This window comes from Excalfactoria chinensis, chromosome 5, assembly GCF_039878825.1.
Source record: "Excalfactoria chinensis isolate bCotChi1 chromosome 5, bCotChi1.hap2, whole genome shotgun sequence".
Lineage (NCBI taxonomy): Eukaryota > Metazoa > Chordata > Aves > Galliformes > Phasianidae > Excalfactoria > Excalfactoria chinensis.
Window position 1 is genome coordinate 54,689,533 of NC_092829.1, and position 71,438 is coordinate 54,760,970.

The 71,438-nt window shown below is 49.0% G+C and overlaps 1 protein-coding gene across 3 annotated transcripts; it reads right to left on the bottom strand.

Annotated features, from left to right (window-relative positions):
- Positions 1 to 1,233: 1,233 nt before the first annotated feature.
- Positions 1,234 to 60,715, bottom strand: DAGLA (diacylglycerol lipase alpha). 3 transcript variants are annotated; one of them, XM_072338001.1, is made up of 21 exons: positions 60,584 to 60,715; positions 60,031 to 60,121; positions 37,339 to 37,477; positions 36,687 to 36,898; positions 34,395 to 34,496; positions 33,669 to 33,807; positions 30,566 to 30,653; positions 25,838 to 25,972; positions 25,346 to 25,423; positions 24,000 to 24,124; positions 22,700 to 22,856; positions 22,339 to 22,422; positions 22,141 to 22,218; positions 18,219 to 18,299; positions 16,045 to 16,187; positions 14,640 to 14,708; positions 13,344 to 13,416; positions 12,628 to 12,824; positions 12,203 to 12,332; positions 11,467 to 11,648; positions 1,234 to 9,872 (listed from the first exon to the last, which is right to left on the bottom strand). In XM_072338001.1, exons 3-21 carry the CDS (start codon positions 37,431 to 37,433, stop codon positions 8,945 to 8,947), a joined length of 3,096 nt encoding a protein of 1,031 aa, XP_072194102.1. In that variant the 5' UTR covers positions 37,434 to 37,477; positions 60,031 to 60,121; positions 60,584 to 60,715; the 3' UTR covers positions 1,234 to 8,944. The 3 variants fall into 3 exon arrangements, with proteins under 3 accessions (XP_072194102.1, XP_072194103.1, XP_072194104.1); XM_072338002.1 differs by having other exon boundaries at positions 60,031 to 60,141; positions 60,584 to 60,709; XM_072338003.1 differs by lacking the exons at positions 60,031 to 60,121; positions 60,584 to 60,715 and adding an exon at positions 40,186 to 40,452.
- Positions 60,716 to 71,438: the final 10,723 nt, after the last annotated feature.

Sequence of the window (71,438 nt, forward strand, 5' to 3'; positions counted from 1 at the left end):
AGCGGGGCTCCCAGGAGCTTGAAGGATGCAAGAAAAGGTTGGTGAAGAGCCTCCATTCCCAGGAGCGCCACAAAACCAACGTGGAAAGACAAGCACAGTAGCAGCGCTTTGGGGGCAAGATGTCCCACGTTAACATGCAGCTGCAGGAGAGCGATTTGGCTTATCTTCAGCAACAACACTTGCATGGGAATGCATCCCACGGGCACCTCGCTCTTCCAGGTGTGCGACCAGCAGCAGACCACAGAGGCAGTGCAGGTGGATCAGGCAAGGTCCTCATGGAGCCTCACCACTCTGAGAGCCCCGTGCTGAGGCTGTGTGCCTTCTCCACTATCAGCCAGCAGACAGGGAGGCAGTGGAGGATGCGGGCTAACCCTTCTTGGATGCCCCATCCACACCCAAGGCAGCTGCTGCAGGCGGAAGCAGACCACTGCAGGCCTGCTGGGTTATCTCCTCTTGGCAAGAGAATGGCGCTGATAAATCTCTCCCTGGTTATGCATTAACTACAAGAGGTTTGTTCCCAAGATGGAGAGAACACCACCATTGATTAAAAGGATAAAGGAAGGTCGCTAGCGAGGGACACGCGTTCTGGGGGAGCTTTCATGGCTGCAGCACAGGGAACCAGCAGCGCTGGGCTTCAAAACGGCCACGAGCAGAAGCACAAGAAGCCTCTTGGGCAGGCTGGAAAGGAGGCCCTGCTGCACTCCCATCCCAAGCTGCACCCAACAGAGCTCGAGGTCTTCCAGCAGCGTGTGGCCAGCTGTGCAGCGAACCCTAGGAGCAGGCAGGCAGCACTGCTCCAGCCCGGAGGGTGCCTCAGCACTGCCAGCACGAGCACAGCACCCTCTGCTGTGGCACTTTATGGCCAACGAGCTGAAACACTTTTCCTTGCTACATCTCCCTACAGCCACCATTGAACCAAACAGCCAGAGAGTCGCCTTGGGAATAGCAGCTCCATCCCTGCTAGGGTTATCTAACAGTGAAACAGGTCTCAAAGCAACACCCACGGTGCCTGCTGTGACCACATTTGTGAGCTTCCTCCTTAGGAACTGTATTAGAACAGTCTCTCCACAGTGTGGATTATTCTGCGTTTACACAAGGGTAGGATCCAGAGTTTAATGGTTTTCTCTCTCTGAGAGAGGAAGTGTTTATAGAAGTAATATCTTTTTATGAGCCTACCTGATAGCCACGGATAGGAAAACAAAACGAAGCCAAACCAAAGCGTCAGGCGGCCACTTCAACATACCAGCACTTTTTATGGGCATTTTTATAGGAACTCGGTAGTTCAGCCACCTCTGAGCTCTTAATTCCCTGATAGCACCCAGCCTCTTCAGGAACAGCCCCCAAATCTGCTCCATGCAGCCCCTGATGGCATTAGTATCCAGGTGTTCCTTTTGCAGCCTGCATTCCCGATGGCTGCTCAGAAAGCTCCTGCTCCTCTCCTGACCCTTCACAGCTGTCACTCCTCAGGTCAGGCTTGGGAACAGTCACATACACCAGTCATGCTTCGACATTCATTTTATACAGTGCCATACAATATAGGGGGGGGGGGGGGGGGCAAAAAATTATATACATATATCTTTATATAATATGCTATATTAATCTGTATCTTTCTTTACAGCGATATGAGTTTAGAACTTTCATACATACGTACAAAAAGTCAAGTGAGAATGGCACGTGAAGAGTGCTTTTAGTTTCCTCGTAGTCTTCATGCTGGGGCAGCTCGGAGCAGGGATCCGGAGGGCAGCATGGCTGGGACAGGCAGTGACCTCTCAGCAGAGCATGGGAACACAGGACCCTGTGCTGTTTTCACCCCTGACTGCATACAGTAGCCAGTGCAGCACAACAGCACGGCGACGACGGAGCTAACGGATGGGGGTTTAAGGGCAGAGAGCTCCTCTCGTGCTGTCCCATGAGTGCAGGCACAACCCCTGTGCTGACATGAGTGATAAAGCTGATCACCGAGACAGGCATGAGCTTGAGACCCTTACCTGAACATCACCCCTGCCATCAGCTGAAGTGTTTGTGGAGGAAAAGCTTGGAAGCTGCAGGTTCAGCAGCTGCTGGGCCAGTGAGCACTGTATGGGGTGCTGATAAAGGGGAGAAGACCCTAAAAACGTGTGGCTGTAACCTAGCAAATATACCTCGCCTTGGTACTGCCACGTGCACCAGGTGTCTCCAACTCTGAGCCATCAGAACTGCACTAAGGGCTGCAAAGCAAGGCAGAAGGATCCCCATTTCAAAACAAGAAAGATGCTCGTGTTTAATGGAATAAGGAGCCAGTTAAAGGTCCCTCCATTGTATGGATGTGCCGGGCAGGTGGGGAGCTTCAATGGATGAAAAACAAAGCACAGAATGAGGCGATAAGGTCAGGACTCACACAGAGCAATGAGAGCTGCAGAAATGACCAACTCTCCAAAGAGAGAACACTTACCTTTGGGAAACGGCTGTTCCAGAACCAGCCTGGAATGTCAGTGAAATCAGAACTGCAGAGGGCAGTTCAGAATGCGTTATGGCCCTGTCAGCATCGGTCCTTGCAAAGACAGAGTCAGACCTTGAGCGGAGGAGATTTACCCATGAATAGAGTTAAGAGGAACTTCCAAACACACCTGAGGTCACATACACCAAGGGGAAGAAATGCTGAGAAACCTTGCCCTCCTAGAGCACAGAAAACACTTGTTTTGCCCAAGAGAAGGATGCAGAGCTGAGGGACCACAGATTAAGGGCAGCACGTGGAAAAGAAAACACTGCACAAGGCCAGGCTTTGCTGTTGGCACTTGGAGATGATGTGAGGGAGCAGGGGACCACTACACCCACTGGGAAGGGTGACAAGTCCTGGCAGAAACAGAGAGAAGGGTACCTGTAGCACAGTCCCTGGCCATCCCACATCTCCATTCATACAGCCAGAGAAGAAACCATGCAGAGCACGAGAGGAAGCCAGCAGATGCCCAATCCCAAGCAGGACCTCAAGCCAATGGAAAACAGAAGGCACAAAAGGCACGGACTCAAGAAAACAAGTAAAATCAACAATGAAGATAGCTTAGTGCTTGCAGACAGAAGCACATTACCCGGTGCTTTTCAGGAGTGCAAAGTGCTACGAATTGCAAGGAAGTGTTCCTGACTGTTTCGCATATCCAGTGTGCAATGCCTGCAGCAGGCAAAGCTGAGGCTGGCAGCATCCTCCTGTGCTATGTGAAGAGTGCAACAGCTCTCTGTATCTGCTAGGCAGAGATACAGTCAGGAGATGGTGAAGAGAAGTTTGGCACCACACAAGCAAGTCAGCAGCACTGCTGCTCTGCAGAACAGACTGCGGGCTATTGATCTGCTTTGTAGAACAGCTCTTCATTCTACCAACATCTTACAAGTTAAAGGAGTTTTTGGTTCTGTGCTCCGCCCCCCTCCCAGGTGTAAAACTCACATACCTGGGCAGCAAAGGCTCTACTCTGAGATGGAACTACAGCCTCCCAGGGGCACTGACTCCCCCTGGGAGGAAACACTGCTCACTCATGAGCCAGCAAGGGGCCAAGGCATCACTTGAGCACTGGCACAACCTGATTCACGCACCTCTCACACGGAGCACTGCCTCCACCACGCAGCAAGACCATGAGGGGGAGCTTTGGCACAAGAGATGCCCTTCTTGCCTAAATCCAGCCCTGAAACTGACATCTCTCACCTGACAAGAAGCAAATCTCTCCTCTGAACCTGAGCTCTTAGGTTCCAAGTGTCAGCTATTCGACACATTTTCCTTCCATCTCTTTGTACTGCTTTAACGTATTACTTCTCCAGAACTACCAAGGAAGCATTCAGCCAACAAGAATTTTCCTACCCTCAGCTTTTCCGACTAGAAAGAGGATCACACTGTTCATCTGTGGGCTTCCTAAAGCGCAGAGGAGTTCTGTGATAGTCTGTTGGTAGCAGAATAATTGAGAAACAGCTCAGCAAAAATTCCATATTTGGTGGGATAAACTGAAAGAGAAGAAGGGATCAGAAGCAAGAGATAGCATGGAGGGGATCTCAGACTTTGTCTGAGCAGAAAGAAGCGTAATGCTGCAGAAGGGAGGAAAGCTGAAAGAGCTTTTAAGCCCCCTCACCAGCAGGGTTGGAACTAGATGATCTTCAAGATCCCATTCAACCCAATTATATCATTCTATAATTAAGCAAAAGGCAAAGCTGATGGGTTTTGTTGGGGTTAGAGGTGATCTTAAATCTCCTTGGGAGATTCTGATATGGCCGGCACTGGTGATTGTACGCAGCACTTGCGTGTGCACATGATGTCCAGCAGAAGCAAGCAGGAGCTTGTAGCTCACTGGATAAGCTCAGTAGATAAAGACACCCCTGACAAGTTTCTCTATACCCAGACACCCATTTATTCGGTTGTCAAATGCACAGAGGAGTCCAGGCACTGTTTGCATGGACAGGGTAATGTGCATCCTCTTTGGATACCAGTGGAAAGCATCAGAGTGTCAATACAATGACAAAAACCATGGATTTAGGGCTGGGTAAGCCTTCTCCCAGTCCTCCCCATGGGGAAACAGCTGTGAAAGGAAAGCTCTGAACACACTGACATGCACGATTTGGCAGCAATTAATAGCAGGTAAGTGCATGAAGAGTATACAAAGAGGGGTATGTCACAAATCAACTGCACAGATCGCATCAGCCAGCCTGAAAGCAGGCTGCAGCAAGGATTCAAAGAGGGAAGCAGTATTAAGAACACACACCCTCAGTGCTCTTCCCCTCCAGGTGCCCTTGTCCACTGACAGCGGTACCTCAGCCCTGCTCCTGCTTGGCATCTTCAGCTAACAACATCCTAAAAGCACATAAACAGGGATCATTGGGATCATACATCCATGCTCACATCCAGCTTTGCCACCTTAGTCCTCTATAGCAAGCAAACACCTCAGAGAACTCCTGTGTGGTTTGAACGGTTCTTAAGATTGCAGAAATCATGAATGAACGCTGGAAATATTGATCAAAAACAGGGTAAGCAAAAAGCCACAGATGCCTCATTGCATCTGCTGAGCCTTTTGGTGTCAAAAGTGCTTTGACCTTTCTCGATAGCTTTATTTGCCACAGAAATGCAGCAAGACAAGAATCCAGGGACGATGCACAGCATCAGGAATCCCATTCACCTGTGGTTTGGGTCATGGCATGATCTGCAGGGATGGCTTTTTAGGCAGTGCTGCCACGGATGTGCTCTAAGGGACCCCATCGTGCTGAGATGGGGTTACCAAGAAGCGAGGTAGCTCCTGGCAACAGGAATAGGGAGCACAGAGATGAGGGAACATCAGCTCGAAGGGAAATTGCACGTGAAGCTCTGTGGGGGAGAGGGGATGAGGCGAGGCTCTGGGGAAGAGCTGCCTTTCTGTTTAGTACTTCTGCATACTCACACAGCAGGATCCTGCACTGTTGGTACTGTTGTGATTAAAACAATAAGAGCAATTGCTATTCACGCAGAAGAGCCTCCAAAATTCAGCCAGCCAGCATTACATGCAAAGGGCTTGATTATCAAAACTCATATTATCAAAGGGGCTTTCTTCAACCCACATCTATGGGCTGGAGGGCAGGCTGCGGCTGTAAAAACAGATGGCAAACACCTTGCATCCTGCAAGCACCTTCAGGGCAGGGGCAGGAGATGTTCCAATGCTGGATATTGGTGGTCTCAGCTTCACACCTCTACCAGCAGATCTCACAGAAGATTTAAGGACGTGCTGTTGCACTATGAACTGTTCTTCCAGCGCTGCCTCCACACGCGGTGGGACATGCCGCTGAAATATCAAGGGAACTCACAAACTCCAAAAGGCACGAAGCTGAAGGGCAGGAACCAGAAGCTGAGAGATTAAGAAACCAGAAGCAGCTTTAGGTTTCCACGGCTATGTGTCAGAGCAGAGCAAGGGTAGGGAAAGCAAGCAAGAGTATGCAGTATGAATGAGGGACGTAGCTAGAGTTAGGATGTGCCTGTAACTCTGCCAGGACAGAACAGGAGAGCAGCCTGTCCAGAGGCTCCTGCAGCACAGCAGTGATAAGAATGAAGACACTCAGACATTGAAAGCTGGAATAATGCAAACAATGTGGATTTACTCAGTGAGGACTTTTTGTGAGGACTGGGAACCGACCTGTTTGTCAACCGAGCAATGGAAAAAACAGGAATCGCCCATAATGCCATACAGTCAGAATGTTAACCAGAAGGGCTCTTTTGCACCTTGACGTGGCCTCTGGCAAGGCCAGGTCACAAACATGAGGCATTTCCAGGCTTTTCAGAGAAGCCTGATAATCACAGAGCAAAAAAAAAGAAAAAGAAAAATGCAGCATGCCAGGCTGTTTCCTGCTACAGCTGGTCAGGGCAAGGTCAGCCCATTCCCTAAGGACGCAGTTCCAATGGCACAGAGAAGGAAACAGTCACACCATGATTGTTTTCCAGGACATATGGGAGGTATCCAGGTCAGAAGTGACTTTCTAGTGCAATCCTATGAGCCATTCAACGTCAGGTCACCAGTGAAACAACTTGTTCTTAAGAGGGAGGTTATCCACCTTTCTCAGCACGCATCATCTCCTCTCAATCCCTCAGGCAGGGCACCAGTAGTTCCACCAAGTCTCAGAGAGACGTCTCCTAACAGCCCACTGCCAGGGACAGGGGTGATTCTTTCCTTCATGTTTGTAAAGTGCTTTGCAGATATAAAGCTCTGCCGAAGTGCTAAGTGTTTTCACTACCCACTTTCTGCCAACAAATAGAGGCAGAAGCAAAGTCCTTTTCCCCACTGTATGTGCATGGCAGCAGTCAGCATCAGGAGGTGAGCCAGCCTGCTAGCCTCATGCTCCCTATGCTTCAGCTCCCTTTTCTCTCACAACTACCCACGTGCCTATTTCTGGACATCACCCTTGTAGTGCTTCTTGACTACCTGCAGCAAGTCAGCTTTCCCCTGTGGTTTGCAGCTTCCCTCCAAATCAAGATCATATAGAAAAGGTCCCCTCTGGGACAAAGATTTACTGCCTGTTTGAACAAAAGCCCTGCGTTTCTAAGGGCCTTGTAACTTTTAAACAGCAGGGAGATAGAGTATCCTACACAAAACCGTGCAGGAGGATCAGCACTTGGACAAAGTCCAGTTCATCTTTGTGCACCTGAAGTCACTTACATCAACACACAGCAGCTATAAAGTGCTCCTGCTCTAAAGTGATGGTATTTGATACTGCTGTGCTCTCTGTGCTGCATCCAGGGCAGCACAGCCCTGAGCCATGACCAGGGCTGCCGGTGAGCATAGCCAGAGCCTAAGGGAACATGGGAGCCCAGGAGCTGTTGCAAACCAAGCTCCTGGGGAGCACAGCATCTTCCCACATCAGCAATACCACAGCTAAGAAGGGGGAAGTCACATCCCTAGTGTTAGAAGGAAGTTAAAAGAGGAATTTCTTTTCCAGTGAGGGAGGACAGAGCCCCAATGAGACTGCATTGGTAACTCCACTGAAGATGTTCTGCCAGTTAAAGGACTGCACGAGGTCACAGTATGTTTAACTTTCTAGATTGCTAATTTCTTTCCAGCTTCAAACCATGGAGATAGCCTTCTTGGATAGCTCCAGCAGGCTCCTCTGGGCACGGAGGCTCTGCACAGCAGCGCTTAGGTAGTATCACTAATGACTTGGTTGAGCTTTGTAATACATTGTGCATCAGGGAGAATGGGTGAGGGACACAGCTCCCCCCAGACTCAGAGCCAAATGATCTCCCATCACCTCACCCTGCTTCTAAAGCGGAGGACTTGTGAGCACACCTGCTTACCCTCTCCCCCCTCAGCCTCCAGAGGGAACGGTGCAGAGAGGAGAGAACGAATATACTTTTTGCCTAAAGAGAGCCCCCCTGTTCACCTAATAAATACCTTCCAAAAGCTTAGCAGCTTTGTAAACATACAAAAGATTTCAATACTTAGTAAAAGTAATCTTTTCCCTGAACTCCCAATGACAGTGGCTGGCACTAATCTGTGATGACTGCATATGGGTAGCATGAGAACCCGGCAGGGTCCGGGAGGGGATCCCAGGGTGCCTAGGAAGCAACGCTGGGTAAGGACGAGCCATTTCAATCTTTAAGTAGATCCATCCATGCAGCTCAGAGATGAGAATGCTGTCAGTCCTGCAGGAGCATCGCCAGCTCAGAGCAGTCTGGGGCACCGAGTGATGATGGTGATGTCCAGGATAACTTTTTCTGGTGAAGGAGGGACATGGCAGAGGGCTTCAGGCTCTTCAGAGTAGTTTCCATTCCTCTCAGGAGCAGCCTGGCGGTCACTGAACACAGAAGCACTCAGGGGAGAGAAAACACAGTGCCAGCCCAATTCTTGCTGCACCTGGCCAGGGGAGGGGAGACTGCATATGGGGAGAATACAGCCCCAATGGCTTTAAAAGAGGAGAGTGTCCCAGGAAGGCAATCCCCATGGAAGTGTGACAAATTGGATCTTGGGCCAGATCTGACATGGTAGTGCAACAGGGCCCGAAGTCTCAATACGTTCATTTCCAAAACCACTGAAATGGTACCAAGGGAGGGGGGGGATCTGGCCTGCCCCCCTCGCTTCTGTCTATCCAACTCTCAAACCTCTACCCCCTTTGCCCTTGAGAATTCCTCGGAGCAAGGTATCTCACTTCCAAACTCAGCAGGTGCCCTGGGGCAACGAATCTGCCTCTTACATGGAATGAGACAGGCTGAGGTAGGGAACTTGCATCTACCTTTAGTAACTCAGACCCTCGTAGTGTAGCAGGCCTTGTGAGGCAATGCTTCTTCTCCCAGAAGCAAGCATGGTACTTAAGCACAATCCATCCTCCAGACGGCGTGCCACCACCGTGTCACCCCAGAAGGAATGTTTCCAGCTGTCTCCACCAATTCCAACTGCCTGACGACCACCTCCTCTGCGAGTATTATCCCAGCACTCAGCCTATGGGATCAGCTCTCAGAGCCGCACCCCTTTACCCTGCACTAGAGGGCTGAAATCATGAGGTCCTCCTGCTTGGCAGGGCTGGTTACGTGCCCAGTGGGGGTGGAAGTCCGGATTTTGTCAGTGGCCAGGCACTCCTGGCTGCTCACACCTGTGGGAGTGATGTCCATGAGCTCTCCGGATGAACTAAGGGGGAAGGAAGGTGAGACAGAGATGCCCGACGATGGATCTGTTGAACCTGCAAACAACCTCGGGGGCTTTGGGACTAAGTTGGGTTCATACTGTGCCCTCAACAGGATCTCTTGATCGCTAACAGATTTGGGCATCTCTGCAAAGTCACTGGAGCTATCTGATACCATCATGCAGTAGATGTCCTGGAAAGAGCTGCTTTTGCTATCCAAATTAAAGAGGCTGTCTATGAACTCGGCAAATTCCAGCACCTGCGGACTGGGAACATCGGTGAGCCGTCCGTTCTGGAGGGCCAGCTCCTCACGGGGGGCTAAAGAAACATGGTCCCCCTCGCTGCTGGCCCCCTCCTCGCTGCAGCGCCTCTGAGGGGTGGTGCCACCGCTGTTGAGCGCGTTGTCAGGAGCCTGAGTCTCCTGGGAGTGCTTGGAGAGGCTATCAGCAGCCAGCAGCTCTGTCCGAGAGCTGAGGGAGGGGTTCTCCTCAGGGATAGCGGGGTCTATATAAAAGCAGTGCGTCTCATCCTTCTCCATGACAGCGTGGAGGCTGGGGGAGCCTCGGATGCTCCGGAAACCAGAGGAGCGCCTCGAATCGAAGCTGTAGATGGATTCGTTGTCAGAGAGGCTCTCCATGGTCGCGAGAGGGGCACGGCGGTCCTGCAGCTCCACAGACAGACGTTCCTTTGTGTCCAGGAGAAGCAGCTCCACGGGGTCCTTCTGCACGGGAGAAAGTGGCTTTGTCTCATAAAACCCCTCCAAGCTGATTTCAGAATGGGACTTGCTCCTGAAATGACAAACAGAGACAACATGAAGCTGCTTCACCCCTGAGAACCACAAGCTGCCAGAACAGCCGCAGAGACTAAACCTGGGTCACAGACTCCCCTGTGCACACTGAGGCCACATGTTGCTGATCTCACCAGAGCAATGCACGATTGCAGGCAATGAGATTTGGTTTTACCTTCAGGAGCAGTGATGTTCTGAGAAGAGGTTTCAAGAACCCCAAGAGAGAGAGCCTGAGGCAGTAAACTAGCTCTGGCTTTGAGTTAACCTGGCTAGAACTCTACCTCCCCTAACACCTGCCACAAATACTTCCTGTTGGGTCTCTACTTGAGATCTCCGTTCTACAAGTCCCCCCCTTCCACAGAGAATCTTCTTATCTCAAGCTTATCCTGCACCTCCACCTATTTGTGGAGGCAGGCGGGAAACAAGAATGTTTACAGGAATCAATTACAAGGATACACGCTGAACAGTTTTCACTTAATGAAATCATCAGTGGTACAGCAACAGCTTGGGTATATTGCAAGAGAATACAAAAGAAAAGCTTTCATGCATTACAGAAGTGGCAGGAATGCCTCTTACAATGGTTTTCTGCTTACGTCTTGCCTCCTGTCTTCAAGTACAAACTACCTTCCCTCTCGCCTTCTCCCTTCCCTACTTGGCCTGAAGGTTTGCCTTCTGTAGTGCAATGCTGTGCTGGAAGCCACACGTCCAATTTTGAACTAATTCTCAAACACAAAAAACGTGGGCAGAAAAAATCCAAAAAGAAATCTTTGCTCTTGTGCAAAACCTCAATCGTTACCTGAAAACCAGCAGGGAGTCTCCCTGTCATTTCTTCTCAGACAGAAAGCAGTCTATGTACTCTTTGAGACGGAAGTTTTCCCCAGACCAACTCTCTGTATACCTCCCAGATGAACCCCCGCCCTTTGGCCCTTGACAGACTAGCAGTGTCAGTATCCAATGGGCAGGGATGACCAGAAAAATACTCTCTGCAGGAACACTTTCAGCACTTAGGGCATGACTTTTCCCTTTGCCTGCTTTCCACTAGAGTGAGCTTCCTAAGTGCCAAACAGGACACCAGCTGCTCAACACCACATTGCTTTCATACTTGCTCCGCACCCCGTCCAACACTTATATCCATATTCCCAGATTCTCCAGTTTATAGAAGTCGCTTTACATAAAGTAACTTCACATGCCTATCTATGTGCTGTAAGCTCATGGCTGTCATTGCTTCTCAGCTTTTAAGAATCAGTGCCATGGGCTATCTTTGGCCACATAATTCACACAGAGATTTGGCTGCAAGACTGCCAGCTTTGCTTTTCTGTTTCCAGGGAAAAGCCTACTTGTCTGGATAAGAAAAGAAACTTCCCATATTTTCAGCTCCTCGGTTCTCCTGACCCTGATGCACTCACAGATTCTCAAGCAACACAGAGGATCATTTGTTTTTTTTTTTTCTCCTGGATTCATTATGTCTTGCATCACAATAATTCAAAGTCCCATACAGGCAGTCCTTCGTTCTACACTTCTGACCACAGCACCCCAAGAGAGGATCCGCACCCAGTGCCAGTGGTCCTCCAGAGAAATCCAAGATGTATTCTTACTTTGTACTGCTGTTCCTTCTGTCCACTGTTAGGGCTCCAGTTCCAATCTGCACACAGGGTCCACTAGGCAAGGGCTGACTCTGGAAGATCAACTCTGGAGTGAGATCCACTTCTGTAGGGCTCACCATCACTTTGGCTGCAGAAAGTAAGGCTGTTTTCCCCTTGTTGTAATTCTCTAAGACCTATACAAAGCAAGCAGAGGCACAGCAGTGCTTCAGTGGAGACAGCAGCTTCACTCTTCTCAGATCAGAACACGCAAACTGATGAATTTGCCGCTGTTTCTTACTGATGCTTTCCACAAGCACATGGCAAGATCTTGACATAAAGGATTAAATGAATGCATTTGGACAGTCTGCCCTGTCAGGATGTCCCACTGGGAACCCAGGAGTGGATGGATTACCAAAGGTACTGTCAGGAACAGCTTTCAGACCAGAACAGCACAGCAGACTTGGCTAAAACTCATGGCAGAGCTTCATGGCTACAGATCATCGTTGAGAGGCAGGGACCCATTACACAATCACTACACAAACTCAGACACTCCACAGACTAACCCAGAGGATCCCCGGCTCTCCAATACACACACAGAGTTTTGGCTTTGTAGATATTGTGCCTGCAGCTCACCTCACCAGAATCACCACGCCACGCATTTCCTGCCCAAACCCAGGCCTCCCTTGCATTCAAGCTCAGCCCATTGCATCACACTTCCCCACTCTCAGATCCCAATTCTCAGCATTACCTTGTTGAGCCCTTCCATGACCACGTATGGGAGGTGTTCGTGCAACATAGCCGGTGAGATGATCACTTCATTAAATGCCTTGTTGTCACCCCAGATAGCAAAGTAAGTGGGATCCTCTTGCTCACAGCAACTAGAAAAAGGAGTTGGGATCCAGAGGAGAAAACAAGGAACAGGGGAAAGAGCAAGCCCGTGTTTTGGCATGCAAAACAGCAGGTTACAGAGACAGGAAAAAAACAACAGGAGGAAAAACAGAAGGAGGAGATATTAGATCTTCTAAAGCACTGCACAGTGACATGAGTAGTTTTCTGTCCTCACAGTGCAATCACTGCCACCATAAGACAGTGAAAAAAAGCCACTTCTTTCATAGATGGCTTGCTCTCCTGGGTATTTATTTTCTGTTGGAAAAGGGCACTGTGCCCACTCACCAGCACTGCTCTGCAGGATGATTGTGCACCACGTGGATGATGCGGCCAGGTGGGTAGAGCGGCGTGCTGGCAGACAGGGCAATGGTTAGATCACTGGGGTGGGTCCAGAGGCGGTTACTAGTTACCGAGTTCTCTTCAGTCTCTTCAGGAAGCTCTGACTTGGGTATGCACTTGGTAGCACCCACAATGATCCGCCACTGTCCAACACCAAGGAAAGGTGGGGGAATATGAAGAAGAGAATAAGATTAGGAAAGGAGAGCCATCTTACAACGTACTGTCCACAGGTTTACTTGAACTGAATACTTAACACTGGAAAAGAGAAAAAAAACACAGAGTTTGTGCCCCTGCTGTTTGAATAGCAGACCTTGGGAGAGAGAACCCTGCTCTGTCTTCCTTCCTTTCCTTATTTTAACCTTAAAGGTGGCAAAATCTTCTTGTGGATGTTCTTGCAGAGTTAGGGATCTAGAGCAAGCACATCTTTGTCCACCAATGGGACATCTTCCCAGGACAAACAAGGTACGGAGTATCTGAATCTCAGCCCTGTTCTCTCCAGCTGCTTCCATCATCCCTCTGGTTACCTAAACAACAGAGATGGTGGACCAGAGGAGATCTGGGAGTCGGGAGAAGCCTGCACAATTGTTGTGTGACACTGAGACTTTATCATCACTGCTCAGACACTTCAGTGCCTTCAGGAGTCCGCTCATCCTCATTCTTACCTTTGGTTTGTTACTTCTCTGAAGAACATCCAGAAGCTGCCGGCGAAATCCCTCCAGCTGAGAGAGACCAATTCTGGGAAGAGAAGAGATGTGCTTACAACAGCTGTGCGGGGAACAGAAGACAGGGAACGGGACAGGAGAAACACATAGAGCAGAAAAAAAAGGAAACTATGCTGCAGAAGAAAAACGAATGCAACAAAAACGCAGGTCACTTAAGAGGTGGGTTGTGCCATCACCTGGGACCAGTAACCAGGGTAAAAGGCTACAAGAAGCCACTGTAACAACAAACGAGTATGAAAAGCTGTAACAGGATCAGAACAGTGAACAGAGACAGGAGAAGTCAATGAACAGATGAGGGTGATGGGGCAGTCAGAGAAAATGAGTAGGCAGGAAACAATTCAAGTACAGGATGCCGCACAACAGATAAATCAAGGAAGAAATCACAGAGCTATATGACAATATTAAACATTATAGAATACACAAGATTCTGTTTTACAGGTTAACAAAAGGCACTGGAACAGGTTGCCCAAGGAGGCTGTGGATGCCCCATCCCTGCAGGCATTCAAGGCCAGGCTGGATGTGGCTCTGGGCAGCCTGGGCTGCTGGTTGGCGACCCTGCACATAGCAGGGTGTTGGAGCTGGATGAGCACTGTGGGCCTTTGCAACCCAGGCCATTCTAGGATTCTATGATATAGAGAACATCATAGTACTCTTCCTCCACAAACTCTATGTGTCTAATATACAGATAAAAACTGTCTAAGGTCACACAACAGGGCAGAAGTTAAAATAAAACCCAGGTTGCTTGACTCCTAGCCCTGCTCAGCAGAAAGTGTCACAGGAGATGATAAGCAGTGAGAAATGTCAAGACAAGAAATGGGGGAGCTGGTTCAGAGGTGTGAGATGATAGGCAACACTACAAAATGTGATGAGAGCACATCTAGCTCAGGGCAGAGTGAAGAGGACTGAGATAACACAGGCAACCAGGAAGATGGCACTGGCATGTCAGGTACGAACAATGAGTATAATCACAGAGGCTGGATATTCACCTTCATGTTTCATACAGGCAACTGAGAGATGGAGACGGACACGCCTATAAAAAGGTATATAAAACACCAATATAGGTGTCCAGGTAAAAGACAGAGCAGTACAGGTAACTAGGAGGACAAGTGAGAAGCATACAAGGACAGGTAAATGAGGAAACAAGACAGGTATGATCTGGGTGTTTCTGACTGGAAATAGGTAACTGGTACAGAGCAGCAGATACTCATCAAGGAATTCAGACACTTCTCAACTTGCCTGGGCACTAGATCTTTGCCAAGCACGACTGCAGTCACAAACTCTTTTGAATATTCCATGGCATCCTCACTGGAAGAGAAACAGGACCAAGAAGAAGCAAACAGGGTTTCACTCATTCCCGATTTGCCGCTGGTGTTTGAGAGGTTACTAGACAAGGAATCTGCATCACAGAAAACACAGTGCAAGCTGCTCATGGCCCTTAGAACTTGCACACTAAGATGAGCCTGGTATGCACATCCCATGCCCCAAGCAACATTACTCTGTAAGGGTGCAGCTCCAATAGAGCAGCTCCTTCTTCCTTACCTGCACACGGCTCCGAATAGGCTTGGATAAGGAAGTTCTCTAACTCAGCACCTCCTAGCACTTTTCCTATCCTTTGGTAATGGCAGGAGACTATGGAAGAAGGTATTCCATGCCTCTGGGACTAAAAAGACACCAAAGAACTAAGATAGCCACCTCCTGCGGTAACCTAAACACCAAGACAAGAGGGAATTGAGGCTTCCACCCTGTGACCTTGTTCTGCAACCAGCTGCCTTCTAGAGACCTCTCTTCTGAATCAGCCACCGCTGATGGAGGCCAGCACTTTTCACACAGAGATGATCACAGGCACAATGCAAAGCACAAGAATGGAGGCACCTTGAACCCTGTGCTCAAGACACCTCGAGCTCAGAACCAGTTGAAAAGGTAATGTACAGCTTGGTCTATGCTCTATCAGGGGTTCTCAGGAGGGGAAGCTCTAAGCAAAAAGCTATGGAAACTCTCAGGAGAACAGCTCCACAAAGCAATGCATCTACAGCAATAAATGATGAAGCACGACTATCACAACAAGGCATGTAAATGTCCAGATTCATTAGCAGGATAACTAAAATCCCATGGCCATTCCTGAACCATGATGCAGTAACCACCACAAGAAGCTTCTAATCCACAGGTGCTTTCAAGTGCCAATTCCTTTATCAGTTGCAAAAGGGATCCTGACACAACTAGATCTGATACATACACCTGCATTTGGTCAAACACCTCCTGTGCCTATTTGCAGAAGACAGGGAGAGAATACACTGGGACTATGCAGACAATAAGGGATGAAATTTCACCCTGTCCACCCAACTTGCGTTTCCCACTAGGCAGAGTTAAATCAGAGCTACAGAAGCACGCAACAAAGTCATAGACCTGAATACCTGGGAGTGACCACCAGCCATTGGAACCTAAACTTCAATTTCTAATAAAGGAAAAAGCTGCCCACAAGCCTCAGCACCCATCAACTGCTACGACCTACTACGCTTTCTTTGCATGCTTCTCAGGGCACAGACTGTCTTCTGTTGCTCATCAGAACAACACAACCAGAATCTGATGCCACTCCAGCTACACACCCCCTCTCTGCCACCAGACCTCCTCACCCAACACCTACCTCAGCAGACCACCTGGGGGAGAATAAGCAAAGCACTTCAGTGATGGGTACTGCGGACGCAAGAGGAAGGACAGGATGGCAGCTGTGCCAGCCCCTAGAGAATGGCCAACCACAATCAGGCCATAGTGTTTTGTTCCTCTCCCCTGAAAATGAAAACAAAAACAAAACAAGAAATTGAAGTCAGACTGGAAAGAAACTTCACAAACCCCCCAGATCTGTCCCTTTTCCCAGCTGCTGGGTTGTTCCTACACACGAACACTCTGCACTCCAGCTAACCAACTCCTCCTCCAGTGAGAGATAGTGATGTTCTGTTGGATTTTGAAATGGGAGCAGTTTTCTGCACTCTACTATTGCCTATTATGAAGGGACACTGGAATTCATTCTCTTCTGGCATTTTCTCACACACCTCCACAAGTCAGTCCTTGACCTACTGGATCTTTCCTGAAAGAAAAGCCTAAGTTGAGTTACATGAGATTTAATGAAGCTTTTGCTTCTCCTCATGTCTAATAGCCTTCTGATAATACTCAGGTACAGGCTCACAAATCAGAGATACCTGATTGTGAAATTGAAGGCTTTTTTCTCATGTATTTCATTCCTAGTGAACGCTGAAAAAGAGATACACTAACCTGCAATTTGAACAGCAGTCTTCTGAAGCGTAGATGTTCCCAAATGCTGGCAAATGATTGAGTGATTCATAGACAAAACTATTCTCTAACATTTTGTAGTGTTCTGTTATGCAGAGGTTACAGTGCTAGGCATGCCTCACACTTAATTAGTTAATTTTCAGGAATTTCAATCTGGATTCAATGCAGAATCTCAGAGCTCTGCCAGTGCCCTGCAGGGCTTACACAGGGTCAGAGAATGCAGCTCCTACTCTCTAAGGTCTGGGGTAACCGGCTGCACCTATATTCAGGCTTCTGCATGAGATGATAAAACTGAAAACGCAGAAAAAGCCACAGGAATTAAAGATCTATCTTTGTGTCATTTTACTTATGAAGAGCACCCCTAAGTCAACACCATGTCTGCTAGCCAGTGAGGTGAATCCCACTTGTTAACATTTTTTTTCTCTGAAATCTGTTGCTGGCAGTTATCAGAAAACGTGCTGGGCTAGATGAACCCTTGATAGGACCTGCAATGGCATTTATGCTCTCGCCATACCACTTCTCCATATATATCTCCAGGTTCAGCTTCAGCCAGTACTTCCTTTCCTAACCACGAGGCAGTGGTTCCATCTCGTTAACCAAGTTCTCTCTCCACCTGTGTGAGTTAGGTCTAGCTAGTTACACTACATTACATTACGCAGAAATTAGACCCACCACACATCAAGCTGCTCTGAACAAAACCAAGCAGGATAACTAGCACCACACACAAAAGCCAGCCTAAGTACTCAGCCACCAGACCCTTGCCAGTCAGATAGCAAGGACAGAAAGAAACACCCTTGTGAGTAACAGCTCACTGAACAAATCCAATTCTCATTTTCTAGGCAGAGAGGAATAAAGCACCATATAAAGAAGATGAATGCCTCCGTATCTCCTTCCTACACCTACCCGTATCACAAGGCAAACACTTCAGTGCTAACCGGTACGGCACCAGTTCCAGAGAAGCATCAAGACTTTCACCCTTCTTCTCTTTTTCTCTACTGCTAATTTCCCATGGGCCTGCTCAGGCCAAGGCACCCTATGGGCATGAGAAGAGGACAGCTGTCTGGCTGCAGGGAATCAGGCAGTGCAGAAAATGCCCTCGAGGAGGCTGACAGTGCTATTACTGACATATAAGCTAAGGTAAGCATCTCCTTAACATCTCCCTCAAGTCCTCTTCTGATAGAGAGCTGAAGGAAATGTGTGCATACAGACAGGCAGCGTGACAGCCCACTGCTGTCTCCACAGAGATCTCCATAGAGATGGGATTTTAGTTCCTCTTGATTCGTTTTTAATGTTCCCTGTCCTGCATGGCCACCGAATGGGACTTCCTGTCTGAGAAAAAAAAATGCCAGGAGCTGCACAGCGCTCTTGGGAAGAAGGCCTCAAAATAAAATAAAGCCTTCTAGGAGTAAGTAACGTGAGGCTGGTCTGACAAGCCAGAGAGACAGGAATTGAGGTTCAAGGAATTAGTACAACAGAAGGAAATCTCAACTTCTGTACAGCCCGTGGTGATAAAAGAAAGCTAATGCTCACCAAGTCTCGTCCAAAGGCTTGAGAAAGCACCATCTCTTGCTCCAGCTTCTTCTTGATGTACTCAGCAGACAGCACCATTCCCTGAGCGCAAACAAAAGAGAGAACAGGGCATGAACAGCTGTCTATTGGCACTGGTAGAGGAGACAGCAAATTGCCCTCAGTGCTGGACAAGCTGAGTGCTGCACAGCATGTGTCAGGGCGGAGGAAGAACGCTGCTTCTGCTTCACTAGGCACGTGCTTTGGCTCACCAGAGCCACAGAGTGTTTAGGAGTAATGACAGCTCTTAAGTTCTGACAGCACACATCGATCCTATCCTTGGGCTCATGGCATAAAGCCTGAAAAAGAAACAAACCACACCACCAACTTAAATGCAAGGCCGTGTGTCTTGTGGGTCAGCCCACACTGGGACTAACAGTGGAGAAGCAAACTTTGATTTTCTGCATGTCAATATCTTAACCCCAGAGCTGCACTCTTGCATTTAAATCTGCAAAGGAAAGCATGAGCTAGCCTCATAGGTCCACAGGGAGACAGCACAAACACCAAGGCAAGGAGAAAGTGGCAGTTCTATCTGTATGGGAAAGCTGCTGATGACCAGAGGTGTTAGCAAGTATTAAGTGGATTCAGCTGTCTGAGGATGTGAATGGAATTTCATTTTTTTAAAGGCTTTTATTTCCTCAAAGCCAAGGAATGCTGGGAGATGGAAACAAATGGTCTGGTTCTAACCATCTATCTCCACTCCCCCGGCTGCTGGCTGCAATCAGGGTTTGTCTCACTCTATGTAAGAGAGATGCAGTTTGGTCTGTTGTATAAATTCTTGGTTATTATTACAGTTAATATTCAGAGGCGAGCAAGCCTGAACTGCCAAGGCTAAAAACAGCGATAAAGCTCAGGGTAAACACAGAGATACTGCTAATTCTAATTAGGTGATTTGCACTGCCTGGGCTGGCCAGAAACCAGAGATCATCTCCTCTGCTATTTTCCATCACACCCCTACCTGCGAGCAGTTTAAGTACAAAGTGAATTTTATGGAGCGCTGTTTAATCACAAAGGCAGAAAAGAATGTCCCCTTCAGAAAGCAAAGAAGTGGGGAATTTTCAAAGCCCTTGATATCAAACACCAATCTGCCCACTGAAGAAAAGGAACACAGGTGATTCTGCTGAGCCTGTAACGTCACTGTCATTATCAAACAAGCAGATGCCATGGTATTTCAGGCTTGTGTTCAGCTCCCAGCAGCTAGCCAGCTTCGGCTGCATTCAAAGGAGTCTCCATTTCTAACTCTAATGAGGAGTGAATGGCAGGCGACATATAAATTCCTAACATGGATTTAGGATCCTATTTTTAAAAAGCATGATCTACCTCCATAGTGATTTTACTAACGGTCCAACAGTCAGTCTGAGAGCTCTATTTTCAACGATTACCGCATGTTCTAATACAGACAGTGATGTCAATATTATACAACGAGGCTTATCCCCACAAAGTTGAATTTAGGTTTCACAAGTTTCATAGGAATAAAATTATCTGGGCTTAACTTTCAAACCCCACGTATAAACAACCAAACGGACCAAAGATCTAAGAAAAGCAAAGCAGAAGTATTTGGTATTGCTCTGCAGCCTGAAGGCAAGAAATTGCTCTGCAATATGGGACAGAAGAGGGTATCTCTGTGGTAGAAAAGAAAGTTCTGGCTGTTGCTGACTGCTCGGACATACAGGTGAGGGCTGTTTGTTCAGCTGAGCATCCAGGGCTTCCTCCTGCATGGCTATTCACTGCCATTTTGGCTGGCTGAACACCAGTGACCAAACCTCCTGTCCTCTGCAGGCTGAACAGAATGGATTTATGCCCCTTACTTATGATTTATTTTCCTTTTAAATGAAGCCCATTATAAAAATCATTGCATTTTACCTCAAGCAGTGAAGAGATCTTGTTGTGGTTAATTTCCCCTCCAAGTTGTGACAATCTCCTATTTTCCTTATTTGTTTTTAATTCCCCAGCACACCAACCCACAAACCTACAGCTGACCCAAAATAGCTCGGAGACCTCACAAACATCAGCTGCGGCATGTACAGCATCCCAGACAATCAAACACTTCCGGCTGCGGTCCCAGTGGAGCACCAGGAAGGCTCGTGCAAACATCAAGAGTTTTCATTTCTCAGATGTCTATGATAGGCACTGTGTGAAGCAGCACGGCTCGCGGTGAAGATAACAGGGCTTCCCAGCCTGCTGGGTGTGCAGCATCAGCAAGGAAAAGAACAGAAGCCAAGCAACTAACAGGAAGCTCTCGAACAGCCCAGTGCTTTCCTACAAATTAAATGTGTTAGCAAGTTACTTCGTCTGCTTTTGTATTCAAGTTGACTTGTGGGCATTAAAAACGCATCGGGACCCGCATCTCTACATTCTATTGTATCTGTTAGCTTCCCTCGGGAATCAACAGCACATTATTGTCTGAAGATTAATATTTATAATAATTTAAGATGATAAACCAGTATTTCTGTATTTGTAACAATAGAAAAAGGCATAATGCAAAAATCAAATAAAAATCCAATACAAAATACAGGGAATGATCTGATAATGTTTCATATAAGTTATGGCATATGAATATTTCACAGGAAGAAAAAAAAACAAACAAGAGAAGAATCCAGCTGCTATAGGTATCTATTAGTAGCTTTTCTGCAGATTTAAAATAGAACAAATGCCCCTTACTTCCCTCTGGTTTATACGAACTGCTTGTCACAATGGTTCTACAAAGTCATTTTGAATCAGATGAAGGAGCACAAAACCAAGTGACGTTATCTTTGACAGCAGACATAACACTTCAGAAAAGGCTCAGATACCTCAGCATTAACTAAGTGACACATCACTTCCTCATTTATCTCTGTTTCTATACAACGCCTTGTGTAACCACCACACTGATTCACCTTCCCATTTTGGGGAAATGAAAGAAATACTCATTTGCGAAAGAAGAAGCACAAAACACTGCTTTCAAGAAGCCCCGTTCTGAGAGTGTGAAATAAAATCCTTCCAGACCACAGCGGGCCCCAACAGCACTAGAGGGTAACAGCTCCTTTCTCAGGCCCATACCCAGCTGAGCACCTGAGGACGCAGCTATCAGCCTCTAATGCTCCACTTGATAAAGCACAGCATCAAAGCGCAGCACGCGGGCGATCTGGAAGGACACAGTGAACAGAGCAGGAGCTCTCGGGAGTTATGAGCTCAGTGTCCTGTCCTGAGGGGACCCTGACCAGATCACCCCCAGCATTTTGTCTCCCTGAGTGGCAGTGTTTCCCAGCAGCTACCACAATCCTTCCAACACGCGCAACCTCCAGTTTGGATTTGCCTTTCCCAGTCTGGCATTACGCCTTGAGAGGCCGCCAAACTCCTGCTAATCTTAAAACTCAGCACGTGTGCCACTACTTCGCTGGACTGGGGCAAAGGTAAGCTCTGTGCTCAATTGATTTCTCAGTCCAGCCCTGCTCACTAACACAGACACGCGGCATCAGTCTAATTACACAGATGCGAGCCCTGCCAATGTCTGGTTATGAGGTTCCATGAATATCCCATTGCAACAGAATTTTAAAGAGGGTTTGATTGGGTTTAAAGGCTTTGATTGCAAATTCTGAAAAGGTGATTCATTGGAAGAAAAAGTAATTCCAACGACGCTGACAATTTTGTTCCAGGTCCCCACAGATTCTTTTTGCAGCTTGCTTTTTACTGATTGCATGCAGCAATTTTCTTTTCTTTTTGTTTTTACAGACTGATTTTTTACTGTTACAATTTCAGAACTTATTTGTTTTTACATCTCATAGCTGTTTCACTGCAGTCGTAAAACACTCTTAACAACTCAAACAGTTCAAGGCTGCTTTTTTGTTGCGGTTTTGCCTATAACTAGAAGTGAAGACATCACAACAATGTGTGTTTCTTTACATACCTTGTGTCCCAGCCACGTTCCATGGTGACCCTCAACTGGAAGGCGCTCTGCATCCCCAGTCAGGTCAGTCAGGGCATCCTGAAGGAAGGAGTCACTGTGCTTCAGGTCAATCAAACACCAACAAGGGAGATCTCAGGCTTTCCTGAAAGTTTGTTAGGGTGGCCAAGGGTGCGTGAGGCCACTGCAAAACGCACTTACTTTTGGAGACAGAGTTCCTCGGATACTGATGACCACCTTCTTCTTCTCATGGTCCACAGCCACGTAAAAAGGAGTTTCATAAACCTAGAAGAGATGCATTGCTGTAATGCTCAGATGAGACATTCTCCTTCACATATTCTCCTGATCAGGCAAAGCAGAGCAGCTTAACATTTGCCTCTGATCGGGAGCAAATATTTCTGTCCAAGGGACAGAAATTCTTAGCAGAGAGACAGGAGGACAAGTCTAGGGTCAGAAGTTTTCTTCTTCTGCACCACTACAGCTGGAGTGGAGCATGCAAGTCCCACTTGGAGGGGCCTTGGGAACACGCCTCAAATAGGAAGGGGCTGCAGACTCTGCATACCGCATCGTGGCAAGAAGTGTAAACAATGTCCACCGAGGTCATGTTCTCATCCAAGAAGTGGCGCCGGATGGCGATGGCATTGCAGCCACAGCAATTATCCTCTTCAATGGTGACACTGGGTGCATAGCGGGGACGTGAAGGACAGAGACAGCAACACCTGCAGAAGAAAAAAATATAGAACTTTGAGGAAAGAAGAGGAACACAGAAGAGACAGATTTTAAAGTGGAATGCCTAGAGGTGAGGTGAAGGAAAGGAAGAGAAAACCTGCAAGCCACACTTGTCTCATCCTGACAGCAGTGATTTCCCTCACTTGCTGCAGCCCTTGCACAAAACAGCACACAACTCGTATTTCCACATCAAAAACAGCACGGGGATCAGATGTAGTTTTCCTTCTGAGCACCAGAGAGAGCTACAGTGCAGCCAGTCTCCACTGTGTGGTGGAGCTGGGATCTCTCCTCCAGGGATACTGTGCACAGTCCTACACTGCTTCAACACACAAGCAACTACCACTTGCTAAATCTACTTATAACAAGTAGCAAAACAGGTCTAGAATCATCCCAGAACCACAGTGCAAGCACAAATTCTTTCTTCCTTTCTTTTCCTTATGAAACACTTCACAGATCAAAGTAACTCAGAAGGATATTCCTCCTAATTGGCTTGGAGAAAAAAAAAAACTTACTTCTTTAAGGGCAAAAAGCTCAACTCTGAAGAGAATCCAATGACAGCATTATAGAAGCTAAAAGGCTAACATTTAACATGGAAGCCTGAACTGCAGCGTTGCTACCATGAGGTGAGCAGTATACAGCACGGCAATCAAAAAACAATTAGTCAGAGAGAACGCAGCACAAACTCTGGCCAAGTCTTGCTGATGCTTTAATAAAGACCCAAATGTCAATTCTCTGCCTAACTGGGCTTGCTGATAAATCTGATTTCTGCATTCTGAGACAGCTATTTTGACTCAGTGTGAAAGCTCTCTCGTGCCAGATGAGTTCTCTCCACTGGTTATCCAAACTACACAGGACTGGCACGATCCTTAGTGCACCAGGGAGGACAGAATGTGACAGTGGGTTATTTAATAGGGTAAGCAGATAAGTAACTGTGAGAAAGAATGAAGAGAAAGATGTGAGAATGAAGTTACTGAGAGATGGAAAGTGTAAGAGAAGAGAAAAAAGCAGAAGAGCAAAAAAAGAAAGAAGTAACTGAAAAGCAAAACGATGGAAGAAAGGATTCTAAATCAGGGAAAAACAGAAAGGAAAAGGGAAGGAGAGAAGGCAGAGCGATAGGCAGGACGGCCACTCACGAGCAGGATCTGGCCAGGTGACAGAGTCCACATGTGGGCTTCCTCATCAGGTATATGGGCCAGCCATAGGCAGCCAGGGCAAACAGCATGTAGTAACACACCTCTTTGTATCGCTGCATCTCTTGCTGAAAGAGACAAGAGACTCACTAAAGGCCTTATTCTCTTCATATGTCAGTTTCCTCCTGTTTCCCTTTTTCCACCGTACGTAGAAACTGCACCCTTCTCCCTGAACATCTGCATTCTGTCTTACCAGCACCAGGACAGCAAACACTACCAGCATTTCCAGGTGACTGCAGGAGAGCACTCTGGTCGTGCTCAGTAAGATCCTCTCCTTCCCTCCCCTCCCAGTATAACTGTGCCCATTCATGTGATTAGAGAGGCCTTACTAGCCGCTTAACAAAGCCTGAAGTTAGTTCTACAGGCATTCTTCCCTCTGTAACAAACACTCTGATGCAAAGAAAGGCCATCCTCTGTGTATTTTGCCCCACTCAACACGAACTGGGCAGGGAGAAACTACTTTTAAGTACCAAGAAGATGAGCTCTCTTAAAGATGCTGCTTCCAAATGGGCACGGGCCATAAGGATGATGCCCAGAGAGGACCATGAAAGCCAGGCTAGGGCCAAACGCCTCATGGCTGTCTTCTGTATGCCATGCTGACCTCTCTCCCCACATATCTATGCAGAAGGAGACAGCCTGAACACAAGCAGGAAGTTAGCATTAGATGCAGAGCAATATAGCACAGCTGCAAGCAGGTTAATCACAGGATTGCTTGATCGGAGGTGCTGGGACTGGGTCAGTCTTTCCTCTCTTGAATATCATCTGATCAAGAGGGGTGAACATAGCTTGCCCAATGAAGGGCTGCAACAGCAGCATGCCAAAAGAAAAGCCAAGCTTAATTTACATAGAACAGACTGCAGCCATCTCCATCCTGAGAACTGCTGACAGAAGCAGCTCCAGGGAGGAAGGCTCCATCTCACTCCAGGCAGCTCCCTGCCCTCACCAAGATGAAACCCAGCTGGTGGTACCATTACATGGAGCTCTGCACAACATCCCTGGCTGCAGCACTCAACTCGTACCTCTGACTTGTGAGAAATCTCACATTGTCTTTCAGCATCAGAGTGGAAATTCTACTTCCCACGAAGAGGAGGACAGACAGATAATGCTTTAAAAGTGATCCGAAGACAACAAAGCCTCCAGGAGAACAAGCATTATTATTCGCTTGTACCATTCTTTAATTGCTTTGATTATTCCAGAAAGGCAGAAAAGAAAAGAAACCACTGAGAAAAAAGAAAACAGGCTACATAAAGAAGCACGTGAGTTTGCAAGATCACAGTCCAGTGACTTACCGCATTTTTCAGATCCAGATACTTTGTGTTCCTGGTCACTGGCATCCCAGACAGAAAAGCTAAAATGTCATTGTTTGCCTGTAAGTCACAAAGACATGAAAATCTTCACTGTGACACCAAGACAAAAAATCTACACGTGAGAAACAAAGAACTGTGTAACCTGGGGCAAGACATCTTGCAAGCATCTTGACCAGTCCCCTGAACTGTTTCAATTCTGCTGTTCAGATTTCCACCTGACCCCATCACCACCTCAGGAAAATAAGTACAGCTTTTCTGTTCAATTAGGAATCTGCAAATCCCAATGTCAGAACAGTTTGGGAATTCAGATCTTTTTCCCCCTCAGTTTCCCCCTGCAGTTGTGCTCAGATGGTGGAGTCTTCTCTCCACTCTTCCTATTATCTTTCAAGAAACTGCCTCCAGTTGCCTGTCTAGGGTCAAGATTTAAATCTGTATGCATCACCTAACTAGACAAGGCAGTAAGTTTCCACCAACCTCATCCAGCACGGCGTTGCGCTTTGCCCGCTGCCGTTGGCGCAGCAGTACCAGGCCTGCAATGATGTCAGATGGGACGATGTCAAGGTCTCGGAAGAACTCAGCAAAAAGGTAGGCAATTTCAGAGTAGGCATCCTGCAAAATCCACAGAGAAAAGGGTTTAGGAGGAGGAGTTTGAGCGTAGGGAGCCACAAAACAGGACAGGACACAGAATGAGAGCCGGTGCAGCAGCAATGGTCCCATTTCTGCAGCTCTCCCCAAAACATCCACAAGATTCCTTCTGGGAACGTGACACGTGGTCTAATCACTATTAATACCTCTTATTGTACAAAGTGGGCATCCTGGTCTGATGGATGGTGACCCTGCACATAGCAGGGGGTTTGAAACTGGATGATCACTGTGGTCCTTTTCAACCCAGGCCATTCTACGATTCTATGAACATCACATGAATAGTCTCAACTGAGACTGGATTTGCACTATGTGGATAAGCTGACCACCTAGGCATCAGGACCGGGAACGCATATACGATGGGAGGGAAGGACAATGTTTTCAGTGTAAATAAGACAGAGGAAGTAAGATGAGAACCAAAAAAAATCCCAATCCCACATCGCCTCACAGTCAGCCTTTCTCCTCAAAGGCAATTTCATTTGAACAAAGGCTGGTCAGGAAAAACACACCAAATATATCCTATTTAACAGCCTCTGCAGTTCTGTAACTCTGTCCTGGAGTTACTGCCCCCATACTTAAGTAAGACCTCACCACCCTGGGCGCATCACAGAGAAAATGAGGGTCTTTTGCAATCTGCCAGTGAACAACCTCTGTACTGCTCACCACTCACCACTGTGCTGTCTACTACAGCATTGATTCCGAAGAGTTAAATTACAACAAGCAGGTGTTACACATCAGAGCTCCAGGTCCTGAAAGAGCTGGGCAAGTTAGCAAGCTTTTCCAAGTTTGTCTTGGAGTGCACCCAAGCAAAAGGGCCTGAAAAGAACAACCTGTGAAAACAGATCCGAGTCATCGAACCATAGAATCATTAAGGTTGGAAAGGACCACTAAGTTCATCAAGTCCAATTTGCTAAACACAGAGTTCCCAGCAGGGAAAATGACTGATCCTCTAAACGAAGACACTGCAGGAGAAGGGAGAGAACTGGAAACGACCTTAGAAAATCATCCAAAGCTTTACAGCAGAGTGACACAGACTTCAAGGAGAAATGTTATTTCCCTTTTGGCTCTGTACCATAATTAATAAACAAACAAACAACAACAACAAAAACCCACATAGGAAGTTAAGTGAGAATTGTTTGGGAGGCTGGAAATGGCTAGACTGTGAGACAACATGTCTGGTTACTGCTCAGAACAGAGCTCAAAGGCAGGGGTGACCCAGAGGCTGAACCAACAAAGAGTGGGCTTGAGCAAAATACCACACAAGCGCTGGTATTTTGAGAGCTGCCACTGTTAACTTCTCCTACCGAAATCTATCAGTCTCATCCTGGATTTCTAGCCGTATTTTCATACATAAGCTACCTTTACTCAACACTAACACCATGCGACTGCAGTCCCATCTGTAGATAGCCTGGGCTGTTCAGTTGGGCTGGTCTTCAGGGCACAATCTCCCCATCTCTTTGACAGATCAGAAAGCAAATCCCTTCTCCCCCAGCAGGCTTGCAGGAAATGACCTACATTCTTCTATTCTCTGCCAAACTCCTGGAGTGCAAGATTACCTTTTATCATTTTCTTGCTTGCCTAAAGCAAATTACATCCTTCCCAAGAATGGGGTTTCGGGTACCCGCTGCACAGGTTCTGTGCCAGCTGTGCACCTAAAGAGCAAACAGACTTCCATCAGCCTTTCCAACTTCACAACCACACTGTCCACAAAGTGCTGACCCAGCAAAAAATGCAAATGACCTCAAATGAAAAGGCAAACGACACTAACCCAAAGTAACACTACCACCTCCTCATACTCTGTCCGCAATAAAAGCCCAGAACCAAAGTTCAACGTGTATGCTTTGTTCTGAAAGAAGAGCTGTTGATGACACTGATGTGACACTGGAGGACTGACTGCAGCACCCTGCTACAAACCCCGGAGGCTCTGGGGCTGGCAGAGCCAGCGGAGACTCAGAGCTGTAGACACTGCTCCAGACTCACAGGAACAGATTCTTGCCCCGGTGCCACATTTACTCTGCAGAGCTTTATTTTCCAGCCCAGAGGACAATCATCCCCTGCTAGAACATTTTTTTTTCCCCCATGAAGCCTGGGAGAGGCAGCGATGGATTCATTTCTGATCCATTACATACGCATTCATTCCACACACTATCATGCCAGGACACACAAAGTCAGAGCTTGTTTCTTCAAAGAAAAGAGCCTGGAAATCAGTCAAGATGAATGCAAAATGGAAACCCAACAGCACAAGGAATTTGAAGATTCTAGTGTCTGCTTTTATCCTGAACTAGAAAAAGCAGCAGAAACCAACAGTCACCACAGAATGAAAAGTTTGCTTAAAAAAATCTTGACACAAGGTGAAATATTTTGCATTCCTGAATACTGCTGCTCCTGAACAGCATTCCTAAATACCTCTGTTCAGGAACTGGGGCACTTGATGCCTCTCAGGGCTCCGGGATCTGGCAGAGCAACCTGTTGGGGCAGCCAGGTGAAAACAAAGCCAGTGCACCCCAAGGTGCTTCTGCTGATGGGCAGAATGTAGCCCCCAGGGAAATGCTGCTGTTTGAGCTGCCCCGGCACACAGCTCGTCTTGTTGCCATTTTCCAGATGGATTTTCCTAAGCAGCTCTAGAAGACGATCTGTGAAAGCTGGCAGGACTGGGCTGTGCCTCCAGAGCAGGCCAGCAGCTTGGGGCAGCACATTGTCCAGCACGCAGCTGGGAGCACCACAACACATGGATTTCTGCAGAAGGGCTATGACAACAACTGCACCCTGAGGATAACGACACGTGCTTACCAACAAGCCCTTTTCATCTAATTCATACCGGCTGCCATCTGTGATGAACACATGTTCAGGTAGCCTTCACCTGACTCTCCATTATTTTTACACAGCTTTTCATCTCAGTGCATTTTTTTCTTCTGAGGTTAAAATCCCAGACTCATTTCTCTTCCTATACAAGTTCACAGCCCCTCCAATATGCTCCTTTTTCTCCTGCACCTTTTAGGAGACCAAACTATATTTAGTGAGGAGATCATTGATGCAGTCAGTCCCTTGATGTTTTCTGTCACTTTCTACGTCCTTCCACGTTATTCTGAGGGGTTTTTTTTTGGCCACTGCTGTGCACGGATGTCTTTGTTGAGGTGTCCTTGATAACTCCTAGCTCTTTCCCTGAGAGGTTGTAACTAATTCACAGCCTATCGGTGTATGCAAGTCATTTAAATTGTTTCTTCAGATGTGCACGCACTGCTTCATCCTTCACTATTATGACTTTCGTCTCTCATTGATAACAGCTCCCCGGTTCTGCTTGGTCCTCAAGGAGTTCTCAATTACTCATAATTCTGAGCAACTTAAACATTAATGCTGTCAGCACAATCCTCCACCTCAATGTTCACCTCTATCAGGTTATTAGGACTCCTGCTGAATATCACTTGAACAAGAAAACCAGGAATGAATGGGCTGCTATCATTTGGGATGTGAAATCAACCCCTTACCCTGCACTGTTTCTGCAAAGGAACAATCCCAACCGTAGCACATGAAAACTTCAAAGTTTCAATCTTCATCTGAATCCACAGACTAAACAGCAGGCCCTGCTAGCATCCCAGATAGGGCCTGTCAGTCCCCAGGAGTATTCTTGTTGCTGATTCTGGCAGCTTTATATTTTTCCATTTTCAAAGTCTCTCTTTCTCAGGCATAAGACTGACTTAAAGTAATAGGATAATCTGACTAAGTAAAGGAAAACTGAAGCTGATCACACAAAGTGCTGTTAAATGGTGAACCTAGATTGATGAAAAATATATTTTTCCACTAGTGTCATCACTTAAAATCAGTCAGTTTGCCATAATAGCAAAGTAAAGAGCAGCTTCTGGAGACAAGTTTGAAATTGACAACACCACTCTTGAGTGCTATTATCTGTCCCAGAGAGGAGTCCATAATATTTTAATCCAGAAGGTTAAGAATGGCAGTTTGAAAGAGACAACTATCCTCCCCAGTGATGTTACATCTGCACCTAAAGAGAAATAACAGCTTCTTCAGAGGGTGGTGACTCACTGGAACAGGTTGCCTGAGGAGGCTGTGGATGCCCCATCCCTGGAGGCATTCAAGGCCGGGCTGGATGTGGCTCTGGGTAGCCTGGTCTGGTGGTTGGTGACCCTGCACATAGCAGGGGGGGTTGAAACTACATGAGTATTGTAGTCCTTTTCAACCCAAGCCATTCTGTGATTCTGTGATTCTATTTCTGCAGGTAAGCCCCTGCAGAAATAAAGGCTTTAATTCGACCTACTCAGGCTGAGAGGAAGGAAAAGGAACCAGCATAGAGCAAAACGTGAAGTCTACATTCTGAGGGGTGGCTCAAATTGCTGCTTCTTGGCACACAATGTCAGTCCTTGCAAGCACTGCTGTCAAGGCTCACTGGACTCCTCGAGGCTCTGCATCTCAGAACACACGCAGAGAAATGAGGCACGTCCAGGTTTGATAGCAGGAATCCCACACTGCTCCGCTCTGCTGAGTCCTACGTACCACTGGGCACACACAGAGCTTGCTCTCTGCCAGGAGCTTCTCAGTACCTACCGACTGAGAGTCCTTTGTCCGTGTGCAGCAAAGAAAAACCTTGAGGCGGCGCGTCCAGCTGCTGGCCTGTCCTTCCTCCAGGCGATGTCTGCAGAAAAGAAATCCAGGTTTACAAAAAGGCACAGACTGAGCAATAGCACGAAGAGCTGTGCAATTTTTTCCAATAAATAGCTCACTTGGAAAAATATTTTTATGATATGTGCAAGTTTCAGAACTGAAAAAAATTCCGTTCTTTGAGTATGGTGCATTACTTGGAACCAGAAGTGGGAAAGCAAGCTAAAGGTTCTCTTTCAATTTAGAAAAGGTTAAAAAAAGCCTGAATACGGAAGGCTTCACTCAACCCACATTTGGTTTATATGACATTTCAATTTCAGCTTCAAAATTAGCTAATTGGACAAGCCTACTTAAAATAAGCTATAGCTGAGTTCATTCCACCGTTGTGAACTTGCCCTAGTTACTACACTTCCAGGGCGACAGTCCATTAAGTTGAACCAGCATTCCTACAGAACAAACCTGAGATCAAGACAGGCTCAGTGTTATGGAATTAACTGACTCTTCTTTAGCCTCCCCCTCAGAGAGCCATGCTGCCTGCATATGGATAAAGTCCACAGCTCCCATAATGGAGGGTCACTGACACGTGAACACAGACCAACATTAACATAGGTCAGTTCAATCAAAAATAAAAGACAGCTTCTATTTTTCTGCCATGAAGAGCCCAGGCACAGAGAGTTGGCTGCACCTGGAAGAAAAAGCTGCTGGTAAGCAAGTATTTGCCTACAATGTAAAAAGGAGATTTTGCAGGGCCTCACGGCTGAGCATTTTAAAACAAATACCCACAACCTCCAGGGAAGATTCCAAAGGTGGGAGAAGAATATGAGGGCCCTCAGATGGAGCTGGCAATGCTCTGTTTGCTCCACCAATGAAAGCTCATGCAGCAATGCAAAGAACTTCACAACTTCACTGCGGGGGTTGGACAAGCAAGTGTGCTCTGAGCTATTTTCACTCTGACTTCTCCCAAATTCTTTCTTCCAAGCACTGAACTTCCACATGTTTTGGATGAGTCCTACAACAAGTTCTTTAGAAAACTCTCAGCGCAATTAATCGAGCCATTTGTTTCAGTTTGATTTGTTTTGTTCATGCTGCAAGAACACGAAAGCCCACACACATCAAGAAGCCACAGATAAAAGAAAACCACAGTCCGATAGCTACAGCAGAGAACCACAAAAAGGAAGCCGGAGGTTCATGTCTCCTAAACGTGACAACCAAATCGAGTTCTTTCATGAGTTGAGACAGGAAAAACAGCTCAGATTAAGGTGACACAAATGCCAAATTAATGCTATACCTCAGCAGGCTCACATCACTGCAGACCAAGGGATGCAATAGGAACAAATGGCCCTCAGCATCTTGCAGAATCACATTCTGGAAGCAGGCAGAGAATTTCAAAGCTGCCTGGAAAGGATTGCTTCAAGCAAGTGGCTAATTTCAATTCAATTTCAATACTCTTTGGAAGCAATAGGTTTAGTAGCAACCACATAGGGTTATTTTGTGTTTCCCTTCCACGTTACAGCCCACAGCATTTTCCTTGTTAACATCTGTTAACACTCCCTTCCTACAGCAGAAATCTGCAAGCAGCAGGAAGAAGCTCTCTGAAAATGTTACAGGCCTGGAGGGAAAAACCTGGTCACGGCCCAAGGGACAAACACCTTCACTTAATTGTCTGCGATCTCAAAACTCCAGGGGGAAATCATTTTTGGTGTTTTTGTTTTGCCTTACTTTAAGCTTCCTGGCAAAAAGAGCTTCATAACCTGTGGCACAGCCTACCCTAGAAAAGAACAAAAAATGGATTAAACCAAACAGCTTTGATTTATTTTGGGATACCACAGCCACAGCATCTTTTCATCAGCAACTGCTTGGGAAGGTCTTCGCCACAATGCAGCAATTGCAGCCATTAGGCTTACAGGGCACTAACTGTGAATATTCAAGGCTAGTGCTAGCAACATACTAGAAAGGCCAAAAAAAAGCTTCTTCTAATCTGCAATAAAAAACAGGCATCTGGAAACTTTTCCTCCCTCCAGAAAATAAGGGGTCTGAAGGATTCCATTTCAAGACACAGAAAGAGCACATATTCGAAAGACCACTCAATGTGTATACATGCGTATATGGAAATGTGTATACATTTCCAATGAGAAATGCAAAATCTGTTGGATATTTTCACCCAGAGGGTGGTGATGCACTGGAGCAGGTTGCCCCAGGAGGCTGTGGATGCCCCATCCCTGGAGGCATCCAAGACCAGGCTGAATGTGGCTCTGGGCAGCCTGGTCTGGTGGCTGGTGACCCTGCACATAGCAGGGGGGTTGAAATGAGGTGATCATTGTGGTCCTTTTCAACCCAGGCCATTCTAGGGTTCTGTGTTATTTTTTAAAAGCCTTATTTTTTAGCATTCAAAATCTAATGCCCTCTGTCCTACAGAGTTACATTCCTTACTGATGGTTACATATGTCAAAACTGTATAAGAAAACAAAGCCTGCTTGTGCTGTCCCACTACAGGAAAAAGCTTCTGGAAAATGCCTTGCTTGGTGAAAAAAAGCTTTCACATCCCCATCTGGTTAGCTCAAAGATGCAATCAAGTCTTAATTAAAACATCTAGCTGCCAATACAAAAGACACTGTTTCTTGGCCAAGACCAAATTTATGAAATCTCAGGCCAAAAGGTCGTATTTTGCAGATAAACACAAAAGAAGAAAGAAGCTTTGAACAAAGGTGCCTCGTCCTAAGGAAAATTTAAACACTGTCTCCCTGTTAGCAGGTAAAGCACAGTGTTAACAGGATGGACAAGCAGGCTGCTGTGATTAGCACTGAGGCTCAAGGGGCTAGGCAGGACTGAGGACGCCAGTGACTAACACACAATCCAGCCAGGCACTACATTGCTTTGCCTCCTTTAAATACAGATGCCCACACGCAGCACCTGACAATCTGAGCTGCCTTCCTCCAAAATCACCCTCACCAAAGGGAAGCAACACTTTCAAGTGAATGCTCCCTGAAGCAAGGCAGGAAGAATGCCAAGAACCACAGGAAGCAGGGTGCCCTTCTCAGAAGTGCATTACCGCAGATTGTAGGTCCTTAGGTTGCGCTGCCTCCGCTTCGTGGCACGCAGCTTGACAAAGGTCCGGCCTGTCGGGTCGAAGACGCATAAGACAGTGATGCAGACACTCAGGATGACAACCCAGTTGCACACCACCATTCCTACAAAGAAAGGGAATACGTCACACGCTCTGCCCTCAGGTCTTGGCAGTGTTGTTTCCTGCTCTTCTCTGTGCGCATCACACACGCCTCTCCGTTGCCACAGGGCAGACAGAAGAAGCTAACCCAAATATTCCTGCAGCCAGCTGCAGCACAAAGAAATCTTCTGCAAAGGCTTCTGACCACAGCTAGGTTTTGCAGCTGGTTTAAGAGACTGCTTGTGCAGAAGACCACTAAAGACTCGCTGAGGACCTAGTGGACTGCAGCATTCCCATCACTCCCCCCAGGAGAATGGCTGGGTTTGAAAAGGAATTCAAGAAAAACAGGAAAGCCGTTCTGAACAGAAGTAGGAGAACCAGGGCTTTCAGACTCCCCATGCCAGACCCCTCCATGGGAACAGGGATTCTTGCCTCAGTGCAGGCAGCACAAGCAAATGAATAGAACAACTGTTCTGAGCACTGGATTCTTGAGGGAAACAAGCACAGCATTTACAGCTACAATTCACTACCAACAGTCAATCCCCACATGCATGAGTGAATTAGCTCTCCAAGGCAAGAGGATGCCTGTGCACACACATTCCAAATACATACCCAAAGTGACACTCTTTGCGGTGATATCATTGCAGGAAGTGTAGTACTGCGTTAGCCAAATGATGCCCACAATAGCATACACAAACTCAATCACCAAGATAGCTGAAACAAAAGGAACACAATGAATAGTAGCAGCATCTCCCTAAAGATCAACGACTGCCTTTCCCCATCTTCTTGCAAGGAATCCCAAAGATGAGTTCTTTAGTAGGACAGCTGCAGAATAAAAGGCCACAAGACTGGGCCAATACTCAAGAAAATGAACCCAAAATGTGTCCTTAACAATAACTACTCCTAAGTGACACATGGACCGCATACCTAAAGCTAGAAGTGCTCTTGGCTGCATTAGAGAAGTCAGTCCCATAGCTGACCCTTTCTCTATGACAGTGCAAAGACTCCCTTTGGTAAAGAAAATCAGCATCTAACAGTAAAGCTGGCCTGATTCAAAGACATGAAATAAATAGCAGCATGTAACCAGGATTACTTCTACTTACTACACTTAACAAATGTTTCCATCACCTCTGGCCTTTGCAGCTTTTGCAACAGTAATTCCCAACATGTAGCCCTTAAGGAAGCCCTTACTGGCTCCTCAGTTCTGCACGTTATCCTGGTAGAGAGCAAGAAATTACAGCTGACTGCGGCTCAAGAAAAAAGTTGGGAATCACTGCTCTGAAGTGCCCATCCTCACTTTCTCAATGCAGTATGGCCCCACAGTGCAGATGGGAAACGAGGCAGAGGGTAAACAGCCTTCATGTAGCACCTAGCAAGCCTTTGGTGGAGCTGGGACTGAACCCACAGCCCAACCTAGAAAACTGAGCAGCCATCCAGTCAGAATAAAACTAAGGCTGAACCCAGATCCTCGAGTGTTCTGAAGCAGAGCTGCACTCGGCTTTGCCTACCTTAGCTAACCTCCCCTCTGAGGCTACCAGCTGTGGAACAGGAGCAGCAATACCATCGAGAAAACCTTTGTGGGTTATTATTGCAACTACATCCTTAGATTCACAAGCACTAAATGTGCTCTGTTGAAATCAGACTATCACATGGACCTTGCCCACAAAAAGGTCACACCTCTAATTCCATCACCAGAGCCATTAAGAGGAAAAACAAACAACCATGAAATAAACGTGTACAAGACCCAAGTCACAGCTTAAATACAAATCTTAAACACAGGGAAGAAAATGAGATGATGATTCTTTGGACTCTTTCTACCTCCCCTGCCTCACTTAGACTGTTTTCAGTGGTGTTACTGAAGCTGTCAGGCTCTACATGCTTCCTCAGGGAGATCACGCTGTGCCTGGGAAACTGGAGAGAAAGACTTGTTTGCTATTCATGTTAATGATTTGCACTTAGCACTCTAAGGCGGAAATGCCTTCCTGATAGAGCTTTCAAGCAAAGTCACCCATCTTTCAGCAAACTTTGCCAGAAAACCATCCAGCAAAAACAAAAATGAAAAACTTGATATGATTTGTTGGAATGGGCTTGATTCTGCTTCTCCAAAAGATTCTCTCAAAGTCTTCACCCAGCACAGAAAAATCAGATCGAGTTTCTGTATCTGGAAGAGAACGGACCAGGGGAGGGAAGATAAACTAAAATGGAATCCCTGATTGATGGACTGAGAAACAGTCTCTTTTCCAACCCAGTTTTTGGTGGGTGAGAAAAGAAATGTTTTTTGGAAGAAAAGACATATGCACTCTCAGAGAGAAAATGCAACCAGCAAGCAGGTGGCAAACCTATTTACCTCCCAGTGCCTGGAGGCAGAGTATCAGAACGCACTTTGCAGGATGGAGAGATGCACTATGTGTGAGCCAAAAGGTCAAACATGCTTCAAGGGTAAGCGGATGCAGATTTAAGTATATATATGTCAGGCAAAGGACATGCACATGGCCTCGGGGTGAGAACAGCCATGATTTACAAAGGCAAACGCCTGTATCATAGGAAAACTTGTGGAAAAAAAAGAGTGGGAGAGAGGTGTAGATGCATCTCACTGTGGCAAAACTGAGCTGCAAGACAGAAGGAGAGCATATTTTGTTAGATGAAAAGGATGTACCTGCATCACAACGAGGATGACAAGTTAAAGGTTTGCTAGAAAGATATTTGGGGCACTGCATGAGAGTCTTACATCAATGACAGGGTGCACTATATGTGATGTATTCAGATGCATATCACATACAAGTGGCCATCTGGATGTCTTTGAGAAGCTGTGCTTGTCAGGGTGTGGGGAGAAAAGTCTTCTGTGCTAGCAGATGGCAGTGTGGAGGCTGAGTCATTAGGAGGCCTCAGGCCGCTGCCTCTTACCCAGTCTGACATAGAGCACATACTGCATGGAGTCTCGGGGTTCGGTGTACAGGATGCTGCCTCGCATGCTGAGCCAGATGATTGCCATCTCTGCGATCATACAGCTAAGCAGGATGCCCAGGTAACCTCTGCCGTGGTCCACCAGGTTCAGCGAGCAGGTCTCATTGGGGTTGTACACCAGCCCAAAGAGCACCACGGAGAGGATCACAAACCTGCCACGCACAGAGATGCTACGTCACATATCCCATGGGATCACACAGTCACAGAATGGCTTGGATTAGAAGGGATCTTACAGCCCACCCAGTCTCAACCCCCTTCCATGGGCTGGTTGCCACCTACTAGATCAGGATGCCCAGAGCCTGCAACTTCAACTGTTTTTCCTGAGCCCTGTACAGTAACACAGTCCAAACTCCAATCCTGGGTAGCACAGGAGGATACAAGGAGCTCTGGTCAGGCTTCCTCTTTGTAAACTGAGCTTAGAATAGCACTTATGCGAACAACCAGAAGCTGGAAATATGCCAGTGGCTGTCAAAAATGCCCCATACGAGCCTTTTAACCACGTATGTAAGCACAAGAATTACAGTTGCAAGAAACAGAATCAGCGTGAAATTCACGGTGGAACTCAAACCATCACCCTGCCTTTCTCACTTACCAGGTGGTATGCAGGAGGAAGAGGAAGACTGCTGGCAAAACGAGGTCATCGCTGCCCACAGACCAGCGACGGCGGAACACGACAATCCCTGGCATGGCTAGCAGGTCTGAGAAAGTTCAGCAGGCACAATGCTCACCTCCTAGAAGAGGAAAGAAGCAAAGACACCGTTGACCTTCCTCACCCCCGTAACAGAGCCCCACAGCCACAGGTCAGCAGAAGGCCTACATCTGAGCTAACCTACTTGACACCCAAGATGGCAGAGCTTCCTCCTTCCAGCACTAGGAGGCATGGCATGCTCAAAAAGGAGAGCGCAGGAGAGGAAGGTGCTGTTTGAAGAGTGACAAGTGTTGGGTGAAGCAGGTGTGTAACCCGTCGCACACAACTGCCACTCACTCAGCTCCACTTCTCCAGATTAATAGGACTCCTGTTAGGGCCACGTGACAGTAAGAGCTCAGCTGGCTTTGGACAGGTTACACCGGTCTCAGTCCCCAAAAAGGTCCTGTTACCACATCCTTCCAAAGGCGTGCCTGCTGCCAGCCCCTTCTCTTATCCAGCTCTGGCAGCCCTCACAAGGCTCAGCAAGCCAAATCCCCATTAGCAGTTAGCAGCAGCATTTGGGGAAGCTATTGACTGGCTCCCAGCAGAAAGCACTTACAGCCCAGGGAGCAAACTCCTAGGTGATCTCTCACTCAGCCACAAGTTGCACAGAGGAATCCTGCCAGCTCCACATCTCCTTTGTGCTCACATTGGCCCTGACAGGCAATAACAATGAAAAAAGGTTGAAGACTGTGGGGCTGGCTGTTCCTCCCCACGTTTTGTTTGTGCTCCTGTTTCTAAAGCTACACAAACCCCTTTTAAAAACAGAAACAGCAGTGATAGAAGTCACAAGACTCTGCAGGGCTACCCAGCCACCTCCTCCAGCACAGCCTTCCCACGCTGTTTCAGAGCTGCTGTGCACGCTCCAATCTGCTCCAGCCCAAGTCCCTGGGGTCAGACCAGCTTTGTGTAACCCTGCAGAGCACCCCATCTCCCTGCTGCATTTCTGGCATAACACGTTTCAACCCCCACCTGCAGTCTGTGAGGTTTTGTCAACCTCTCATTTCCTTTTATCTTGTCTACAGCCAGTCGGCCCACTGCCACCACTGATCATCTGCCGTGCCTCATGAACCACACCAAAAACTCAACCTGCACATGTCTCTAGGTGTAAAAACCAGGACAAATCACAGGATCACACTTAGGTAGTTTGAACACTCAAAGTAACACAGGCACTGTAAGTAACCAAGTGCTGCAGTTATGGAAGCTTCCCCATCCTACCAAATCACTCACCAGTCACATGTAGTAACCCTCCTTTTATCTGTTGTGCTGACCATCCTAAAACCTGCTGTGCTACCTACCCGTTCTCATACCAAGCACCAAAAGCCAGCATGAGTCCTGCACACCTTACACAGCAAACAGGCTGACACTTCAGCACGTACTTCGCTCAGGTGAAGGAAACGCTCTATTCCACACACACAGCACATGTGAAATTACAACATTATTTGGATTAGTATTTCCTTAGCACAAAACAATCTGAGCACTTGGTACACTGCAGCTCTGCCTTCAAACTGCTCACTCCTCTGGCCATCTGGAGATTCCCAGTCTTGCCACCAACAACTCTGTCACACCAAGAAATGGGCACAGGGCTGCCACTCAGCACTGCATGCTTACTGGGCAACCCATGCGCTGCAAAAGGAGTCACGATTCATTTCCAAAGACTGCCTATGCAAAAACTAAACATTGAGGTTTGAAGCCTTGCCACCCGTTTGAACAGAAAGGAGATGACAGAAGGCCTGAGATTGTAAAGCCTACAAAATTAAACAACAAAAAACCTACAGTGCTGTCACTGTGAGAATTCTGCCTTCGTTCCAGGGCAACAGATCACAGAACCATATAATAGTTGGGTTGGAAGGGACCTTAGAGATCACAGAACCACGGAATGATTGGGTTGGAAGGGTCCTTAAAGATCACAGAACCATATAATAGTTGGGTTGGAAGGGACCTTAAAGATCACAGAACCACGGAATGGTTGGGTTGGAAGGGTCCTTAAAGATCACAGAACCATGGAATGGTTGGGTTGGAAGGGACCTTAGAGATCACAGAACCATGGAATGGTTGGGTTGGAAGGGACCTTAAAGATCACAGAACCACGGAATGGTTGGGTTGGAAAGGACCTTGAAGATCACAGAACCACAGAATGATAGACCTGGAAGAGACCTCAAAGTCCACCCATCCCCAACCTCTGCTGTGGGATGGCTGCCCCCCACCACATCAAGCTGCCCAGAGTACCATCCAGTCTGGCCTTGAGCATACCTCCAGGGATGGGACACACACAACTTCTCTGGGCATCCTCTGTTAGGATCTCAACACTGTCTGGGTAAAGAGCTTCCCCCTGAAATCCAACCTAAATCTCCCTTCTTTTAACTAAAAAACATTCATCCTTGTCCTATCACTACATGCCCATGTAAAAGGTCACTCTTCTCTCCTGCTTATAGACTCAAGAGTTACATTTCCAGAAGTTGAAGACCAGATTCCAGCAGAGAGATGGAGAAGAAAAGTGCAAGGCTAGAGTGCAGCCAGCCCTGAGACCAATGACCCTACTTTTGTAACGCTGAGAATCCCTTATGGTGCTCCCAAAATTGCTCCAAAGGGTGAAAAATTCCCCAGACCTTGAAATCTACACCCTGCTGTGAGGAGCCCCAGTGCTGAAATTGTAGGGGGGGGGGGGAGGGGAGAGGTGAGGGGGCATGCAAGGAGACCAGAGCCCCAGCTCTCAGCTCAGAGTGAGATGGATGGAAGCAGAAATCTTACATGGCCTGCAGTCCAGCCGTTTGGTATTCTTCTCTCCCAAAAGGATGTTGCAGGAAAAGTGCAGATCCACAGAGACAAGCATCACGAGCGAAGGAGGAAGCAGCAAATTCTTCTTGCAGTCACTGAAAAACCCAGCAAAGGGGAGCACGGCACAGTGCCTGCCTGCCTGCACACAGAGCTGGGCATCCTCCTCCGAGCAACTCCTCCCTCCCTCCTGGGCAGCCACCTCATTTATCCTGCCAGAGCCACCAAGCCAGGGGTCGTGACTCCCCGTTCCACACCCCCGGCACCCTCTGGAAGGAAGTGACATCATCTCTATTCTAAGGAGATTGTATGTGAATTGTGGGAAGGAGCTGGAGTGAAAGCGGGCGACACCGCCAGTGGCACGGAGATGGGAGGGAAGGCTCATCTCCTCCCGTGGCTCTGCGGGAAGCCCTCGGGCCCCAAAAGATGGCATAGGGCAGCAGTGCTGGGAAGGTGCCGGGGCCCGGCCTCAGCTCTGGCATGCATTGAATGGCCAGGGGGAGGGGAGCTGGCCGGGACACAAAGCGGGCACACAGAGGGGCCAGCCCGGGCTCAGAAAGGAGAGCCTGTTCCAGAGGAGCAGCCTCCGCTGGCCTTTTCAGCCGCTAATTCCTTGTGACATGCTCTGGGGTCCGACAGGATGTGGGGGAAGGGGAGAATTAGCTGTCTGTAGGGGAAGGCTTAGAGAAAAGAGCAAGGGAGAAAAATGCTACAGCGAGACAACATTCCAGCTAAACCTCAGAGATTTAGCCTAATCCAACATCCCATCATGTCTGACATTGCCTGAGAAGAAGGTACACAAGAACAAGCTGAACGCAGCCAAAGGGAAAGGGCTGTGTGTACATCTCGTACCACAGGAGCCCACCCACACCGACCCCCAGCCGCAGGGCTGGCTCCAGGCTCACACAGCCATGCCCAAGCCAGCTTCCTGACAGCCCTCTGGATGCAGCGTAGCATCCCCGCCGCCCCACAACGTCCTGCTGGTGCTGGGTCACTTGCTAGGCCTGCAAAGCAGAGGTTGTGAAGACAACCTCGTGTCAAAATGGGATCCTCCACAGCACTGGATGCCACTGGGCACGCCACCACTCAGGACTGTGGTAGAGAGCGCTTCTCCCAGTGCCATACAGAACCATGTTCTCACCCTTGTAAGCATGCCGGCACTTCTTCACCTTCTCCAGTTGTTTATTAGAGCTCTTGAAGCTCTCTGTATTTCTTGCTGATGCCAAATCATATTTTTCACTGTACAAGAATCATTCGTATCAAATCCAGGTGACCAAAAGTGACATTCAGAGCGATGAACCACACAGCTCCTGATCCTTCAGTGAGTGCTGCTTCACAAAATGCAGACCGTTCCCCTTGAAATCCAGCACCTCCAGCCCCAACCTGAAGCTCACAAGCACACCGCATTAGCAACACAGGCTTGGGTTCATCACCCCTGTGGCTTGCAGAAACCTCCTGTTCCCATTGAGTATGCCTTTCCATAAGCACTTACTGTACTTGATGGAAATCATCCATCCGAACTTGGAACAAATTTTACTGGTCCTTGGCCAGCTCTTTTTAAAGGCCTTAAGGGAGCTCTTCCGGTTCCTGAGCTTGGATTCTCACAGTCTGGGAATTGTTCTTTGCTTGCTGGGAGAAGTGGGCAATGTGGTTTCATCCTTACAAAGCGTTTCCAAGTTGGCCAAAAGGTGTTTGCTTGGCTGTCTGCACACATGTGAGCAGACCTCTCGTTCAGCACCTCCTGCAGGACTCACCATACAGCAGGAACAAGATCTGTTGCCATACGACTCCCCTGCACAACTTACCCCTAAGAACCATTAGCAAAGAACAGCAGGAATAAGCCATGAACAGCTGAAAGAAAAACATCTGCACCTTCAGCAAGTGCCTTCCCTGGATGGGAAGATTTCAAAGTGTCTTACAATAAGGCACACAAGAGGTAGAAGAGAGGCTCCTGTTGGAACAGGAAGACAAATTACGCGGCACACCAAAGGAGGATGAGCACTACCAAGCAGCAGCAGATTTCGATTCTCCTTTGTACTCTATTTTCCAAGGAGAGGGAAATAAAGTGAGAAGCAGGGCCAGGAGACTAAGCCACAAGGGCTGAGAAAGGAAAGGTTCAGAGATCCTCCTGGGGCTTGGCATACTTCAGATGCAGCTCCCTCACCACAGGGCCACCGCACCACAGTAACAATGTCACTGGTACAGAACTGGCATGATTAGGTTGAACCAGTGGTGCTGCATTGGCAGAGCTGCCCAGGGGGGTGGTGGAGTCACCATCCCTGGAGGTGTTCAAGGAACGTGGAGATGTGGCACTGAGGGATGTGGTCAATAGGCATGCTGGGGATGGGTTGGGCTTGATGATCTTAGAGATCTATTCCAACCTTAATGATCCTATGAACGGCAAGGCTTTTTTTTCCCCCCAAGACAGAAACGTTTAAGAAAAACAACAACTACTGCAAAACGGCAGCATCCATCTGCCTCCTGCCCATGGAGCCACTCACAACCCCACCCTACAGCCCCAGGATCACCAAGGTTCTTCCCTTTCACATCAGTAGGAGCACAGTTTATCTCCAAACTTCAGACCTATCAGAAAATTGAGTCTTCATAACTGGTCAAGAAATGGCAGAAGTCAACAGAGAGCCTTACCTAAAAATGAGCCACTCCACTGAAAGCCTCGGAGTGGAGAAGGAGCACTATCCAAGCCTGCTGACATTAATTTAGTTAAAAACAACACCCAATGGGTGTATCAATGGCGACATATCTGCAACCACCTACATTTTGTGCTAGCAAAGCCCACAATCTGAGCTTTCTGACAATTCCAAGCTTGAGCAAAAATAATGACCAAGTTGCTAGGGGGAAGAAAAGAAAGAGTATTAAAAAGTGAAACTAATTTTGTATTTCAAATAGAACTCGCTGTTCTACAGAGTAATAAAGCCTACTAATGTTTAATAGCAAGCAGCCAGTGACGAGAAACGCTTAGCTTCAATGGGGAAGGAAAAGCATGCTGGAAGTTATTGCTAGGAAGAGCCACCACAGGTCTGCTGAACAGCCAGGCACCCCAAATCTGACATCTGCAGGCAATGCAAGCACAACCATGGCCAAACCATGCTTGCATGTAAGTTACAATAGTTAATTTTTCCTGGAGCTAACCAGCATTGGAGATTGAAATTCTTTGTTGTTCGTTTTTGTTTGTTTGTTTTTGTTTTTTGCCATGGCTGCATTCAGAATTTGCTAATTCATGGTTGCAAAGGACACAACTATCAATTTGCACATTGGAAAAACAACCAGAGCTGGGTTAATTCAGCCAGGGCGAGGTGACGCAGTGAATGGCAAAGGAATTTATCAGGTGCAATCGAGTGATGCCTATCTGCCAGCCTTGTTTCTTTAAGCAAGCTATTTTTCACTAAAATCCTGACAAATTTCTATCTGTCAGCTTTCCTCCATTCATCTGGAATGCTTATCAGATCAGCCACCTTCTAAAACAGGAGGAAAAAATCAGGAGCAGCATGTTTCATGCTGAAAATAAATAAATTCAGTGACGTTTCTGTGCTGCAGCTCATTGTGCAGTAACTGTCTTTGGGAAAGAAGGACAACTCCAGACACACTGAAAAGGACGGCCTTTCTATGATACCACAGGCTCTCTGGTTTTCTATTTCATGCTAGCGGGCAAAGTTTTCCCAATAACTTGACTCACTGCTTCAGGAATTCCCTAGAGGATGAGTCACACTCCAGGGAAAGACACCAGTCATTCTACGGGAGCTGAGTGGACCACCGCTGCCAATACGAGAGAAAAGTGAAAGAAGTGGGAGATAGGAAGATCAGTACCAAGTGGAAAACTGTGTGGTCAGCATCGCTCCCTGCTCCCCTCCCCCCAAAACAGCAGGGCAGCACCAGGCTCCTGAGGTAGGGAATGGCTGCCGAGCATCCTAAAGGTGTGAGCGTTCTACCCTGTCCTTAGGTCACCCAGGGCGAGATGTGAACTTAGGAGCCCTCCTTTGATTGTTGGAAGTGACTCAAACAATTAAGCTCTCACTGCTCCTCCCTGTCATCACTAAAGTTTGCTTCTTACAGCTCTCAGCACACTGCCCTTCCCAAGGCTTTTTCCTCTACTCTCACTCACAGTCCCAGGAAAGCTGTTAGCCTCACCGTGCTTTCACGAGGGACTCCAACACCACAACATCCTAGAAGTCCTTCCCTTCTACCAGTCTCCCAAGTCACCCAATCCTTTTCATCCCAGAGCTTGGATGAAATTCCCAGGAAAGCAGTATTTTATAAAGGGAGAAATCTCCTGAGCTATGACAAGTTCCTTGAAAGATACCCCCTCTGTATTTCACTGCAAATGCATCTGTCTGATCACTCCTGCTCTGCCCCAAACTGTCCCAAGATTCATCCTTCCCAGGTTCCCACCTTCCAACAGCTTCTTCCTACACACAGCATGTCTTGTATCCTTACCAATTTGATCTCTTCTCTTTCTTGCCCACAATGCTGGATTTCCTGGAGCCTTCTTGGAGCATTAATCTACACTTGGGATATGTTGTGAGCAGACGCATCAGTTGTTCTTACAAACACATTCAATGAAAGTCTTGCATAGAAAGTCAGCTCTCTATTGCCATCATTCCCCCACCTCAATATAGCTCTGGCTCCACACAAATAATGTCAAAAGCTACCAAAATCCCGAGACCATTTTTTCCAACAGAACCCCCTGAAATGCAATCCACTCCTAACACCCAAAGGACCAGAGGCAGGCTCCCCTTGGTGCCAAGCCAGACCACACACCCGTATCACAAACAGATCCAGTTTCCTTTGAATGTTCACATTCAAACGGGAATGGGACATTAACAGACCAAAGATCAAGCAGCAAATAAATGAGCTCTCTTTGGCAAGACGTTATCTGTGCTGCAGAACATTGTTACCAACACAAGGCTCAGCACAGCACACAGCACTACCTTTAATGAACGCCCTGCAGAGCTGTAATAAATCATATTTCCTAAAATCCCATACCAAATTTGTGAATTTCAGTTTGTAAGTCATCTTCCCTTGGATAACAGCAGCCATATCACTTCATGAATATGCCAAAACACAGCTACTGACTGTCCATGTTCAAATACTGACCCTCTGCTGTTCTCAGTCCATCACTGGGCGTGCTCAAAAGGAAGCTTTTCAGATACTAAAGGAAACAGGCTTTCGAGGTAAGTGACAGAAGAACAGCTTTACACTGACTAACAGGCTGTCCTCATCCCCAGCCAGCCCCTATCAGTACGGATGAGAATCCCTAGAAGCTTTTTCTATTGCATCAAAGCTCAAAGGGAACCTTGAAAGCCTGCCTGCGTTTTCAGACACAGGCTTCTGGCGCTGTGACTTCAGAGAGGATCTGTGCTTCTGCTCCTCCCTCCGCACGGCCACCATCTCAGTGAGTGAGAACAATCCTTGAAATAAAACAAAGGATCGGGTTAAGTATTCCCAGAAGAAAAAAACATTTCCTTATTCCTGCCTGGAGAACACAGACTTCTAAAGAAAGCTGCCAGCCCTGACCTGGCTCATGTAAAGCGTGCTAATTACAGTGAAAATCTGAAGAAAGCAAGAGCAGGAGGGAGAGAGAGCTAGACTGCAGCTCACACAAATGACAGCTTGAGCAAACTTTTCCTGCTGCTATAAATAACGCCCTGCAGGGCTCAGCGTGCAGGATCCCAGCTCCCAGCACCTCACAGACCCCACAGCTTGGCCTCCAGCCCCAGAGGCAGCAGCAGCCCTGTTAGCATACATATGCACGCTGCCTGCTGAAAGCCTCTCTTGTCTGCAGATTTTATGCATTTCTCTCTTCTGGCAACCCACTCCCCCATTATGCTGTCATTCTCTTACTCCTTTTCCTTTTTCAGTCTCCACATTTACTGTGGTTTCCCTTAATTGCACTGCTTTGCAGCGCTCCATCTCTTTCCCCACTTTTTTGTTGCTAAGATGCCCTGGAGGACCCCAGCGGGGCTCCTCCTTCCAGCTGCCGACAGCTGTTCTCTAGCCCCAAAGGCTTTGTCCATCAGAATGCTGAAGGAAATCACTGTGGAGTGCTGCCCAGCTCACTGCACACTGCTCCAACCCTCTCCTAGTTTAGGAAACGAAGCCCCATTTTCAGGATCAGGTGAAATCAAAGGGAAGCAGTTTCCCTCCAGCCACTTCCAACAGCAGGCAATGCAGATAAAGATGTCAAAGCCACATGCATGCAAGAGGCAGAATAAAGCAATGACAGTGTGGGTCCCACACCTCTGTGCCTAAGCAGACCAACAGATTCCTCTATGTCCTAAAAACCTGGCTTCCCAGCGTTTCCCCATTGACGAAGATGAAACAAAGCTAGCATAGAATCCTCCCATGCTGAAGTAGCTAGATCTTGAATCTCAGCTTCGGATGTGCCTGAGAAGGCAGTAAGTCTATTTCCATTTTGCTTATGTAAGCAAGGGTGAACCAAGCCCAGGTTTCTCTGATCTGGTGGTGTTACATTTAATTCATAACCAAGTCATATTTAACAGATGCATGCACATATCTTTACATGTACTTTCCCTAACCCAGAGCTAAAAGCCCTTTTCAGACAGAGCCTCCAACAGATCTGCTCCTAAAGCCCAGCCCTGGTGACTGGGCCTTTCTGGCAGCCCCTCAGTGCTGACACCCTGGCTTCATGAGTGTCCCCTTCCCAGTGATCATTAAATGAGGAGCAGAGAAATCATTCCTGCTATTTAATGAGGTAACTCAGTTCCATGTGGACCCAAGGGAATTTAACAAAGTTCAATAAGGCCAAGTGTAAAATGTTGTATTTGGCTTGGGGCAATCCCAGATGTGCGTGCAGACTGGGAGAAGAACTTGAGAGCAGCCCTGCAGAGAATGACATGGGAGTCCTGGTGAACACTGAACGTGAGCCAGCAGTGCACATTTGCAGCCCAGAAGGCCAACTGCAGAAGCTGTGGGTGCTCCATTCCCAGAGATGCCCAAAGCCAGGCTGGATGGGGTCCTGACAACTAGCCCACTGCAGGGGTTGGGTCAGGATGGGTTTTAAGGTGCCTTTGGGCCACATAGACCCTGTCTTCAGGGAGGGTACCTCACATTTGCTCAGAATATGCCAAGTTAGTGCTCCTATGTTCTTCAGGTGTCTGTCTCCTTCATGTATCATCCATCTGCAGCTCTTGCATAAATCCACTGCCAGAGCACTCCTCAACTGACTCTCCCTGCACCTGGAAGAACGTCATGCCGTGAGCTATTTCATTGGAGGATTTGAGGAGAGGGGAGCTGCAGCAGGAATACTCTGACAAAACATTCCTTGGCTTCACGCAGTTGTACAGACACGAACTGCACAACAAAGACTACAATTGTGGCTAACAACTACTTGTATGTACTACAAAAGGAAATCAGAAATAATTCTTCCCCATGCGAATGCAGCACAAGAAGCATGGAGCAGCCATGCACAGGAGTGCACCAACACTGGTGCTGCAGACTTCGGACTACTGTAGGAGGTACATAAAAGCAGCAGGACGCTAGTCAGAACATAAATCAAAAGCAAGGTTACTAAAATATAGAGAAGCATAGAAATAAGATGAAAGGAATCAGAGATCACAAAAGAAGGACTGGGAAAGAAGCTAGGTTATCTTCTCCCTGCCAGAGAGAAGCAGATAGAATTTAGTTACAAGCTTCATCTAAATGTCATCAGTCTGGGGCCAGTGAACTGCAAAAGAGAAAGGAACGAGATTGGCCACCTTATCTGTGAGCAAATAACACAAAGAGATATGTCAGACTGCACAGCTCAGCCTCACAGCTCGCCTGGCACGCAGCTCCAGAGCCTTCTGAAAAAACACATCCCAAGGCCCGGCTCCGTTGTGCTGTTCTTGTCCAACAACGTGCTCATCCTAAAGCTGTCACTGGAGTCCAGGTCACAATTCAACAAGGAAAATGTCATCATCCCTGAAGAAAATCAGCAAGGTCATCCTCGAAACATCAGTAACTCAGCAGTTTTAGCAGAACAAAGGAAAGCAGCAACTTCACTTCTCCATCAACGATCAAGGACAGAAACTGATCCCCAGTCTTCCTGCAGAACTCATCAGCAGAGAGGGGGCTCATCCCCACAGGACGGGCAGGGCCGTGACTTCAGCAGCTCCCTGGGAAAGGATGCATTCTCAAATAGATTTCTGCAAGAGAGCCCTTTCTTGTAGTCTGGCAGATGATAATTCCAAATGCTACATGAGTCTTCACACTCTAATTTATAAACCCAAACAGGATTATAAGGAGAAAAAAAAAAGCTGTTTATTCAGATATATTCCAGGACAAGTGATTGGCTCTGAGCCAAGACAGAAAAAGACAGATTTAGACCATTAGACAAGAAAGTACTCTTTCCTCTCCTGCTGTAGGCAATATATCATTATCCCTGTAATTAAATTTAGTGCCTTTGTGGCAATGTCTTCTGCAGAATTTATCTAAGTGTGGACTTTCTTTCCCTCTCCTTTAACTACAGTACAATTAACCAGGAAGTGTTTGCTCGTTTCAAGCTGGTCAGTCTGGATTCAGAAGTGCATGCCTTGGTGGGAATGCTTTGATCACCTTGGAATAGAACACAGGCACAAGACCTGCGATTTGGCAACTTTCACCTTTATCGGAAGCAAATTTCCAAAGCTTGGAAAGAAATAAAGCTTTTTAGTTCACCTTTTCCAGTTACAGCACTTGATTCAGATTCTCATCCTTGATGAGAGCTTGAAGGTCTCAGAATGGTATTATATGGCAATTAACCCAAGTGATTAATACGCAGTCACACACCTAAGTATCAGACAAAAGCTTAGCCCAGGTCTGAAATCTCCTGCATCGCATAATCCCGTGTTACTTCGTTCTTCAATTTCTGGCACTTAAATTCTGAATGCAGGCAAACAATCAAGCCAAGTTCTTTTCTGGGCAACGTGGGAAAACATTTCCAGACTTTCTGCACAGTAATTACAGGAGTTCTGCCTGCATTTTTGCAGATACATTTTGCCCAAATTGAACTCTGCACGGACCTCAGAGACCACCAAGCCTGGCCCACAGCAATGGCAAACCATGGCAGCTTTGACTCAACCCGAGATCTGTGTGTATGACAGCACACGAGGACAACTGCAGAAGATCATCATCTTGTCAGATGGCTCCAATTCCTTTCCCAAAACAGGACTGTAATCACAAACTCTGAACGGGGGATCTCCTCAGCACTCACCAACAGACCACAGGATAACTGCAGCTGGATGCCAGGTATCTTCTCACAGCTCTTCATGTTCCTTCCTCCAGACAAATACCTGGCACTGGCTTCTGGCACTGGACTGCCAAACTGTGGTGACCTCAGGAGAACATGCTGGCTTCTCTTCAGTCTCTTCCCTTTGTTCAGCTGCAGGGAGCTACCAGGCAGCTCTGTTTTCCATGCTCCTTTCCTCCTTTGAAACTTGTAGCAGAACCGAGGTGCAAGATGTTTTAGTAATTTTAGTAAACTCATCATCAGAATCAGTTAGTGATTAGTTTACAGTTGGAAGAGAGAGAATTAACAACTTATTTGTACGTATCAGCATCACTATTCATATGAACACACAGTTATTTTGTACATCCTAGGATGCACGATGTTCAAAACATTCAGTTGAGAGAGTGACACCAGTAGGCAAAAATGATCACTCTGGAATGAAACTGCTGGTAGAACGACACCATAAATAATTCACTGACTGCTCAATGATCTCTCCTGGCACTGCTGAAACCCTAAGGATGTTGCAGCCAGCAGAGTGAAGTTAATCTGGAGAAGGAAAGAAGTGAATAAAGGACACCAGAATGACCTCAGCACACATCAGTTGGCAGCATGGGCAGCTACATGTGCCTTCTCCCCTTTCCATCCCCACCCCTAGTACTCCCATTCTGTCCTCTAACTGCCCAAGGTGGAAACAAACAAGAAAAAGGGCAGTGTATGCATTTCTGCATGGGAAAGAAGCAAGCAAAAGATTAGGTTTCTAAAATGTGTTAGGTTATGGAATAAACCTTCTGATCCCGTTGGTTGGATAGGTAGAAAACAGTAATGTTCTCCAGACAATAGTCAAAGAATCTAGATATAAAACATCCAAAGGAGGAGGGAAGGAAAGAAGTCAATGACTGAGTCAGCAGCAGTCAGTCACCTTAACACAGCACCCAGGCATCATGTTCTGCTCACGCTACCAGCAGGGCTGCAGTGACCCCTGTGCCATCTATCCCTTCCTGACACCAGACCAAGTGCCACAAGCAAGCAGCCACCTCCAATTTTCCTTTCCCACAGCTTCAGGGCACGTCAGCTTCAGGGCAATCCGATGAGATCTGGTGCTGATGGCTGCAGTTAAGAACAGTATTTTTAGGGTGGGTTTTTCCTCCCTCCACCAGGAAGCTGAAGTCACGCTCTTTAAATAGCTCCAAGTCTTCAGTAGGTGCCCTCAGCATAACGTTGCAAAGGAGGCAGAGCTATCCTTTAAATGAACCACTCAAAAGCTTTTTTGTACATGTAACTTAAATTGCATTTTATTGTGCAGGTAAAACATAAAGCATAAGGACTATAAGGAAATGATATCATTCTCATTGAGCACAGAGGAGTCAACACCCCTGCACCCCCCTGCAGCTCAGAGCCAGGTGTGAGCCATGCCGCTGCCTTTGCTCATGGGCCCAATTGTGTTGACTTTGCTACAGGTCAAAGAACCAGGATGTGCAGCTCAAAAATTACGCATGTGTGAAAGTAACATCAAAGTGCACTTTATAACTGCAAAATGATGGGTTTTACTCACATGAAAGGATCCATTTTAATATCCATACACCTTCTTTCCCTGAGCCTTCAGCTACCGTGACAAACTGCAAAAGCCACCAAATTCCCTCTCTAAAAGAGCCATCCGTGCTGAGCAGGAGGCAGGAAGGCACTGCCCCCAGGTAGGTACATGCCTTGCACTGAATTGAACTGGAAAACAGCATGAGAAAGGACAGGAGCGTGGAAAGTCCTGCATTTTTAACAACAGACAGCAGCTCAGTGCAGTGGACACCAAACAGCCATCTCTGCCCTGAACATCAGCTCTGCTATAAACGGGGATGCAGAAGTTGAATCAGAAGTATTTCATCTGGAACATTTGTTCAGACCCAGTTGCTAATCTTTCTTCCCAAGCACCACTCCTATGTGGAGTGCCTGAGTTCTCACCCAGCTGAAACACGCAGCCTTTCTGCTGCCCCCACCCCCCACACACACACTAAGGGCACCAAGCTGCTGACTTAGCAAACAGCAGCAGGGCAGACTCGTGCATCTCGTTGTCCACCTTGTAATTAACTCTGTGGCCACGAGAAGCAAGGCAGCCTTGAGGACACTGCACAAAATCCCATCTGTTCAGCAGAGAAAAGCTATGGTTAGGGGGAGGATGCAGTACATTTGTTTCCCACTCCAACCAAAGATGCAATCTTTTCCCCACCTTTCTTGACAAATCCCCTTAGATCTGAGAACTCAAGCCCTTGCATCTCCTATCTGTTCCCATAGGAACCTAACAGCCACAACTGCTTCCAACCTCATCTCTTCTCCCAGTAGCAGAAATATCAGATGAAGTATTGGTAGCCTTGCTTCTCTGCAGAAGGAATGTTATGCATATTTGAAGAAGAGATAAAGATAACACTTCTCATCTCTTCCACTTCTGCTCCCTCCAGAAAGGGAGGGTCACTGAGTCAAAGAGCTTCCTCTTATCCTCCCTTATTATTTGGCACCGGCCATTTTTACCTCTCCAAAAACCTAAGAATTTAAACAAAAACTCCATTATCAAGCACCCACTTCAGGAAAACTCCTGTAGATAGGTAGTCAGGTGAGTGCAAGGCAGCTAAGCAACCATCTCTACCTTCACCTAAAGCACAAGGAAGCTGACGGGCACGTTGTAGGAATCCAGGATCTCCTGGTTCTCTGGGTTGTGATGAGCAAGAGTCCCAGCATGCTGCCCTCCGGCACTGCCCAGTGGGAGCCTGGCACTTCCAGCAGCAGCAGACCAATCTGGAGCTCCTCCTGTCAAAGCAAAAGCTGTGAGCGTGGACACGCTGGCATGACCAAGTAGTTCACACCAGGAAAAGGAACAGGGGCTTTGCTCACACTCCCCACCTGAAAGGTTTAATATTTGAGGAAGGAAATCAAGCATGTTAGCCAAACGAAGCCTGCTGAAAGAACTGAAAGTTCAACATGTTCATTCTTTTGGAGCGTTTAGCCCTCGTGGTTTAGACCAGAGGCTGAAGAGCTGTATTTTCTCATGCTCGCCAAAGGGAGTGTTCTGGCATAACACCAGGTAACTTCCAGTCGAACGGTTTGCAAAGCAAATCTATGTTAACATGGCAGTTTTCATGTCATAAATCAGATAATCTGAAGTGAAAAGGTTCCTGATTGTTTTAGCCACACCCTTTTCTGCATTTGCACTCAAAAGGATTTCATTTCATGACAGCGATATAAAGAGCAGCTACATGAAATGCAACCAATCTGCAGGCAAAAGCAGCAAGTAGCATTTCTCCCCATTCTGCTTAACTCTGTTACGTTCCAAAAAGCACGCCTTCCCACCTAGCGCTGAGATCACACAGGGGAGGTCTCATTCCTTGCACGCACAGTTAGGTGGGAAGCAAGACAAGAGCCTTCTGTCTTTTGCCATCTTCTGTTCAATTAAAAACCCGTCCATTACACTGATGTCAAGTCGTCTTCTGTCTATAACAAATTGAGAGTTAACTAGAGAAGCAACTGGAAAAGCAAAAGTTTTCAGAGGATAAATACAATGGCATCTCAGGACATAAAGGCTGTTGGCTTGTCCATTGCACATCATTAGTGTCCTAGAGGATAATGAGCTCAGAGAACAAGATACGCAGTGCTGCAGACTTCCACATTCCCTTAAGCAACTCCATCCTCTCCCCTGCTCACCCGGGCAACCTGCTTCAGTCTGGGCAGCTACCAGAAGCACCCATGCACCCAGGAGACGCCACACGACTTACTTTATATGAACACGCACACTCTCATTTCAGAGGATACGCTGACTTTCCTTCTACCCTCTTGACACAAGGAATATTTCTGAGAGACCAGTCATTAACAGCAGCTTCAGAATAGCTCTGCTATTTCACCTCCCTGGTTCTGCAGCACAGATACAGAGCAATAGCAACTTCTTATCGTGCTTTCATTAAGCGTCACGCCAGAAGTTCAAGTCCCACAAAGCCTCATTTCCTCTTCTTGCCCTCGATGCTGAACACTTTGTTCATTAATCTCCATCTCTGCATATGCCTGCAGTCTGAAAACTTGCATTTAACACCCCATGCTCCTCCATCTGCAGACCCACAGGCACACAAGGGTACAGGAGAACAAAGAGCTGGACAAGCTCTGGGTCAGATGAATGGCACACAGCAGCACACTCCATTTCTCTGCTCTTTACTGCTCCCAGGAGAAGGAAAAACACTACCGCTGAGGTGATCCCATCCCCTCGAGTCCTGGTCAAAGTAGTTATCACAAAATACACACGGCGTGTCCCAAAGAATAAAGATATTACCAACCTCAGAGCTCCTAACGGGAGGCTTTCACGACATTCCAAGCAGCAAAGGTTGATGAATCAGGAGAATCAGGGACATGAATGTTTCTCACAGCGTGAAGAGCGTGGTTTGTGTTGTTGAAGGATAAAAAACTTCAGTGCAAGTCCAGACACTCGGGGCCTGCTCATAGACAACAGCAGGTCTAGCAAAGCTGCACGCAGGGTTACAGAACTGCATTAGAGTGCCTACACATCCCTCCTCTCTCCAAATACCTGCTGCCCACCTCACTGAGGATCTTCAGGCTTCCCACCCACCCTTCCGTCAACGAGCTCACACACCTCCCTTCACTGCCACTAATTAAACACAGTTGACACTCCCTGCGCTTGCGCAGAGCTCAGACGCCACACACTCCCAATTCACCAACTCTGTAAATATGAGCAGCAGGCTTCTGCCAGGCACTTGAGATGCACTCACAGCACTTTCTCAGCCACCCTAAGCTAAGAGCTTTCTCTGAGCCTCTTCTAAGCCAGAGACAATTTGGAGGCATCCAGGGCAGCTCTGCATTTGGGAATGTCCCAGTTTCCTACTGAGTTAAAACTGCCGGTAGCCCCTGAGGTATTCAGAAGGGTTTGCTCTTAGAGAGCTGGAAAGAACAAGTCTTCCTTTTTCTCCTGTCCCCAAAAACCAAGAGGGAATAGAAGACTTGTTTCCAAAAGCACAGGACCGAACCAGGGAGAAGTAGGAAATTCGGGAGGGGGAAGAGATTCTGGTGGAAGAATGACAGGGCTTCCTGCAGGGTGGAGTTCCAGCAGCACGGTCCTGCAAGGGCACTCTGTCCTGCACTCCACTCATGTCCCCGAGATTCGAGGAAAGCTGGACTCTTTCCCATTTTAGAACACACACATCTCAGGAAAGGCAGCTCTCCCTCCCTGTGCTCTTCATTGTTCGTGTGCCAAGTGGTTTTAGCCTCATATTAACCTCGGATGGAAGACTTGAAAGAGCAAGTAGCCTCTTTCTCTACTGGAAAATAAGTGAAAACGGCAAAGGTGAACGGAAGAGCAATCCTGTAGCAGTCATATAGAGAATCTCTCATTAAAGAAATCTGTCACTACTTTCCATAGGTTCTGCTCAGGGAAGAGCATCCACCACAGCTAACAGAAGTCACAAAATGCTGTTTCTCTGCTTTCTTTTGAGGAATAAGCCGACCCACCACTCAATAGAGCAAACTGCAACTTTCATTCCCGCTGACCAGGGACCACAGGCATGCCATCCCTCTAAGTACAGACACTGAGGTCCGTAGCTGAATGCTCTCATTTAGTGAAGTGGTTGCCACTAGCAGACGCTTGGATGCCATGGAGATGGTGACAACCAACTGAATCAGCACAGTAACAGGAGGGGCACTGTGGTATAAAAGGTTCGATCTGGCAGAGAGGTGATGCACTTGCACAGGACCTTTTAAAAGGAAGGATAGATCACCTCAGCAGGGAAGGGTCTGCAACACAGCGTACAGACTGCTGGGAAAGAAGAACTTCACCACTTCACTGAGTCATAAAATGGCTTAGGTTGGAAGGGACCTTAAAAGCACCCCCAGCCCCAACTCCTGCCCACGGGCTGGCTGCCTCCCACCAGCTCAGGCTGCACCAGGCACCATCCAGCCTGGCCTTGGGCACCTCCAGGGATGGGACACACACACTTCTTTGGGCAGCTGTGCCAGAAGGGCTGAGGCAGACATTCTTCAGGACAAGCTGGTGCAATTCTAAAAGAGGCCTTGGTTTGAGTCCTGCAGCAGAGCTGTCCACTTATTGCTCCAGAGTCAGTCAGCAATGGTGAGCTGCACCGAGTTCAATGACTGCTCTGAATTTCAAAGAGTGACATCTGAGCTGAGTTTCAGCAAGAGAAGAATACCCATTTTGGATGTCACTAAAGATGTGCCAAGCATAAAGGGAAGTTAAAAGATAGAAAAATAGAATCACAGAACGGCCTGGGTTGAAAAGGACCACAATGCTCATCCAGTTTCAACATCCAAGGTCGCCAACCATCAGACCAGGCTGCCCAGAGCCACATCCAGCCTGTGTTGAATCTGGATGAAGAACACTTGATACAATCCAGTAATACAGTATGCAAGGTAACAGAAGATAGGAATTGCTTTATTTAGGGCAGTCGTAGGCTGACTGAGATACTGCAAACTCACAAAGAAAGCATGTGACTTGCCCTTGTGTTAAGGGAAGCGAAATAGTTAATTTCCCACGAGAGAAAATAGCAGAGCTTTGCAAGATCATTTAGCAGATCACATGGGGAAAAAAACAAGCCTCCAGAGGCTCAGACTTCTGAGCTGGAATCTATATTCCAAAAACACATTGAGGCTTTATCTACAGCTGTAAACACCAGCAAGCATATTACAGAAACTGTGCCAAATAACTTTTATTTTTCTTCATGAAAGATGCAGAGCTGCGTGAATTCCAGCTTTATACACAGGAAATCTGAGACAAAACCTTCCAGGGAGAAATGCACTTCGAGCTTTTACCCATAGCAACCTGCCCCTTTTTATGGTACTTACTGCAAGGACGCACCATACAAGACACTGAATTTTGCCACTTCTTCCTATTATCCAGGATAGGATTCAGTCTGCTTGCATCTGAGCTCAGGATACCCCGGGACTGTAATACGCACTATCCCTCTAGGCCAGGAAATCAAACAGAAGTTAACCCAAGAAAGACACAGAAAAGGCTTAGAGCACCTATGCATGATACTACTGAGTAGTTAATTACTCCTATTCCTACATCCTGCATCTATAAACGCTAGATAAAATCATCTCACCATATCTCTACAAGAGGAAGAGAATCTCACAGCAACAAACTCTGCATCAGCAAGTCTCTCGCTCCGCAAGTGTGGTTCTAAGCTCTTCAGTAACACAACAGCCTTGCAGTTTAGGTGCTCCAAGCAAACCTTCCCATTTCACACATCAGCAAACCGCACCAAGTCAGGCATCCCAACAGTAAACACAGCAAACAGACTCCAGCAGGGGGCCATCAGTGCATAGGGTTTAAGAGGTAAGGGACCTGCACTCCTCTCACTGGATGGGGCAGAAGGAAAGATAACAAGGACAAAGGAAAAGAACAGAAATGAAGAAATTAATGGTTGAAAATAGGGGTCGCGTTTTTTTCCTCCTCAATGCTGAGTAGTAATTTCATTCAAAATCACCAACAAGGTACAGCAGTGTTCTGTTCTGCATTTAAACCCAAATCTGGTGTGTGTTTTATGCCAGGACATTCTACTTTACTGTATGTCGCTCCCTCAAAGCTTGCAATAGCGCTGCAAAGAAACAGTTAATTGCCTTCTCCAGCAGACCAGTTAACAGTATGTTAGTTTCATAACGCATTTGGATCCAGATGCCAGGCACCATATGACAAACTCAGGCACTCAAACAAGCCAGCAGGACGAGAAGAGTGCTTAGCATCTTGTACTACAGAATTATATGTAGAGCAATTGCACTCGGAGGAGACGGGATGCAGGCTGTACTACCAAAAAGCAGAGTGAGACCCAGTACAGGAGATTTAGGTGTTCAGGTTTCTAGTGGACAAACTTTTTCCATTTTTCCCTTAACTCCCATTTCATCACATTGAAAAGTTCACATCCAGATAGATTCTGCTGCAGGCAAATTTTTAAGGCTTTTCCCTCAGATTTCCTTTTTAGCTTGAAACTGAAGGGATGCAGTTCTAACCAGAAGTGTCATGGCCATTTCCACCATCATGGAAAACATGCTCTCCACGTTTGTTTTGGCAGACATGGACTTGAATGACATTATCATGTACGCACAGTGCAGAATAGAGAAGATACCTGCAACAAAGCTCCAAGTTAAAAGCTTGATTTACTCGAGAAGAATCTGTTCCAGCATGAATAAACATCCCAGAGCTACCTACATAACTCACAAGTCCCGCTGTCAGAGTCCAGAGAACATACAGAGGGTGGTGACGCACTGGAACAGGTTGCCCAAGGAGGCTGTGGATGCCCCATCCCTGCAGGCATTCAAGGCCAGGCTGGATGTGGCTCTGGGCAGTCTGGGCTGCTGGTTGGTGACCCTGCACACAGCAGGGGGGCTGAAACAAGACAAGCATTGTGGTCCTTTGCAACCCAGGCCTTTCTAGGATTCTATGATAAAGGGCACTTCCATAAACCCCGAAGTCTTCCTTCTAAGAATCAACCAGCCCCACAGCTCTCTAAAAGCAGATGAAAATAACATCACTGCTCCAGGCATCTCAGTGACTGCCTTATTGAATACAACTTCCTCAGAAACTGCTGCTGGATCCAGCTCAGGTGGTATTTATCCATCTGCTGGATTGTTGTCAGAAACTGATCATCAGCTGTAAGCAAGGAAAACGGGTTGCCACCTGCGTGGCAAGTTGAAAAGTGGAGGCTTCTCAGACGAGAAGCAGGGAGCAGGCAGAGTCTCCAGCACAGAAGCTACCAGAGCAGTTTCTGTGAGTTTCTGGAGTAGCTGTAAAAACTTCTGCTGTGTTAGGAAAAGAGTCCCAAGCATCCTTCCCCCTGCAGCAGGGAGAACAGAATCCCCCCTGATTTAATATAAGAGAGATCACGACACTGCAGGCAAGGTCGTAAGTGACTCAAAGCCCCCCATCACCCGCCCAAAGCCAAGCAGCCTACCAAGCATATTGGGGTTTATGCTCTCAAATGTTAGCAGTCCTGTACTCCTTGCAGGCCTCCAGCTTGCCTGAAAGGCATCTGCAAAGGCAAAAGGACATATATTTGCACTGTTTTTGTAGAGTTTTCTAAGTTACGAAGGCTTGAAGGAGCACGTGAATCCTGTTTGCAAATTCATACAATCCTACCGTAACATAGAAACCAAAGTGACCTACTTTTGAGGCTCCATCTCAAGATTAATTCACTTCTAGGATGAGGCTGCACCTGAAATACCCCTGTGCCCATTTTTGTCTTTGGTACTGTAGAAAGTCATTAAAACATCTGCCTCTTCAACACTCTTGCATCCCAATGGATGTGAGCTCCATTCCCACTGAAGGAATATTTCTGACCTTCTCGCCTTTCCTCCCCAAGCAGCACGTTTCTTAATCTTAACCACTCCAATCACAGTGTTGCACAATTGTTCCTTCCTAGGGTTTGAAAAGAGGAATACGCAGACACAGCAGAGGAAAGTTTGCCCTTCTCATTGCCCATTTCCAGCAACGACTACGCCATCAGAAGCCACAGACATCCCACTTTGAGAACTCTGATATGATTCTGCAGACAGTGATCAAAAGGATCCAGCCCAGTGCCCTAAAATGGAACTCAGATCAAACCTCATTTTACAGGACAGTGCTACCGAGGTTGGTGCAGCAGTACGTAGGTCACAACACCAAGCCCAGAACTTTGCAGCACACTGCCAAGGGAATAAAGTTTTACAAGCACAGCAAAGATGGAGAACCCCAAATAATGATCGAAAGAGGAAATATCCATCCCGCTCCTTTCTTAAGGTTGGCTACAGAAGTTCCATACTACACCCCTTGCCTACAGTGGTGTTTCTTTCTGGATCTTGCCTGCTAGCCATCACAGGGCTGCTCATCTGCACATTCACCAGGCTGAGCAGTAATCTGATCAGCAGCTTTAGGAACCCAATGCAATTTTTACGACACAGAAAGCTAACACCTAGGGCCACGAACAGCTTCACCTAGATAACGTTTCCTATTCTAAAGCCCTTCCAGCAGTGACCGATTCCTCCCCAATCACACACAAACCTTCTGAACAGTGTGGACAATTCCCCATGCACCATGTATTCCACTGGAGCAGATGTCAGAATAGCCAGAGATTAAAGAATTTGCCTTTGCAGAAGCCGCTTTCTACAGTTTCATTGTCTCCCATCCGGGGCTATTTTTAAAGCACTCTGCCTGACCACAGGATCTCCGAAGCTTCTCCTCACCCAAGCAGAAAGCAGCAGGATGCAGCCACGCACCGCCAAATAACACAGCATTTTATCCTCTAATCTCACCTTGGCAGAGGTTACGCTTTCGCACAGAACCGTTTTCATCCAACAAAGCCATCAAGGAGAGACTGCCGGCTTCCAACACGCAACACTTACACCAGTGTATATTCTACCTCCCCACTCGGATCTGGCTCCAAGCACCACACCACATGCAGCAGGACCTACAGAGCCAGCAGCCACTAGCTCCACGCTCCCCACGTCCCAGACACGCAGGCAGGCGGCCGGCAATCCCTACAACGCTCACAGCACGGGTTTTGGAAGCCCGGCAACGCCCCGGCTATAACATCTCGGTGACGCATCCCTTCAGAAGCGGGCACATCTCTGACCTTAACTGCAGACGGGGCTGCTCGCCCGCTGTGGCAGACGCATGGCACGGGAGCGCTCGCGGTGCTGGGGAACTTCTCCAGACGCCGGTCCCTGCGGAGATGCGATGAAGGCTGAGAGACAGAACCCGCGTGTCACACCCACAGCACTCAGCCCACCTCCCTCCAGGCGGACAGCGACAGCACGGCCAGCGCGGTGCCCCCGAAGCTGCCTGCGGGAAAGGACCAGCTCCTCCCATAGGGCCACATCGCAGCAGGATCCCCGCTGCGGCCTCCGGCGCTGGAAGCCAAAGGGCAGCAGCGACAGCCAGCGGGACGCGGCGAGCAAAGAGCCGGGAGCAGCCGCAGCCCCGACCTCAGCCCCAACGTCAACCCCGGTCACCTCAGGGCTAAGGGCTGGAGGCCTCCCAGGCCGGCACCTGCCGCAGGGCCTCCTCCCTTCCCCTCTGGGCCCTGCCCTCCCGCCGTGAGGCAGGCCCCGCCGCTGTCTGCCTGCCCGCCCGCCCCTCCCGGGGCCGCCCCCGCCGGCCCGTTACTCTCCGCCGCCGTCCCTCACCTCCGCGCCGCCTCCAGCGCCGCAGGCCCAGGGCCGCCGCCGTCGCCTCCATGCCGGGGGCCTCGCGGCCCCCCGATTCTCTAACACCGCCTCCGCCCGTGCATGGACCACCCCCGCCCGTGCCGGGCCGCCCACTGCGTCAGCTTCGTAAGGGCCGCTACGCAGCCAGCGGTCGTCATGGAGACGGCCGAGGGGAGCGGGGAGGCAGGGGAGGCAGGGGAGGCGGCGGCGCCCCCTGGCGGGGATGGGGCCTTCCTGCAGCGCTGGGGGAGCGGCCCCGCCTGGGCCGGGGGCGGTGCTGAGGGCCGAGCGGGGCGGGGGGACCGCGCTCGTTTGGAGGCCCTTTATCCTTCCAGACAGGTGTTGCTAAGCCCAGAGAACCACCTCAGCCCTGCCCCTACATCAGTCCATACAGACAGACCGGTCTATGAAATCTGGAACATTAACAAGGCTCTGAGATGCACAAACCCAGGGGCCACCAGCTGCCAAGAATAGCAGCTGCCTACACTAGAAAGCTGTTTTATTATTACCATTATTATTGTTATTATTCAGTTTGTTTTAGTTACCACCACCCCCAAATGCAGCACATCCAATTACACTGCTCTTCAATTGGGCTTATGCTCACCTCCCGGAGCAAAGTCAGCTACCCAAAGTCCTCCAGGAGAATTACAACAAAGTCACCAGTGGGGGAAAAAAGCAACAAGACAAAGCGATATCATCGGGAGTCCCACACAGCAGCCTCTGAGAGCACAGAGGAGCCCTTGACAGCATCATTCAGTTCCAGCCCTCTGCTGTGGACAGGGTTGCTACCCACCAGATCAGGGCCCCATCTAGCCTGGCCTTGAGCGCCTCCGGGGGTAGGACATGGGATGTACCCCAGCACCTCTCCTGCTTTGTGTCTCACCCTGGGGGATCACAACGCCAGGATGTTGGAAATGGAAGCGACAGGACCTCCTGGCTACCACTTCCATTGCATCAAGTGCCTGCCTGTTCTGCCTGATGGCTCTCCACCACCATACCGGCTCCATCACTTGCCACCAAAGTGCTTCAAAACCAGCACCTTCAGGCTGGCTTTGCCCAGCTCAGGAGCTCCTCACACTGCGAGCACCAGGTTCATCACTATCCACCCCCAGAACTCCCTGGGAAGCTCGATGTGCCTCCATGCCGCAATCCCAGCCACCAGCTCTCAGGAGAGATGTTGAGGGACAACAGCAGGAGCCCAGTGGGGCACTGGGGACAGATGTTTTGGAGATGCTGGAAGCACACAGCCAGGCTCCTAGCGTGTCACACCGGAGGGCTGCAGGCTGCTCTGGAGTTGAAACACCTCCCAAAATGGGGTAGGGCAGACCAGCATCCCTTTGCACACAATGAGGAGCATCTGCCACGCACACGTGTGTGCTCAGTAATTGCACTGGCCTTGACAAAAAGCCTTGAAGCTGTTTCTCCCCCAGGTTGCGCTCAGCAATTCAACCCTTACTGCTAATGATTCCAAGCACAAACTCATCCTCCAGCTGCTTTTCTAAATCTGTGCCAGATCTAACTATGGAAGCCAAGCCTCAAAGACTTGCTATAAATCCTGCCAGCGCTTCCCCCTCCCAAGGACATTATCCAGCATTACCCAAGCTGTGACTCTTCAGCCCCAAAATTTCTCACTGGTAAATAGCCATCTCCACTGAAGAGGAACATTAAATAACATTTAAGTGGTGTTTTCCTCACTGCTGAAGCTGGCCTGCAGTACTCAGAGCCGTCTCCGGGCCACCAGCTTTTGGTGGGCTCTCCCTCTTGGGTATGGAAAGCAGTACTGGTGGCTGGTGGTAGCTTAGCCCTCCTCCTCCTGGAGGAGCCCTCGATCTCAGCACAGCTTTTTCTGCCCTGCTTTTGATTCTCCTCACTGCTCAACTCTCAGATGCCCTTGGCTCCATTCTCCTCATTAAAGCCTCGCTCAGAAAGGTACCTCCAGCCCAGAAATGAATCAGAATTTGTAACGGGAGCTTTAGGGGTGTGGAGTGGACTCATCCCCCAAGCAGAGAGCCGGTCTCTTTCCAGGGCTCTGTGGGGGAACACCAGCAAAGACACAAAAGGTGGGAAGGTAACCCATGGGCTTACCAAGGAGAAGCTGCTGGTGGCTTGCAAGCCTTCTGCAATGGCAATAGGAGCAGCGGGAGAGAAAAGTCTGCAGTTCAGCTGTGTTGTACCTATCAGTGCTGGAGAGGAGCAGTGGTAAGAGAGTACTAAGCCTGCTGTGAGCTCAGCCAGCAGCCCTGCAGCCTCCCAGGATCTCCAGAAGGGACCACAGGCACCGCTGAGGGATGTAGGCACTGCAATGAGGGTACAGGTGCTGTGTGGAGAGTGCCTCTGCTCCTCTGTTGCCTCATCTGGACATCAGTCAGATGCAATTCGAATCAGCAGATGGAGCCAGGGCACCGGGGTAATTCCATTAAGCCAAATGCACTCTCATCTTTGCTAGCTTGGGAACCTGTGCTGGTTCTGGAGTTGGTCATTAGCAGGGCTTGGGTGGCTGCGCTGAGCCAAGAGGTTTCACATCAGGGATTCCTCTCTGCCTCTCTCCTGGCTCCTTTCCCACTCTTCACACCAGGCCACCCTTCCATAATCAAAGACCTCTAAGACCTTTTCAACACACTTGGCATCAGCCCAGCTCCACTCCACTCAGATGGAGGGGGAATCTCTGCTCTTGCCCGGAGAGTGCTTCCCAGTGCATGCTGCTTCCTCCCAGCTGCACCAGTCAGTGTGAGCAGCCCAGCGTGCAGGTGGAAGGGGGGCCCTGAGGCAACACAAATGGTGCTATAGAGACTGATGTCCCAGATAATTATCTCACAGAGAAGATCCCAGTTTTCCCTTGCAGATGGCAGCTCTCGCAGTACAGGTAGCAGAGCATCTCTCCTTCCAGCACAGATTGCTCCATCCTTCCAGCAGCAGCAATATCAGAGCTGTGCTTAAAGCCCCAGATGGCCTTGGCTTTGGGGAGGGGCTTCCAGGAACTGCCCTCATTGCCCAGAACCCATTTCTGATGGCAGAAGAGAAGCAGCACCCCAGCTGCTCCTTCTTTGGCCTCCACTGGGGCATGGCACAGCCGGACAGCTGGAAGAGCCAACAGGAACTGAGCAGCCTGGGTAAGCAGCAGGACGGCTGGGTGGATGTGCAGCACCTCTGGGGTGCCACATTCCTTTGCCTGGTCCTGCTGGGAGGAAAATGCAGCACGAGAAGCAGGAGAGTGAGGAGGCGTGGAGGCAGTGTGGAGGTGCTGGGTGTGTGAGTGCTGAGAGACGGGGAGCTGCGAGCAGCCTGAGCCCCAGCTGTGCCCACGCACCTCCACTGCTGCAGTTTTGTTCTGCAAGTCACCAGCTCAGTATACACATCGTTATCCAAAGCAGCAGCCATCGCCACAGCTCCAGCTCTGCTTCTTCAAAGCCACATCCCTAGAAATTAGGGTTTGATCTCCCAGAATGTGAGCAAATGGAGTTGTGTCAGCAGGGCATGTCCCCCGTATGGCACATCGTGCTTCGAGGTGAGGACAGTGACAAATCAGGGATGACCTGGAGAGCAAAAAGAACCAAGAGAGAGTCTGGTGGTCAGGATCTGCTTTGGGTACCCAATGAAGGAGAAAAGGACAAATGGTTACCAAGGGAAATGGGACAGATGGCTGGCACGGGAACTCGCTGACTCCTGGAGACTTCAAACTCTTTTCAGGGGGGTGGCAGAGGGGAGCGAGCAAATACGCAGCAGCAAGAGGATAGCTACTGCCTTCCTCCACCTCTGAGTGCCAGTGCAGATCAGTTATTAAAGGGAAAGGTCAGATGAGCCACAGGAGATACGTGTCAGTTTATGAGGATCTCTGGCCCCAGCAGCCCAGAATCACATCGAGGGCAGAGACACAGCACAGCCCCCCAACATGCCTGTCACCACCGTGCCACGGGGCAGGGTAAAGTCAAGGCCCTGAGAGGTGGTTCTGGCTCTGGGAAAGGGGCTGTCTGCAAAACACCATTGCTCCTGGCCATGCTGTCTCCGAGCTGCATTCGCACCTCTCGTTGACATTTAAAACCATCTGAGCCTTTTGGCTTCTCGCTGCTGTCATGCCGGTGCCAGGTCTTTTCTGGCTCTTGAAGCCTCCCAGCCCATCTCCCTGCAGAGGCAGCCATCCCAACAGGTCCCCGAACTGCAGCAGCGGGGCGAGGAGGAGTGGGGCGAGGGCGGGCGGCTTTGCTGCAGTGTCATCTGCCGGGGTGGGAGAGGTGCCAGGAGCCTGTCAGCTCCTGACGGCCATAAACAAGTCTCTGAAGGGAAGAGCTGAGGAGCAGAAAAAAAAGCTTTGGCAGAACAGGCGGAGGAGCTCAGGCTGAGCCACGCGGTGCTGTGGGGCTGAGCACAGCTCTGTGTGCCTGGGGACTGGGGAGGAGAGGTGCTGCAGGCAGAACTGTGGGGTTGGGAGGGTGTGAACTGAAGTCCCACTACCCAGCAACATCACAGACTGCAAAACACAGCAGGGCTCTGCCGGACCATGGGCACTGGGAGGACTGGGAGCCACCCCGAAGATCCTTGAGGAGCTGCAGAGCTCAGCAAGCAAGTACCCAAAGGGGGCACCAACTGGGCACCTGGGGATGGTCCCGGCAGATGGAGACAGAACCAAGAGGATAGCTGAGCTCAGAAGGATGCAGAACATGCCACCACTGCTCCGCATCTGGTGTGAGACAGATGCAGGTCTCCAGGGAAGAGGAGGATGGTGGGGATGGGCACCAGCTTGCCCGTTCTGTTGCCTGTGTAGGCAGCCCCAGCACAGAGCCACTCTCAGAGTAGCTGCACATGTCAGCAGCTCCCATACTGCGTGCCAAACTGCCACTGCTGCTGTTGAGATAAACCCACACAAACAAACAAACTCTTTGGTAAGCCAAGGAGATATATTATCTCACACTGCTCACATGCCATGGGCAGACCGTGCTCCAGTTTGTCCCCTCCTGGTGGTCCTGTTGGGGTGGAGAAGCCACAGGCACATCTTGTTCCCTTGCAGCAAGGGGGGTGCAGTGGGCACGGCCCCCACTGTGCCACGTGCCATCAGCTCAGGCATGCAGCAGGCAGCACGAGCTGGGAGGCTGACACAGAGCTGCCTTAACAGCAAGGGAATAAGTCTTGCAGAAGACCCTGTGGGAGCTCCTGCACAGCTGACTGGGCTTGTAAGCACATCTGGAGCTCAAGTGCAGAAAGGCTCCAATGTTTTTTTTTCCTAAGTTCTCTCTCCCTGCTCCATTACCACAATGCAGAAGGTGACAGCATGTCCTCTGGCACCTCCCCTCCCACACAGGGTGCTGCCATGGCAGGGGAAGCCCCTCAGCTGGGACAAACATACTCTGTCCACTGCTGGTTGCCTCAGGGCTGGAGACAGGCAAGCACTGCGGCACCAAGGCTGACAGCTGCCTGGCACTGGGCACATGAGTCCAGCTGTGACAGGGCTGTCCTGCAAATGAGCCTGATGAGAGGTTAAGAGCCTGCTTTTCAACATTAGGATGGTGTAATTACTCACATCCTAAAAGCCCTGGCCTCAGCTGCTCACGGTGACACCAATTACACACCCATGGCTACACAGTGCCAGACAGCTGCTGCCAGCGGGTTGCCCAGCATCCTGCTGTTGCTCACAAAGCACAACACGGGCACTGCCAGCCCCAGCATCTCCCAGCATCAGGGCAGCTCATGCCACCAGCACAAGGTGATACCACAAGAAGGGCTGTGCCGGGCAGGAGCAGGCTAAGAAGGGGGCAAGGGCTGGAGGCTCACACAGCCCTGAAAGCTGTAGTACAGACTGATAAAGGTTTTGCCGATGTGAGGGACACAACCCATGCTTCATGGTAATGCTACTGCAGGGCTCAAGCTAGCTCAGGGCCACAACATAGGGGCTTAGCCACAAAAAGCAGCACCAAAAGGCAGCAAGGCAAGGTTGGGGGACAATACAGCCAGGTCTAGCAGCTCACCTGGCTCTGACGTGCCACCTCCAAGCATCACAGAGCCCAGCACACAGCCAGCCCTTCAGCCCTAGCAAAGAGCCTGAGGCACAGCACCTCTTCTGACCGTGATTTTACCTAGGCAACCTCACCCAGCACTCATCCTCTCCAGCAGCAAAGCCGATGCACCACATCTGGGCTCCATCCATCCATCCATCTACCCATCCATCTGTCCCCCCTGGACGCTGCCACGCATCCCACTTCCCAGTGTCAGCCCCCGTGTTTTCCTCCTTGCAATACCATCCCCTGCCTTTCCCGGCCCCCCAGATTTCCCCACCCCATCCAATTTCCACATCCTCCCGTAGGTGTGCTGCGGAGGCAGCGGCAGATAATGAGGAAGCTCATTTAGCCTCTCGCACTGCTGACCTAGATATGCCACCATGCCTGCTCCCCTGCCTCATCACCTCTATAATACCAGGGGAGAGGGGCCAGCCCTCTCCATCCTCACAGGGAACTCCTTTTATCCTTTAGAGCCGCTGCTGCTCACTGCCCCTATCCCACATGTGATCCCAGGAAAATGGGGACCTCGGTGCAAAGAACGTGGGCTGGGATGACACAGGATGCACTGGAATATTCCAGCACAACCACAGCCTCACCTCCTCGTCTTTGGCTGCTGCTTTTTAAAGCCCGCTTCCCCTTGGGATGAGGCAGCTCATTTAGACAGAGGTCGGCCTCTCTGGGTCAGGGCTGAGGAAGGCTGCAAATGGGACAGGTTGCTATTAAAAGCGGCTCGCCACTGCCTTCTCGAACAGCAAGGTATTGATTTTTCCTTGCATATCTATAGCTGGAGGCTACGGCATAGCAGGGACAGCTCTGCCTGCATGCCAACAGCCGCCCCTTCCCACTCAGCATCCAACCACTGGGCGCAGCAAGCAGCCCCATCCCTCCTCTTCCCTTGCTGCCGGTTGCGCCCACTGGCAAAGAGGGACTCCCGGGGTGGCCGCATTAGGTTCTCCTCGGATACCACTGCGTCCCTGCCCCAGCCTCCCATGGAGCAGCAGCAGCCTGATGGGGTGGGGACACCCGCATCCACCCGGGCATTCCCACTGCACCACATGGGAGAGGGGGGTCTCCTGGTCCTCTCCAGGGGTCTGGAAGTCCCGATCCCCCCCACCTCCCGGCCACAAAGGGTGTTGGTGTCCGGTAGTTCTCAGCGGGAGCCGCCAGGAGGAGCTTTTAGACCGCTCCGCTCCCCCCCCCGCCCCCCTCCCACCTCCCCCAGGCGTATCCCAGTGTCAGCAGCGATGATCTTAAGAGCATCCCTGCATACCCAGGACATCCTGGTGCTACTGGACCATCTCTGCACGCCTGGTGCTCCCCAGTTTCCTCATGCTCCTGGCACATCCATCTGCTCGTGTGGTTCACGGTGTTTCCAGCATTCCCACTTCTCCCAGCACAGCCCAGTGCTCCCAGGGCTCCCAGAGCTCTTGCACCACTCTGATGTTCCCAGGGTTCACAAGATTCCCATTGTTCCTGCTTCTCCAGTACTCCCAGTGCATTTTGCTGCTCCTGGGTTTCTTTGTGCTCCTGACACACCCCTGTGCTCCCGGAGTTCACGATATTCCTGCTGCTCCCAACACAGCCCAGAGCTCCTGGTTCTCCCAGAGTGCTCCCAAAACTCCCAGTGCTCCCAGAGCATCCCAGGGTTCCCACAATTCCTGGTTTATCATGGCGCTCCTAAGAGCATCCTGCTGCTCGTAGGGCTCCCAGTGCTGATGGTGCTCCTGATTTGCCTCATTCCTTCACACTGATGTCCAGCCCTGCCCTCAGGAGTGCTGGGGGGGGGATCCCCACTCATAGGCAGGACACGTGGCACTGTCCTACTGGAGAGGAGCTTGCCTGAAGGTGCAGTCCTAGAAGAGGATGGGCCACCCCAGCATGGCATGGAGTGACCTCAGCGTCCCATAGCTGCCCCACAGCTGGAGGTTTCCCCCCTCACCTCCCCATGGCACTCCACACATGGGCCTGTCTCCTCTGCACTGAGTCTGGGGGTGACTGGTTCCTCCTGCCACCTTCCCCAAAATCCTTCTAAATCTGGAGCTGGCATTGGTTGGGGGTGGGAGGATTTGCGTCAGCGGGTGACACTCAGCCGCGGAGGGGGATTCCATCACGGAAAGCAGCTGCAGTTGACTCACAAAGGGAGAAGCTCCCCGGGTTAGGATGGGGCCCATGACAGCCCATGGATGAGAGGGTGAGGATGAAGAAGCAGGGAGTGGAGCCTCTGACTGTACTTCCCATGCCACAGATCCAGGCCACTTTCCAGCTCTGGATCTGCATCAAGCCCCTGGCCTCTCCTGCCCGCTGGGACCCTACCAGTTCCCCGCTTCACTTAGTTTGGCTGAGCCCTGCCCCACTCCTCCTCTGCAGCTCCTGCAGGAGTTGCCTGCCCTGGTGTGTGTTCCCACTGGCTGAAAAGGAGCATTGGCTCACACACACTTTTAACCCAAAAATATTGCAAAAAGGGCCAGAGGCACTTTGCTTGGATCCTCCTCAGAGGACACGTTTGCTGTTCCAAACCATCCCATCCCATCCCATTCCTAACCATCCCATCCCATCCCATTCCTAACCATCCCATCCCATCCCATCCATCCTAACCCACCCCATCCCATCCCATTCCTACCCATCCCATCCCATCCCATCCCATCCCATCCCATCCCATCCCATCCTATCCCATCCCATCCATCCTAACCCACCCCATCCCATCCCATCCCTACCCATCCCATCCCATCCCATCCCATCCCATCCATCCTACCCACCCCATCCCAACCCATCCCATCCCATTGTATCCATCCCATTCCATCTCATTCCCATCCATTCCTATCCCCATCCCATCCCTATGCCATCTTCATTCATCCCCATCCCATCTAAACCCAGTCCCATTCCACCATGTCCAATCTCATCCTGCTTGATTCCCTCCCATTTCCTCCCCTTCCATCCCATTGCAGTCCCGCTCCATAGCCCATAGCCCATCTCACCCCACAGCCCACTCTGCCTACCCTGATGACTTTCTCCCCAGTGAGTAGAACAGTCTTACTCCAAGGTCCAAAAGGACAGAAACCTGCTTTGTCCCCAGGCCAGAGAGGTCGTTCTGCTCTTCCCACTGGGGACACGCTGCCTCCAACAAGGGTATGGCATAGGAGAGCCCAATTAAGCACTGGAACTGCCCCATCCTGAAGTTCCTCCCTGTGCTGGCATGGGGAGCCCATCAGTGGACCGGGAATGGGAAATCCTTGTGCTGCCCCAGATTGCACACTGCTGCTGCCCCCAGGGCTAGAGACTGCCTGGATCTTCCTGTTCCCTGCAAGTAGCACAGAATGCATCTGCCCCCAGTGAGGCTGTGGGACCAAGGAGCTCTGCCCCAAGTGCCACTGCCAAATGTCCTCAGATGTCAGAGCCCTGCAGGGGTGATGCTGCATGGGTGCACCAACAGCATCATCTCCATCTGCCTGGGAAGGGTCCAGTTCCTTAATGAGTGTGCCATGGTACTGCTTGAAAGGCGCAGTGCCGCTCTGCCCTCTGCTCTCTTATCTCCTCCATCAGCGATTGCATTTAAGAAGGCTATTAGAGGGGTTTGGCACAACCTGTTCTTAATAACCACGGCCATTAGGAACCTTTCTGCTAAGCACATTACCCACTGCGCTCCCTGCAGGCGCTGCTCCTTACCGGAGTGGAATATCCAAGCCCCTTCCTCACATTCCCAGTGCCTGGCTGCACCCCCGCCCCCATTACCCCACAGTGGGACCAGGCTCCTGCCTCCACCCCAGTGCTGGAGATGCCAAGGAAGCCAGACTTGTGCCCACTGCCTGGTGCACGGTGCCCAATGTGTTCCTTCTGCCTGGTGAAACACCAGTGGTGGTGAGCAGGATCTAATGTGCTAATGGCGCAGCCTGGCTGCCTTCTGCCCACCCTGCAATGTGCTGTGGAAACTCCTGATGGGACTAAGGGCGTACCTAATAGAGGGCATCATTCATTACGGTGCACCTACTACTAATGGCACAAGTGGGGAACGTGGAGTGCTTTAGCTGGAAAGGCAGAACAGCACAGGCAGCCATTCCCAGCACTCCAGGGCAGGCATCACCCCCAAACCCTTTGCCAGGGGACCCTGTCTCCAGCCCCATGATCACATCCCAAGGGCACATCATCCCATCCATGGGTGCTCCCGTGGTCACTGGTGCCCAGGACGTACTTGTGGCGCCCAGCTCCTATGGACCTGCTGAGTCAGGGTGGAGAGAGCACTACCTAATTGATGGCAACCTGACTCCTGAACCACAAAAGCTGTCCTCTAGCGACTGCTGCCCTGCCCTGGGCCCCCTGCCCAGGCGTCAGAGATGCATCAGGCTAGGCGCTGGAGCAATCATCCATCCCTTTATTTCATGGCAAATCAAACAAGGGAGGACACCGCCCGGCAGCATGGCACGGCACAGAGTCAGCACTGGGGGAAGGAGGAGAAGAACACCAGTCTGTGGCTTGGTGCTGTCAGAAAGAGAAAGGAGAACGTGGGATCCATCAGGCTCTGCTTGCCAAAAGACACCCTGGGGCTCCCGGGGTGCCCTTCATCCCATGGCTGCTGTGGGATAGCGGAGTCTCGACGCTGTCTTGCCAGCCACCAGCTGCCAGACACGGGCAAAGTCTGAAGCATGACCTTCAGCCCCCACCTGCTGCCTTTCCCAGTTGGTGGCAGCTGCTACACGAGGTCTCCACGTCAGCACAGCACGGCAGAGAGCCACGGTGCACAGCATTGCTCCCACGGCACCCTGCATTGTCCCCAAGGAGGGTCTCATGCTGAGGATGTACAGGATGAGGTCAGCCAGGAGCAGGCAGGGACTGAGGATGCCCAAGCACTGCTG

Bases quoted from the DNA above. Each gene is read 5' to 3' on its own strand.
- DAGLA (XM_072338001.1), bottom strand. From the start codon at position 37,433: ATGCCAGGGATTGTCGTGTTCCGCCGTCGCTGGTCTGTGGGCAGCGAT. The intron at 33,808-34,394 runs GTATGTATTTGG...CTTTCTTTGTAG, and splicing joins CGCAAAGAGTGTCACTTTGG to GAATGGTGGTGTGCAACTGG. The intron at 13,417-14,639 runs GCAAGTTGAGAA...TTCTCTTCCCAG, and splicing joins GGCAAAGATCTAGTGCCCAG to AATTGGTCTCTCTCAGCTGG.